The 71,257-nt window shown below is 44.3% G+C and overlaps 2 protein-coding genes and 1 pseudogene across 9 annotated transcripts in view; all 3 read left to right on the top strand.

Moving 5' to 3' along the window:
* ZNF852 (zinc finger protein 852) overlaps nt 1–5,418 on the top strand; it is a 10,902-nt gene extending 5,484 nt beyond the window's left edge. The window contains exons 2-4 of one of the 2 annotated variants that reach the window (XM_010374356.2): nt 1,129–1,220; nt 1,522–1,648; nt 3,525–5,418. In XM_010374356.2, the coding sequence (XP_010372658.1) occupies nt 1,206–1,220; nt 1,522–1,648; nt 3,525–4,975 (1,593 nt within the window). In that variant the 5' untranslated portion in view covers nt 1,129–1,205 and the 3' untranslated portion in view covers nt 4,976–5,418. Of the gene's footprint in view, nt 1–1,080; nt 1,221–1,521; nt 1,649–3,521 lie in introns of those variants that run through there. The other variant, XM_030935819.1, reaches the window with a different exon arrangement.
* The window catches only part of LOC104670971, a 24,441-nt pseudogene extending 5,503 nt beyond the window's left edge, over nt 1–18,938 (top strand). The window contains exon 2 of one of the 2 annotated variants that reach the window (XR_004058763.1): nt 18,506–18,938. The product of XR_004058763.1 is annotated as a UDP-N-acetylglucosamine transferase subunit ALG13 homolog pseudogene, transcript variant X2 (transcript). Of the gene's footprint in view, nt 1–18,295 lie in introns of those variants that run through there. The other variant, XR_749220.2, reaches the window with a different exon arrangement.
* Nucleotides 18,939–36,363: 17,425 nt separating this feature from the next.
* Nucleotides 36,364–70,933, top strand: ZNF445 (zinc finger protein 445). 5 transcript variants are annotated; one of them, XM_030935758.1, is made up of 8 exons: nt 36,367–36,450; nt 42,765–42,852; nt 58,798–59,375; nt 63,222–63,390; nt 63,743–63,837; nt 64,126–64,252; nt 65,074–65,184; nt 65,923–70,933. In XM_030935758.1, exons 3-8 carry the CDS (start codon nt 58,947–58,949, stop codon nt 68,085–68,087), a joined length of 3,096 nt encoding a protein of 1,031 aa, XP_030791618.1. In that variant the 5' UTR covers nt 36,367–36,450; nt 42,765–42,852; nt 58,798–58,946; the 3' UTR covers nt 68,088–70,933. The 5 variants fall into 5 exon arrangements, with proteins under 5 accessions (XP_030791623.1, XP_030791613.1, XP_030791618.1 ...); XM_030935763.1 differs by lacking the exon at nt 42,765–42,852 and having other exon boundaries at nt 36,364–36,450; nt 63,743–63,801; XM_030935753.1 differs by lacking the exon at nt 42,765–42,852 and having other exon boundaries at nt 36,364–36,450.
* The last annotated feature ends 324 nt before the right edge of the window (nt 70,934–71,257 follow it).

Below are 71,257 nucleotides of genomic sequence, written 5' to 3'. Positions count from 1 at the left end.
GTTTAGTTCTTATATGTAGGTCTTTGATCTTTTAGAAGTTATTTTTATAGATGGAGTGAGGTAGAGCACCATCTTCATTATTTTGCAGGTGCATATCCACTTGTCTCAGCACCATTTGTTGAAAAGATCATTCTTTTCCACTTTGAATGATCTTGGCACCATTGTTGTAAAATAATGACTAGAGATGTATGAGTTTATTTCTGGACTCTTAATTCTAATCCATTGAACTATATGTCTATTCTTATGCCAGGAAGCAATACAGTGAAGACTGTTGTTCTGTAGGAAGTTTTGAAATTGAGAAGTTTGAGTCCTTCAACTTATTCCTCTTTTTCAAGAAGAATTGTGATTGTATGGGTCTCTTGAGTTTCCACATAATTTTAGAATCGGCTTTTGACTTCTAAAAAGATGCCCCCTGGGAATCTGATAGGGATTGTGTACAACCTGTAGATGAGTTTTGGGAATATCAATGGGACTTGTGTTTGAAGAAAAGAGAGGAATTAAAATGTTTTGGCCAGTGTGTGAATTCATTGACATAACTTGGGAAATCCAGAGAGGAAGGCAATAAGAACATGCATGTTAGACACTGAACTTAAGGTGTTGCAGGACACCCAAGTGAAATGTCCCATAGGCAACAGGAGGCATGTGGTAGGGGTCTAGGAGAGAAGTAAGAACTGTGAGAGCAGTATTAAAGCAATGAGAGTTGGTCAGATTGCTGATGGAAAGAACAAGGAAGCACTGGGCCCTGAGTTTTAAGGGGTCTATAATGAGAGGGCAGAAGCAGGAAGAGGAACCAGGGCATGAGGAACCACAACTATGAGGGGAAAATCAGGGCTGGCTGGTGCTAGGGAAGCCATGGGAGAGAGAGTGTGGACAGAATAGCTTCCTTGAAAAAGGTTGATGAGAGTGAGAGCTTGGAGGAACACCCAGTTCTTAGCTTGATACGCGACCTTGTACTGTGCCCTCCAGGGAAAATTCACAGCACTCTTGGGATAATGCCTTATGGAAGAGGTTAAGAGTCAGTGTGTGTGGAGGTGCCTGGGTTCTCTTGAATCCACTTATTGGGAATATAGATCTTATGGGAGCCGGAAGCAGGGCTTGTCCCACTCATAGCTTTCTTTCCTCCCTCAGCTCAATGTGCTTCTCCAGTTCCTACCCTTACTCAGGTGGTGAATTCAGGAGACCAGGCAGGGGCAACTGTACTTCGGATGGTCAGGCCCCAGGTGAGCTTGGTTCTTTGTGTTTTTACCACATCCCCATTAGTCTGGTCCAGGAATGGCTAGAGGTCTCACCCCCAGGACTCTGCCCCATCTAAGACTGTTCCTATGGCTCTCCTGCCTCATTGCTTCCCCTGGAGGTAATGGACTGTATCTTGCCCTGGACTTGTCATTTTTGAGGTGTCATCTCAGCTCCTCTCTCCCACAGTTTTGCCCATGAAGAGCCCATACCCTGTGCCCTCTGCACCCGATGACTCTACCTTTCAGGCTGTGAATGTTACTGAGCGATCGGAGCTTGTCATTCCAGGATACTGTAGCGTATGAGGACCTGTGTGTGGACTATACTCAGAAGAAATGGAAAGGTCCCGCACTCAGTCAGAGAGCCCTGCAGTGGAACATGATGCCGGGAAATGACCATAGCATGGCCTCCTTGGGTAATAGATTCTGTTTCCTAGTCACTTAAGAGTCTGCATGCTGCACATTCTCTTTTCTATATTCCTTGTCTCTTTAAGCTTTTTACTATGAAAATTTCCAAACATAGATAAACTAGAGTGAATAATATAGGGACCCTGTCTGCATTCATCACTGAGATTCAACAATGATCAGCATTCTCTTCACCTCATTATGAATTGATACAGTGTGGTTTAGGTAGGGCTTCTTAGTTGTAAGGAATAGAGAGCCATTCAAGTTATTGTTAAATAAGGAGCTGTGAGTCATTGGCTTAAAGGAATGAGAACCCGGAAGAAACTGATCAGCCAGACCAGACTGTGGGAAGCAGGACCTTGACTCAGGGCAGCCTGGGAGCCTGAGCAGCAAAAGCAAATGCATGTTGATGCCTGTGTTCCAGTGTGAATGTAATACAGCTGCTCTCGGTGTATCTGTTTTCTCTCTGCTTGTCCTCCTCCTGCTGCCCATTTTCTTCACTGTGAATCTTTTGTCCTTTTCATAGCTCTTTCCTAATTGTACTTCCTGTTCCCTTATATTTGTTGCTTGCTCTGTCTCCTAATGGCTTGACTTCTCTCCATGTGTCACTTCAGATTCCACTGCCACTCATAATTTTGCCCTACTTTCAGTTCCAAACTTCCTTAGAAACAGATTCCTTTTGCTATAGCCATTACCCATCATCTCAGTTGGGCAGAGCTTTGGCCCAGGCCATGGCAGAGGCTGAAGACCAACCTACAGATAAGCTGCCCTTGGATCTAGTACCTGGTTCTGGTCCATTCACTTGCGGTCCATCATGGGATGTTCAGGGTCACTTGCCACAAAGCATGGTTGCCTAAGTGTTCCTCTCTGCAAAGACTGGGGCAGTGCAGTTTCCTGGGAGGGCTTCTTGGCAGGGCAGGTGCTGTGATTGATTCGTATAGGGCAGTAGCCAACTCTGGAAAGGGTGGGCTTAGGAATCACTCACCCAGATATCTTAAACTTTTCATAGGCTAACTGGCATGATGGCTGTGGCCCCAATTCAGATGTGATTGAAAGGAACCCACATATTGGTGTTTTTCCTTGGCCATGATTGCTCTGCCTTCTCCCAGATTTTGTATTCAGAATTCCAAAAGGCAAATATTTACCTGTTCAGTTCCTTTATATTCTAGAGAATCAAAGAAATTTAATTTATATTTTAAATGATTGATGTCCCTCTTATCTTTTCTGGGAGTACACAACTGGTAGGAACCAGGCCAATGCTCTGAGGGCCAGTGGCATCCCCACTTTTAGAAATCTGCTGTCTCCATCAATACTGCCGTCCAGCTTTTCTTAACCGATAGCTTCTCCGAATCTCATTACTGTCCTGTCATACAACATCTCTCCTTTTGTATGCTTTCCTAATCATACCCTCATAGTAGAAATTTCTCAACTCATTCCCATCTTTTCCTTGTCTCTTTCTTATATTTGACTTGAGGTATTTGCCATCCTTCCCTCTCCCAACGTCTTTTCTGAGAACCATGGAACCATATAATGTCATGGTTGGAAGGGAACTCAAAGTTTACCATTTTGCTAAAGAGACATGATGTGAGAGTGACTTATATAAGATCACAGCATGCTTTGCAATCCAGTCCCTTGCTTTCCAATGGCCTTTCTGACTTGGCTGTGCTGGCTCGATATCTTTTTTCCACCCTCCTCCACTGACTATCTTCTTCCTTGTTTTTCTATCCCTAAGATACAATTGAGCATTTTGCTCTTGTTTTTAATGTGTCATCTCATTTCTTAACCATAATGTGACTTTTTTTCAGGTACATTAGCTCTTTATGATTCTGTTTCTTCAACAGGAAAAGAAATGAGTAAAAGTTGTCGTCTCTTTTCTTTTGGCAGCAGGTAGGAACATGATGGAGAGTTCGGAGTTGATTCCGAAGCAGGAAATTTTTAAAGGATCAGAGTCATCTAATAGCACATCAGGGGGACTCTTTGGGGTGGTTCCTGGGGGAGCAGAGATTGGAGATGTTTGTGAAGATACCTTCAAAGACTTAGAAGGACATACCACAAATGAAGAAGGGAGCAGACTAGAAAGTGATTTCTTGGAAATAACAGATGAAGATAAGAAAAAATGCACAAAAGACAGATATGAGGAATATAAGGAAGTTGGGGAACATCCACATCTGTCTTCCAGTCCTGCTGAACATGAAGGAGTTTTAAAGGGACAGAAATCCTATCGATGTGATGAATGTGGCAAAGCTTTTTATTGGAGTTCTCACCTTATTGGCCATCAGAGAATCCACACTGGAGAGAAACCCTATGAGTGTAATGAGTGTGGGAAGACCTTCAGGCAAACCTCCCAGCTCATTGTTCATCTCAGAACCCACACAGGGGAAAAACCCTATGAATGCAGTGAGTGTGGAAAGGCGTACAGGCACAGCTCCCATCTCATTCAACATCAGAGACTCCATAATGGGGAGAAACCCTATAAATGTAATGAATGTACAAAAGCTTTTAATCAGAGCTGCAAACTCTTCGACCACCAGAGAACCCATACTGGGGAGAAACCTTATGAATGTAAGGAGTGTGGGGCAGCCTTTAGTCGCAGTAAAAATCTTGTTCGACATCAGGTTCTGCACACTGGTAAGAAACCTTATAAGTGTGATGAATGTGGGAGAGCTTTCTGTTCCAATAGAAATCTCATTGACCATCAGAGAACCCACACTGGAGAGAAGCCTTATGAGTGTAGTGAATGTGGTAAAGCCTTTAGTCGGAGTAAATGTCTTATTCGACATCAGAGCCTCCACACTGGGGAAAAGCCATACAAATGTAGTGAATGTGGGAAAGCCTTCAATCAGATCTCTCAACTTGTTGAGCATGAGCGAATTCATACTGGAGAAAAACCATTTAAATGTAGCGAGTGTGGTAAGGCATTCAGTCTGAGTAAATGTCTTATTCGGCACCAGAGACTTCACACAGGTGAGAAGCCCTATAAATGCAATGAGTGTGGAAAATCCTTCAGTCAAAACTCATACCTCATTATACACCAGAGAGTTCACACTGGTGAGAAACCCTATGAATGTCATGAGTGTGGGAAGGCCTTCAGTTATAATTCTAGTCTTATGGTACATCAGAGAACCCATACTGGGGAAAAACCCTATAAATGCAATGATTGTGGGAAAGCTTTTAGTGACAGCTCACAGCTTATTGTGCACCAGAGAGTCCACACTGGAGAGAAACCTTATGAATGTAGTCAATGTGGGAAAGCCTTTAGTCAGCGTTCCACTTTTAATCACCACCAGCGAACTCACACTGGAGAGAAGCCCTCAGGTCTGTCTTGGTCATCATCTTAAGGCATGGTTCTCTGAGACAGAGAGCAAAGACCTTTGAGTTAAGCTTTCTTTATAAGAAGGATGTTGATCATGGTCTCCTTGGAGACCACTAATCACAGTGGTGACCATACCCTACTTGCTTTTGCTTCGGTCACTAAGGTGGGAGAGTAGGTGCAAGTTAGTCTGATCCTTACTTAGGAAATTAGGGATTACATCTGTCATTAACTTGTAGGTTTCCTTCTTTCTCTTAAAAAACTATTTTAAAAAATCTGTCTTATTAGTATACATTCCATAATCAGATTCTGCATTTGAAGAACAGCAGTTGTATTATCTTTATTCTATTGCAGTTCCTCCACTGGACCATTTACGTAAAGTCACTTTTAAAGTCATTCTACAACATTGTTCTTCCCTGCTCCTTGGCTATCTCCTTCCACAGCTATTTTTAAAATTTGTACTGTAAGCTACATCCTCTCACCATTTTTGTGTTTTCTAGCTAGAAAACTTTTTCTTCCTGTTTACTAATCACTTCCATCACAATGTTCAAGATTTATGCCATCTCTGAAAGACGTTCTTCTTCAAATAGTTGTTTGTTTAGTTTATACTTCTATTGATTTGGCCTTAATGCTTTAAATTAGCTGGTGCTATGATGTATAACTGTTAAATGTTTTTGTAAATTGTTCTCAACTTACAATGTGATATGTGTATCATATATATACAGAGTATACACATATATAGTTGTGTATGTGTATACTTTCTTTTTTTGTTTTTTGTTTTTTTTTTGAGACAGAGTCTCAGTCTTGCTCTTGTTGCCCAGGCTGGAGTGCAGTGGTGCAATCTTGGCTCACCAAAACCTCTGCTTCTCGGGTTCAAGTGGTTCTTCTGCCTCAGCCTCCCGAGTAGCTGGGATTACAGGCATGCACCACCATGCATGGCTAATTTTTTTATTTTTTTTTATTTTTAGTAGAGATGGGGCTTCTCTATGTTGGTCAGGCTGGTCTGAAACTCCCAACCTCGGGTGGTCTGCCCGCCTCGACCTCCCAGTGTGCTGGGATTATAGCTGTGAGCCACTGCATCCAGCTGCATATGTGTATACTTTCATACCAGCTTGTAAGCTTCTGAGATCAGGTATGGTATCTATTTATTTTAGTATATACATAATAGTTTGAGTATGCTAGTTCTTAAATAAGTTTTAAAATTCAAATTGAGCCATCATTAACATGGGCACAGGCTCCCCTCTCCCCATCACATCCACTGCACTAGAAGCTTCTAAAGAAGGAAGTAGGCTGGGTGCAGTGGCTCGTGCCTGTAATCCCAGCACTTTGGGAGGCCGAGGTGGGCAGATCATGAGGTCAGGAGATTGAGACCATCCTGGCTAACATGGTGAAACCCCATCTCTACTAAAAATACAAAAAAAAAAAAAAAAAAAAAAACACCGGGTGCAGTGGCGGGTGCCTGTAGTCCCAACTACTTGGGAGGCTGAGGCAGGAGAATGGCATGAACCCAGGAGGCAGAGCTTGCAGTGAGCCAAGATCTCTCCACTGCACTTCAGCCTGGGTGACAGAGTAAGACTCCATCTCAGAAAAAAAAAAAAGAAATGAAGTGGCATCATAGTATATCACATATAAAGGCTCATGTAGCCCTGGAAGTCTTAAAGAGCTAATGGATTTGTGTGTGAATGAGTATCTGTTTATCTAGGTATTGGGTTGGGCAGATATCCTACTGATAACATACTTTGACCTGCACACTTATTCCATTTCTGAACTATTTGACTGCATCCTGCTTCCTAAATAAAAGTTACAGTTGGCCGGACACAGTGGCTCACGCCTGTAATCCCAGCACTTTGGGAAGCCGAGGTGGGCAGATCACTTGATGTCAGGAGTTCGAGACCAGCCTGGCCAACACGGTGAAACCCTGTCTGTACTAAAAATACAAAAATTAACAAAGTGTGGTGGCGGGCACCTGTAATCCCAGTTACTTGGTAGGCTGAGGCAGGAGAATCGCTTGCATCTGGGAGGCAGAGGTTGTAATGAGCTGAGATCGTGCCACTGCACTCTAGCCTGGGTGACAGAGTGAGACTACATCTCAAAAACAAAAAAACAAAAAACACCTTACAGTCAAAATTTACTGCAAGAAGACTTGACTTTCATGGCTGTAATATAGATGATTGAAAATTTCAACTAGTAGCATTCCTGGATGATTAGAATTCAGAGTGATGAGGTTTTTGGTAAAATAGTAGTATCAAACTAATCAGTTTTCCATATCAGCTAGTCCTTTCTCACTACAACTGCTGTCTTAATTTCAAGATGAGAACCGTGCCTTAATTATCTTCCAGACCATCTTTCCTTCTGCAAAGACATAAGAAACAAGAAATATTCTCAGAGTATTTTCTTTCCTTCTGCAGTCCTATGTCAGTCCATGAGCTTGAACCACCTTTCCTTCCACCCTTGCAATAATGGCCCAGTGCTGGTGGACCTTTGACTCTAATGTTCACCCTGTTCTCTTTGCATCCCCGAGACCTTTCTTTTTTTTTTTTTTGAGATGGAGTCTCACCCTGTTGCCCAGGCTGGAGTGCAGTGGCACGATCTCTGCTCACTGAAAGCTCTGCCTTCCAGGTTCACGCCATTCTTCTGCCTCAGCCTCCTGAGTAGCTGGGACTACAGGCGCCCACCACCACGCCCGGCTAATTTTTTTGTATTTTTAGTGAAGACGGGGTTTCACCATGTTAGTCAGGATGATTTTGATCTCCTGACCTTGTGATCCACCTGCCTTGGCCTCCCAAAGTGCTGGGATTACAGGCGTGAACCACCACACCTGGCCTCCATCCCCCAGACTTCTTAACAGTCTGACAGGATCCGCAGTATGACAAAGGTGGAGGAGAAGGCTAGAGGGGCAATGTCAGTCATGTAACCTGGAGGGGTGATTTTGTGAGCTGTTGTGCATGTTTCAGACAATGCAGAAGAAAGGAAAGAGAGTTGAGGATCAAGAAAATCAAAATTAAATGTGACTGGGGAGATGTCTCAAAGTTAGAAAGGATTACTGGGGGCCTAAAGTTTTTCAGGGCCTTTAGAAATTACTGAACTTGGCTGGGCACAGTGGCTCATGACTGTAATCCTAGCACTTTGGGAGGCTGAGGCAGTCAGATCACTTGAGTCCAGGAGTTTGAGACCAGCCTGGCCAACATGGTAAAACCCCGTTTCTCCTAAAAATACAAAAATTATCTGGGTGTGGTGGTGCACGCCTATAATCCCAGCTACTTGGGAGGCTGAGGCAAGAGAAGCACTTGAACCTGGGGGACAGAGATTGCAGTGAGCCAAGAGCACACCACTGTACTCCAGCCTGGGCAACAGAGCGACAACAACAACAAAAGCACAAAACTGAACTCATGACACAGCTGGAATTTTACCATTTGTGAATATGTATTTTAAATGTTTTCGGCTTTTTTTTTTTTTTGTATTTTTTTCCCATTTTCCTTTAAAAGATACGCAGATAGGACTTTTTCCTCTTTAAGTGTCTTATTTTGGGAGCCTCCAGATTTCAGGGACGAGCCCCACACCATATGAGTACACGAGTTGGACATTTCTGGTTCCCTGCCCTGAGATGGACATTGCCAGTCATGTCTGCAGAACTATCCTGCCTGTTGGAAGCTGCAGTTTTACTTTCTCGTTCTTGTCTGCTCATCCCCTACCATACTAAACCTCTAGAGTGCGGGAATGTGCACCATTCCTAACTATATTAACTCACTACCACCAGTCTGGTGTGGGTGCTCAGTACAAGTGAATCCTGAAAAATCCTCAGGCTCTTGAATGGAGGAAAATTGGCTGCATTTGAAAGCCATACTTCAATTTCTATTTGGTCATTGCTAGTATAAACTTTAATTATTGATTTAAACAAATTTTATCTGGATCCAATTATGTTGATAAATTATTTTTAGGTTTAATAGTTTGTTAGATTCATTTCCTAGCTTTTCTAGGTTTATAATAAATAATGTATTTGTCTTTTAATTTGATGTCACTTACGTTGTGTATTAGCAAGAACTTCGAAAAACATGGAACAGTAGATGTCTTTCTCTTAACTCTTGGGGGAATGTTTTTAGTCTTTTGCAGTTTCGTATGGTGTTCATTGTTGGATTCTGATGTTCTGTTGCATGTAGGAAGTTTCCTTCTAATCTTAATTTCTAGAAGAAGCAGTGTAGTTTAGTGGTTAAGAGCATAGATTTTGTTCCCAGTGCCCTAGGTTCAAATCCTGAGTCCACCACTTTGTTAGGTGTGTGACCCTGGGCAGACAAGGTCTTCCTCTGTTGCTCAGGCTGGAGTGTAGTGATGTGACCATAGGTCACCTCAGCCTTGAACTCCTGGGCTCAAGGGATGCTCCTGCCTCAACCTCCCCTGTAGTTAGGAATACAGGCATGTGCCACCACGTCCTACTAAGTTTTTATTTTTATTTTTTGTAGAGATAGGGTTTCGCTGTTTTGCTCAGGTTGTTCTTGTGGTCCTGGCCTCGAACGATCATCCTGCCTTGGCTTCCCTAAGTGCTGGGAATATAGGTGTGAGTCACTATGCCTGGACTAAAAGTTTTTATTAGGATTGGTTACTATATTATATCAAGTTTAAAAACTCCATTGTTGTAATTTTATGAGTTACTTTTTTTCTTTTTGTAATTCATTTTCTTGACAAGTTTGCAAATATTTGCAGTTTCCTTGTACTTTTCAAGTAAAATCTATTTGTTCATAGTGAGTTTTTATTAAGTACAGAAGTAGATTCAATTTGGTAATGCTTTGCTAGCTTTGCAAAAGAATTTGGAAAAAATTTTGTTTAACTTATTACCATGTAGAGTTTGTGTAACATGGGAATTGTTCCTTGAAGACTTGCTAAAAGTAACTGGGCCTGGTTCTTTGGGTGAGGGGATTGGGAGGGATATATCTTTAGCAACTCTTTTAGTCAGTTTGAGCTATTATAACAAAATACCTAGAGGGTGGCTTAAACAACAGACATTTATTCCTCACAGTTCTGTAGGCTTTAAAGTTCAACATCAAGATGCTAGAATGGTTGAGTGCTGGTGAGGGCTCTCTTCTGGTTTGCAGATGGCCCCCCTTTTCCTGTGTCCTCAAATTTCAGAGAGCAAGAGCACTGGTGCCTCTTCCAAGTCTTTTAAGGGCATTAGTGGGAATGAGGGTCCCATTCTCATGACCTACTCCAATCCTAGTTATTTTCCAAAGGCCCCCTACCCCCACATATAATATTTGGGATTAGGGCTTCAACATAAATATTCATTCCATAACATTCTACTCCTAGCCACTCACTCTATTCATATCCTTACATATAAAAATAAGTTTATTCCATCCTAACAGCCTCCAAAGTTTTAACTCATTCTAGTATCAACTAACATTTAAAGTCCAAAGTCTCATCTAAATATCTAAATCAGGGCCTGTTGCGGTGGCTGACGCCTGTAATCCAAGCACTTTAGGAGGCCAAGGTGGGTGGATCACGAGGTCAGGAGTTCGACACCAACCTGACCAACATGGTGAAACCCTATCTCTACTAAAAATACAAAAATTAGCCAGGCGTGATGGTGTGCACCTGTAATCCCAGCTACACGGGGAGACTGAGGCAGGAGAACCACTTGAATTCGAGAGACAGGGCTTGCAGTGAGCCAAGATCGCGCCATTGCACTCCAGCCTGGGTGACAGCGAGACTCTGTCTCAAAAATATCTAAATCAGATATGGGTAAGACCCAAGTTTTAGTTTATCCTGAGGCAAAATTCCCCTCCAGCTGTGAAACCAGACAAGTTATGTGCTTCCAAAATACAATGATGGGATAGGCATGGATTAGGTATTCCAATTCCGAAAGTGAGAAATTGGAAGGAAGAAAGGGATGATGAGGCTGGGTGTGATGGCTCATGCCTTTAATCCCAGCACTTTGGGAGGCTGAGGTGGGAGGATTGCTTGAGTTCAGGAGTTTGAGACCAGCCTGGGCAACGTAGGGAAACCTCATTTCTACAAAAATAATAAAAATAGTTGGGCATGGTGGCTTGAGCATGGTAGTTCGAGGCTACAGTGAGTTGTGATCGTACAGCACTCCAGCCTGAAACCCTGTCTCAATAAAAAATAAAAAAGGATGGGGGAGCCGGGGTATGATGGTCCCATGCGAGTCTAAAACTTAGCAAGGCAAATTTCATGAGATCTTAGGCTCATGAATAATCCTCTTTGGTCCTATACTGTCCTCTCCAGGACCCCCTGGGTGGTGGTCCTGACCCTACAGATCTGCCAGGCAGGGGTGACTCCCCCATGGCTTTTGTTGGAGACCATCTGGCCTGTGGAAACTGGGGCAGTATCCCTCATGATCTCTGAATAGCCAAGAGAAGAGTCATTCTTGTATGGAACAGTGGACATTCACAGCCTTCCTCATTCCTGGCTTCAGGACTTCAGATACAATCATATCAGAGCTAAGCGCTTCAACATATGAATTTTGGGGTCACAGTTCAGTCACTAGCAATACTTCCATTCCGCTGACCTGCAACATGTCCAGTTACTTCTAAAAGTACTTGTCATCCACTATATTAATAATGTGCTCATTGCCAGCCTGTGAAACAAGTTGACTACTCCATACATAAGGTCATAGTTAATATGACACATGCAGGCTGAGTTGTCAGTCCTGATAAGATCCAGGGACTTGCCCAACAAGTGCAGTCCCTGGAGCTACCTGGTCCAGTAATTAGAGGAGTATTCCTGATAAAGTCAAAAATTGTCCTTGGCAGCCTCCACCTAAAATAAAGAAGCTCAATAACTGGTATGCCTGTTTGTCTATTGGAGATAACATGTATCACATCTCAGTATTATTTTGCCTCCTTTAGTTAAAATTACCCACAACACAGCCATCTCTGAATGGGGCCCTCAACAACAGCAGACTCTAGAGGCCTATCATGCATTAACATGGGCCTGCCATTAATGTAGGCCTATGGAACTACAGGTCTCATTGACTCCTACCCATATGGATTGGATACTGTGGCAACAAGAGACTGCTATCAGGGTGCACCAGGCCCTTGGCTTTTGGACATATAAATTATCCAAGATGGTTGCCATGTTGGCATTCCCTTTGAATGGCAGCTACTAACCCGCTATTGGGCTATAATGGAAACAGAACACTTGACTACTGAAGCACTGTATGTGACCTTAAGACCTGAGCTGCCCATCTCATGCAGGTATTGTTAACGAAAAATAAAAATGGAAGCCCCAGTTTAGAAACACCCTAAGGCTGACCACCTGCAACTGTGTAACCAAGACAAATCATTCTGATTTCCCTGAAATGCTGTCTCTGATCATAAATGAAATGCAAAATGTAAGCTTTACATCCTTGCCAGCATGATTCACTGAAGTTAAACCAATCAGCTATAGACCAACAAGCTTAAACAGCTCAACTTTCCCTAAAAAGAATGTATAACAGCCAATTATAAAAAAGGTCAAAATATCCCCCCTCCCCCCCGCTTTATGCATTATAAACTGTGTTGTAACTGCTGTAAGATTAATTTCTTACCACCTGATTTGAGTCTTCTAGATTGTGGTCTGTACTTCTTGTTTGAACAATAAACTTCTAAATTTTTCTTAACTTTATCTGATTTTATTTTTTTCACAGTGCTCACTAATCCTAATAAAACACGACAGGTTCAGCCACGTACCATCATTAAATGGAAATGTTACATATAAGATGGAGCCTGATTGGGATCCCAGGGGATCTGCCAACTCCATGAAGTAACTGTCTTGCCAGAGGACACTGAACAGCCCATATGGGATGTTCCCTTAGCTAGGTGCAGCCTAGGTTCGAAGATGTTCCAGCTGATGGTATGAGTTGGCTCACTGAGGGATCTGTGAAACTCAAAACTGATAAACTCTGTCCGCTGTAGCCATCCATCTTGCTATGGATTGAATGGTTTTGTCACCTCCAAAATGTTAAAACTTAATCCCCAGCAGTGCTGCATGCTTATAGTCCCAGCCACTCAGGAGGCTGAGGTGGGAGAATTGCTTGAGCTCAGGAGTTCAAGACCAGCTTGGGAAACATAACAAGACCTTGTGTCTAAAAAACAAAATATCCCCAATACAATAGTGTTGGGAGATGGGGCCTATGGGAGGTGTTTAGGTCATGAAGGCTTACCCTCAGGAGTGGATTAACGCCCTTATAAAAAGGCCTTGTGAGAGTGGGTTTGCTTTCCTCCGCTGTTGCGCCATGTGAGGAACAGTGCTGTTTCCCTCTGGAGAGTGCAATGTTCAAGGCACCATTGTGGAAATGGAGACTTTGATTTTGGACTTCCCACCTCTAGAATTGTGAGAAATTAAATTTCTATTTATAAAATTACCCAGTCTCAGGCATTCTGCTATGGCAGCACAAGTAGACTAAGACACACACTAAGGATAGTCATCTTTTGACTGAGACCAGACAAGGATACTCTGCCCAATACTCTGGGTGAACTCTGTGCTGTGGTGATGACTGTGCAGGAAAATATAACAGCAATTCTCTGCCACACATTTACAGACTTACGGGCCATTACAAATGGACTAACCATATGTCCAGTGACTGGCAGATTAATGATTGGACCATTAAGGGCTCCCCTATGTAGAGACAAGGACTATAACAGTAGTTTGTGAACTAGGAAAGAGACCTACTTGTCACTTATGGCACAGGACCATTCAAAAGAGAACGTGAACTCAGAAGCTGATCTAGTATTGCTCAGAAAATGGCCAGAATCATCCCTTGGATCTACCACAGAATGGGACATGGAAGTCCACCTCAGATGCAAGAATGGCCACATCACGAGAACTTGCCCTAAAAGAGATGGAAGCCAAAGATCCAGTGTAGTCATGTGAGGCCTGCCTTTAGCCCAGGCCATACAATGTGGTGAACTAGGACATATCATCTCGGACAGACGGCCCATGTCAGTGTGATATTGATCACATTGGACAGCTAGCTCCCAGACACGGATTCTGGTGAAGCCTCACTGCCATGGGTACACGTTCTGGAGATGGGACCACCATTCCAGTATGCCATGTAGATATGGAAATCACTATTATGGCTTTAGAGAAACACCTCTCTTGTATTCTGATATCCAGCAGGATTCCAAGCCAATCGAGGCCACCACATTTCCTGCTACACAAGCTACACAGTAATGGGCATTTTCCCATGACATATGATGGGACATTTTATACTCCCTAACATTACCTGGTGAATGAGTTGATAGAATGATGGAATGGTAGAACTTGAAAAAAAAAATTAGGAAGAAAAAAAAAATGATGGAATGGGTGGCTCAAGCAACAACTATGCAAAGGCCATTAGGGAGAACAACTTAATGGGTGGTACCCCCACCTCACAAAAGCCATCCAAACACTAGAACACCACAGTGGAAGAGAAACACATCACTGCAATGCATGTTGGGAAATACTGAACTTGGGGCAGGCAATGGACCAGGCAATTCCTGGATTAGGCTGAGCCTATGAAATCCCAATCTGAGTATACGCATCCATTCTTTTTTTTTTTTTTTTTTTTTTTTTTGAGACGGAGTCTCACTCTGTCACCCAGGCTGGAGTGCAGTAGCATGATCTCGGCTCACTGCAAACCCCACCTCCTGGGTTCAAGCGATTCTCCTGCCTCAGCCTCCGGAGTAGCTGGGATTACAGGCGCATCCCACCACGTCTGACTAATTTTTGTATTTTTAGTAGAGACAGGGTTTCGCCATGTTGGCCAAGCTGGTCTTGAACTCCTGACCTCAGGTGATTTGCCCACCTCGGCCTCCCAAAGTGGTGAGATTACACGTGTGAGCCACCATGTCCAGCTCCCAGCCATTCTTCTTTCTTCCTGCTGGAAATCATTACCCAGGGGTGGTTTTGGCCTGGGCCACAGTAGTGCCACCAGTGAGCCTCCTGACTTAAATCTGGAGGCATTGGGACCTTTGCGCATTTCTCTCATGTGGGACCCCATGGGGACAGGGAAAGGGTTGATAAAATATTGAGGAACTAATGTTCCTCCAGTTGTAACCAGGACTTCTGATCCCAAGGTGGGCAATATTATATGTCAAATTTCTTCAGAATGTGACCTCTCTCTCCAGGTTGGATGACCAAGGCTGAAAGGTTTAGGTCAAGTAACAGGGGTGGTGGATCCCTGCAGAAGTTATAGCCTCAGGAATCAGAATACTCACCCCATGTCATTGGACAAGAGCATCTCTAGAGGGCTGGGGAGTTTCATGGGGTGGGGCATGTGGGATCATAAGTCTTTACCTTGTTCAGTCTCACAGAAGACTCTGCCATGCCTGGCATGACTAACACCTAGATAAGAATCAGTACAGCTGTGGTGAGAAGGAGGCAAGCAAACAATGCTGGAGTTGTTACTGAAGTCTCTCCTATCCTATAATTCCATTGTAATGGCCTGGCTGTTACCCAGTGTCTTGGACTTTCCTCAAACTATCACGCCTGGCCCAGTTCACATTCTAAGCTATCAGTGGCTCAAACTGCTGAGTGACTCCCTTGTAACAAGTCCGCAGGCAGGCATACTCTAGAGTATCCTGCTTTAATATTATGACAAAAGGACTCCCATGTTGGCGTGAGCATTACTGACTTATATTAGCACTTCAGACGGATGTACCACTTGTAGTTTTTCTCACCCTGCAACTGTGGGGCAAAAACAGGCTGAGACTGTATATAAATGGACTGACCAGGACTATAACAACAAATGCCTGACAGGTGTCACTTGTGCCCTTCTAGGTTATGTATTCCTCTGTGGGCTTCAGTGTCTATCTCCAGAAGGATCTTGTTGCCTTGGAGTCCTAGGGCCCACTGTCCATGTCAACAACTGTACAGAGAGGTAGAAGGGACCTGCTCTGCCGACCTGCCACAGGATGACTTGTAGCACTCTCCCAGGAGAACAAACCAACAGCTGGTTTCATTCTGCAGTTCACATCCTTTTTTTTTTTTGAGACGGAGTTTTGCTCTTGTTGCCCAGGCTGGAGTGCAATGGCGCGATCTTGGCTCACCGCAACCTCTGCCTCCCAGGTTCAAACGATTCTCCTGCCTCAGCCTCCCTAGTAGCTGGGATTACAGGCATGTGCCACCACACCTGGCTAGTTTTGTATTTTTAGTGGAGATGGGGTTTCTCCATGTTGATCAGGCTGGTCTTGAACTCCTGACCTCAGGTGATCTGCCCACCTCAGCCTCCCAAAGTCTTGGGATTACAGGCATGAGCCACTGCGCCCAGCCATTCTTTTTTTTTTTTTTTTTTTTTTTTTCTTTTTTTTTTTGAGACAGAGTTTTGCTCTTGTTGCCCAGGCTGGAGTGCAATGGGGCGATCTTGGCTCACTGCAACCTCCACCTCCCAGGTTCAAGTGATTCTCCTGTCTCAGACTCCCAAGTAGCTGGGATCACAGGTGCATGGCACCACACCCAGCTAATTTTTTGTATTTTTAGTAGAGACGGGGTTTCGCAATGTTGGGCAGGCTGGTCTCGAACTCCTGACCTCAGGTGATCCACCTACCTCGGCCTCCCAAAGTGCTGGGATTACAGGCGTGAGCCACCATGCCTGACCCAGTTCACATTCTAATACCAGGCATCAGCATATAGACTCTTGAAAAAATAGTGTCCAACCTGTCCTTAACCATGGTGGAAATAACTAATGCTGCTGCCCAAGCTATCCAAGACCAATGAGGCTCACTAAACTCGCTGGCAAGGTGGTAATGGACAATTGAACAGCTTTTGATTATCTGCTAGTGGAATTATGCTATTGCTAAAACCTGTTGTTCTATGTATATTAATTCAGAGAAAGTAGAAACTGAGCTACAGAAGATCTATGCTCAGGCAGGATAGTTATCTGCTTTATACCTGCAGTCACCCTTAGACTCATTTGTTGAATTCTTCAATTTCAATTGCCTTATTCCGGGCACTTGGGTTACTGGCTGAGCACCATCCTGTAGGGAAGCCTGATCATCCCCCTGGTTCTGGTTCTCCCAGTGATCCTGTGAAGTGCTGTATCAAAGTGACAGGGATTTCCAGCAAACTAGGAATAGAGAGTAACTTTCTCAACTTGATAGAGAACGTCTACAAAAAACCTACAGCTAACATTACACTCGATGAGAACCTAGAAGCCTTTCTGCTAAGAACAGGAACAAGACAGGGATGTCCCCTCTCACCAGTGCTTTTCAGCATAGTATTGGAAATCCTAGCTAGTGCAGTAAGACAAGAGAGGGTAATAAAAGGTATACAGATTAGGAAGAAAGAAATAAAACTGTCTTTTTTCACAGATAACATGATTGTCTATGTAGAAAATGCAAAAAAAAAAAAAATCCTGAAACTTAAGTGATTATAGCAAGGTTGCAGAATACAAGGTTAATGTACAAAAGTCAGTCAATTCCTTATATATCAGCAATGAACAAGTAGAGTTTGAAAGTTAAAACACAAAACTCCATCTCAAAAAAGAAAATTATACAAAATTAGCCAGGCATGGTGGTGCATGCCTGCAATCCCAGCTACTCTGGGGGCTGAGGCAGGAGAATTGCTTGAACCCAGGAGGCAGAGGTTGTGGTGAGCCGAGATCGCACCATTGCACTCCAGCCTGGGCAACAAGAGTGAAACTGTCTTAAAGACAACAACAAAACATTAACATTAGCACCCCCCAAAATGAAACACATAGGTACAAATCTAATAAAATATGTACAAGATTTATATGAGGAAAACTACAAAACTCTGATGAAAGAAATCAAATAACTAAATAAATGGAGAGATTTATATTTAGATATTCATAAATAGGAAGCCTAAATATTATCAAGATGTCACTTCTTCACAACTTGATCTATAGATTCAATGCAATCCTGATCAAAATCTAAGCAAGTTATTTTATGGATATCAATAAACTGATTCCAAAGTTTACATGGAGAGTAGACCCAGAGTAATCAACTTAGTATTGATGTAGAACAAAGTTAGAGGACTGACCCTCCTTGACATTGAGACTTACTATAAAGCTATAGTAATCAAGGTCACATGGTATTGGTGAAAGAATAAACAACTGGACTAATGGCATAGAATACAGGGTGCAGAAATAGGTGCACATAAATATAGCTGACTTATCTATGGCAAAGTTAGAGTAAAGGCAATATAATGGAATAAAGTTGTCTTTTCACAGATGATGCTAGAATAAATGGACATCCACATGCCAAAAAAAATTTGAATCTAAGGCCAGGTGCGGTGGCTCACGCCTGTAATCCCAGCACTTTGGGAGGCCGAGGCCGGCAGATCACGAGGTCAAGAGATCAAGACCATCCCGGCCAACATGGTGAAACCCCGTCTCTACTAAAAATACAAAAATTAGCCTTGCAATCAGGGCTTGAGGAACCCACGCCATGAAGTGCGTGTTTGTTACCGTAGGGACCACCAGCTTTGACGACCTCATTGCGTGTGTGTTGGCACCCGACAGTCTGCAAAAAACCGAGAGCCTTGGTTACAACCGACTTATCCTGCAAATTGGTAGAGGAACGGTGGTACCTGAACCCTTCAGTACTGAGTCGTTTACTCTGGATGTTTACAGGTACAAGGATTCCTTGAAAGAAGACATCCGGAAAGCAGATCTTGTTATTAGTCACGCAGGTGCAGGAAGCTGTTTGGAGGCTCTGGAAAAAGGAAAGCCACTTGTAGTGGTCATAAATGGAAAGTTGATGAACAATCATCAGCTGGAACTGGCAAAGCAGCTACACAAAGAGGGTCATCTCTTTTATTGTACCTGCAGCACGCTTCCTGGGCTGTTACAGTCAATGGACTTATCAACACCGAAATGTTATCCTCCTGGCCAGCCAGAAAAATTTTCTGCATTTTTGGATAAAGTTGTTGGATTACAAAAATAAACACTAAACTCTCAACACTTTAAAAGCAACCCCCAAATTCAACCTATGGAATGTGATCAAATTAAATACATAATATATATTTACAAAATAATATAATTAATAAACTTCCTACATCTATAGAATATATAGGAAATTTTATGGTGTGCACATTTGCATTGGGTCCAAATCCTAATTGCAGTTTAGTAAACTTTCTAGATTTTGTCTAATCTTCAGTATGTAGTGAGCATTCACAGATTTTCTCCTAGAATCTCAAGTGGAATTGGAATCATGAAAATGAATGAGATTTGAAAACTTTCACAAAGATTATAAATGTAGCTTGATGTTCCTTAGAATAAAAAATGAAACAGTAACAACTTTTAAAAAATTTTACATAAGAGTCAGCATCTTTAGCTTTATAATCTAAGGAACCAATTTTTAAAAATGATGGATTATGCTCTGTGAAATGAAAAGTTCAATCATTGCCTAAAAAAGACTATCAAGTTAGTTGATCTCTTGTACTTGGAAAAGCTACTTTTTTCCTAAAGAACGCAGTGGAGGCCGGGCGCGGTGGCTCAAGCCTGTAATCCCAGCACTTTGGGAGGCCAAGACGGGCGGATCACGAGGTCAGGAGATCGAGACCATCCTGGCTAACATGGCGAAACCCTGTCTCTACTAAAAAATACAAAAAACTAGCCAGGCGAGGTGGCGGGCGCCTGTATTCCCAGCTACCTGGAAGGCTGAGGCAGGAGAATGGCGTAAATGCGGGAGGTGGAGCTTGCAGTGAGCTGAGATCTGGCCACTGCACTCGAGCCTGGGTGACAGAGCCAGACTCCGTCTCAAAAAAAAAAAAAAAAAAAAAAAACGCAGTGGAGTGGATATATTCACTTTTTTTTTTCTAAAACATATATACAAAGTGTTAAAAGAATCGTGCCTAATGTCAAAACTTTACTGGTTTGAGAAGAACATTCAAAAAGGATTTATACCAATAGGACTTACTATTGTTTTTTAAGGATCCTCTCTCACAGTGGTAATGAAACATTAACTGTAACAAATTTATAATTTATGTGCTTATGAAATTAGTTTTATGAATGAACAATAAACTGATGCATATAATGGCTTAAAAAAATACAAAAATTAGCTGGGCATAGTGGTGCACACCTGTAATCCCAGCTACTGAGGCAGGAGAATCACTTGAATCCGGGAGGTGGAGGTTGCAGTGAGCCGAGATTGCGCCACTGCACTCCAACCTGGTGACAGAGTGAGACTTCATCTCAAAAAATTAAAAAAAAAAAAAAAAAAAATTGAATCTAGACACAGACCTTACACTCTTCACAAAAACCAAGATGAACTATATACCTAAATGTAAAACACAAAACTAGAACACTTTTAGAACATAGGAAAATATCTAGATGACCTTGGATAGGTCTAATGACTTTTCAGATACAACACCAAAGGCACAATAGTGGAAGAAATAATTGATGAGCTAGATTTTGTTAAAATTATAAACTTCTGCTCTGCAAAAGATACTGTCAAGAGAACGAGAAGACAAGTCCCAGACTGGGAGAAGATGTTTGCAAAAGACATATAAAAAACTGTGATCCAAAAAATATGGAGAACTCTTAAAACTCAACAATAAGAAAATGAACAACTCAATTTAAAAGATCAACAAGGCCAGGCATGGTGGCTCACGCCTGCAGTCCCAGTACTTTGGGAGGCTGAGGCAGAAGGATCACTTGAGCCCAGGAGTTCAAGACCAGCCTGGGCAACATAGTGAGATCCCCCATCTCTAAAATAAATAAAGAAATAATTTGAAAAATCACCAAAACCTGAACACACACCTTGCCAAGAAGGTATGAAGATGGCAAGTATGCATGTGAAAAGATCTGCAGCATCATATGTTGTTAGGGAATAGCAAATTAAAATCACAGTGAGAGGAGACACTGACACACCTATTCTGAATCTAAACACTGACAATACCAAATGCTAGTGAGGATACTAGCAAACAGAAGCTCTCACTCATTGCTAGTGGGAATGTAAAATGGTACAGTAACTTTGGAAAACAGTTTGGCCGCTTTCTTATAAAACCAAAAATACTTCACCATCTGATCCAGCAATTGTACTCCTTGGTATTTGCCCAAATGAATTGAACATTTATGTCCACACAAAAACCTGCACACAGATGTTTATAAGCAGCTTTATTCATAACTGACAAAAGTTAGAAGTAACCCAAGTGTCTTTCAGAGGCTACGTGGTTAAATAAACTGTGGTATATCAAACAATGGAATATTATTCACTGCTAAAAAGAAATGAGTTATCAAGTCATGAAAAGACATAGAGCCCAGCCTGGGCAACATAGTGAGATCTTGTCTCTACTAAAAATAAAAAAATAACATTAGCTGGGTGTAGTGGCATACACCTGTAGTCCCAGCTACTCAGGAGGCCAAGACAGGAGGATCGCTTGAGTCCAGGAGATTGAGGTGGCAGTGAGCTATGATTGTGCCACGGCACTCCGGTGTGGGCAACAGAGCAAGATTCTGTCTCTCAAAAAAAAAAAAAAAAAAAAAAAAGGAAAAAGAAAAAAAGAAAAGACACAGGAAATGTCAATCTGAAAAGTCTGCATACTGTATGATTTCAACTGTATGACCTTCTGGAAAAGGCAAAACTATGGTAAAAAGATCAGTGGTTGCCACAGGGAGGAGGGAGGGATGAATAAGGAGAGCGCAGAGGATTTTTAGGGCAGTGAAACTATTTGGTATAATACTATTTTATGGCTATCAGTAAATTGATTCCAAAGTTTACATGGAGAGGCAAAAGACCCAGAGTAGTCAACTCAGTATTAAAGAACAAAGTCAGAGGACTGACTTTACTGGACTTTAAGCCTTCCTATAAAGCTATAATGATCAAGACCATCCTCCTGCCTTAGCCTCCCAAGTAGCTGAGACTACAGGTGTACACCACCACACTATTCTGGAAATTATTCCATATGATGCAGAATACATGTATGTGGATACATGTATTTATACATTTGTCAAAAAACCATAGAATGTATAACACCAAAAGCGAACCTTAATATAAAATCTTGGCCTGGTGTGGTGGCTCACGCCAGTAATCCCAGCACTTTGGGAGGCTGAGGCAGGTGGATTACTTGAGTCCAGGAGTTTGAGACCAGCTAGGGCAACAGAGCAAAACCCTGTGTCTACAAAAATACAAAAAAATTAGCCAGGTGTGGTGGCTTGCACCTGTAGTCCTGGCTACTCAGGTGCTGAGGTGGGAGGATCGCTTGAACCTGGGAGGTCAAGGCTGCAATGAGCTGTGATTGTACCACTGCACTGCAGCCTGGGCAACAGAATGAGACCCTGAAAACAAAACAAAAACATATATATATACACACACACACACATATTTGATTGTAACTTATGTACCACTGTGGTTTGGGATGTCTATAGGGGGAGGTTATGTGTATATGGAAACAGAGTGAATTGGGAACTCTCTGTTCTTTCTGTTCAATTTTGCTGTGAACCTAAAACTGCTCTAAAAAATAAGGGTTGTCCAGGTGCGGTGGCTCATGCCTGTAATCCCAGTACTTCAGGAGGCTGAGGAGAGTGGATTGCTTGAGCCCAGGAGTTTGAGACCAGCCTTGGCAACATGGTGAAACCCCATCTCTACCAAAAATACAAAAATTAGCCAATCTCATAATCTGGTCTCAAAATAAATAAATAAATAGATTTAAAAAATAAGGGTTATTAATTTTAAAAAGTGACAGGAAGATTATGTGAGCAAACCTAATCCATAGGGGTTGTTCAGGCCCCATCAGACCCAGCTTTGCCCCAAATTCAGGGCGGATGGTGGTCTGCTCGATTCAGTATCCTTTCATCTGCTTTTTCAGCAGCCAAGCAAGGGTCAGTGGGTAGACTGCTGGGAAAGACAGTCCTGCACAGCCTGTCAGCCCTTGCAGTTTCAAAGCATGTGCCTTGGGCTTGGAACTTTTACTTACATGGTGATAAAGAGCCTCCACACCCTGTCCTGGGCTCACTGCCTTGTTTGGGAAGACGTTTTCCTGTACCAGGTTTGACATATACTTCTTTGTTTTGCTTAAACATGTGCATCATATGGCATCAGCCCAACCCCACTGCTATATCTGTTCTCAGTGGGAAGGGAATGGGGTCCTTCCCAGGCGACACGCAAAGAGTGTATGCAGACCATCTGTCTGCCTTCGTTGCAGGGCAAGTCCCACTGGCCATGGGGAACCAATGCTCTCTATTGAAGCTGATCTTACTCTGTCTCTTCTCTGCATGAGTAAAATGTTGTTCCATCCAGTGCTTGTGTAAGTCTTGTCTTTCTTGACACCCCCAAACCTGCAAACCCTGCAGTGGCTTAACATCGCAGGACTGCTGCTTTTGGTGGTACTCATTGTTAAGCTCTGCTGTCCTCTACCGAGCGGGACTCCTCTGTTGGAGGTGGAAACAGGTGTCAGTTGCTTGACACCTGGTGACTGATATACCCCAGGTCTGGAACAGTACCTAGCACATAGTGCACACTCAGTAAATTCTTTGTGAATGAAAGAATGAATGAGTATAGATAGATGTGGCTTCCAATACCCATACGGATACTTCCTACTTCTTTGTTCAGACAGAGAATAAGGAAAGCAGGAGGAGCAGGTTTGCTTGGGGCACAGGTGGTGAGTGAGTTGTTAGTGCCAGTGGAATGATAACACATCATGAACTAATTCTATTAGTTGTCTCAAGTCTTGGAACTTCCACCTCCAGACTTTGTTTCTTTTTTTTTTTTTTTTGATACGGAGTCTCACTCTGTTGCCCAGGCTGGAGTGCAGTGGCACGATCTCGGCTCACTGAAAGCTCTGCCTCCCGGGTTCACGCCATTCTTCTGCCTCAGTCTCCCAAGTAGCTGGGACTACAGGCACCCGCCACCATGCCCAGCTAATTTTTTGTATTTTTAGTAGAGATGGGGTTTCACCATGTTAGCCAGGATGGTCTCGATCTCCTGACCTCGTGATCCGCCTGCCTCGGCCTCCCAAAGTGCTGGGATTACAGGTGTGAGCCACCGCGCCCAGCCTCAGACTTTCTGTAAGAGAGCTTTGCTCCCTTATGGGCTCTTGTAATGCCAAAGCTTTGCTTTCTAAGCCTGTCTCTGATACAGACTTATTACAGAACTCAAACACTAATATGATTGTTTCCTTTCCCCTTACATTCTCGCTCTAATAAGGCCAGCACCCTCTCCTCTCTTCCTGCTTCTCTGTCTCTCTTTCTCTCAGCAATGGAAGTCAGTGAACAGGAGGAGGATCACTTCAGGGCCCTGAGGAAAAAGAAAATTTTGAAGATTATTTAGTGATGTGATAAAAAACACTTGACATTAGAATGGCCAGTGAAAAAAAGGCAGGACAGAAGCAGTTGCCAAAAGATGAAATTGCAACAAATTTAGTTTAAAGACCAAATTAGGCCAGGCATGGTGGCGCATGCCTATAATCCCAGCACTTTGGGAAGCTGAGGCGGGTGGATCACCTGAGGTCAGGAGTACAAGATCAGCCTGGTCAACATTGTGAAACCCCGTCTCTACTAAAAATACAAAAATTAGCTGGGCGTGGTGGTGGGCGCCTATAATCCCAGTTACTCAGGAGGCTGAGGCAGGAGATTCACTTGCACCTGGGAGGCGGAGGTTGCAGTGAGCCGAGATCGCACCACTGCACTCCAGCCTGGCTTCAGAGCGAGACTCCGTCTCAAAAATAAACAAATAATAGTAATAAAGACCAAATTAGGTTTTGTTAGTGATTCTAGATTCAGGCAACATCTCATTCTATAAAATAGAATGGGTATTCTGATAAGCTGAACAGAGTAGATTGGCTTTATAAGCAGAAAAAGGCCAAATAAAGCAAAAATAGGGAACCAAAAGCAGACTGGTTGGCATTAGTTATTTCAGATTACTTTCCTTGTAAGGGTTAAAGCAGAGGGAACTTCGTTATCATACCAGCTAAATCTGGCCTATTTGAGGATTTGGCTATTATCACAATAGAAACCTCCTAAGGGCCTGTGTTAGATATAGAGAAGATTGATTAGTCAACAGATGTTTATTGAGTACATACTATGTAGTGAGTGTTGTTCTAAGTACTTGAGGTATAGCAATGCATGTAAACAAAGATTCCATAGTTTTTCTTCCTCATGGCTATGGCCTGACTCAAAGATTCTTTCGCCCCCTCCATTACCAATAAAGTTTAAACTCCTCATGTATATTCCCTCCTGGCTTCCTGATCCTCTCTCTTCCTCTACTTTTATATTCAGATGCAAGGAATATCCTCTGCAGAAAAAGATGGAAGGTGGAGGAGGGAGTTGAGTTCAATTTTTCATTTTAAGTCCTTCATTAGTACTACTTAATGCATCAGTATTTTTTTGATATAAATGATAATTTTAAAATTCATTTAAAATTGGATATAATATGTAATATATTTCAAATGGCCACAATTACACATAATTTCACTGTTAAAACATTTGTTCTGTGTTTTTCTTTTTTTCTTTTTTTTTGAGACGGAGTCTCGCTCTGTCGCCCGGGGCTGGAGTGCAGTGGCTTGATCTCAGCTCACTGCAAGCTCCGCCTCCTGGGTTTACGCCATTGTCCTGCCTCAGCCTCCCGAGTAGCTGGGACTACAGGCGCCCGCCACCTCGCCCGGCTAGTTTTTGTTTTTGTATTTTTTAGTGGAGAGGGGGTTTCACCATGTTAGCCAGGATGGTCTCGATCTCCTGACGTCGTGATCCGCCCATCTCGGCCTCCCAAAGTGCTGGGATTACAGGCTTGAGCCACCACGCCCAGGCTGTTCTGTGTTTTTCTTTTAGGAGAGTACACTATTCCAATGGATCACAGTAATCACCATCCTCAGATACATTGCCCTATTTTATTTTCATCCTAATATTTCAACCCCCCTCCCTCAAACTACAGAGAAGGGGCTGAGTTTGAGGCCAGAAAAGGAGTGAAAATCCTACCAGGCCAATTTGTTTGCCCACAGCTGATTCTCATTGTTAACATCTTGTCTCTTTTCTCAAGTCACATTCCAGATCCCCATCTCAACACCCCAATTTTTTCTTCCCCATTTCAAAATAAGAAGAAAAAAATTAAGGAGGAAATTTCCCCCTTCTATTTGAAAGGCAGAATCCTGATGCACTTTAAATTCCAAAACAAAGAAGCAAATGAACATACAGTCCTTTAGCATGTGGTTTTTACATGTAGCAAGGAATCAGGGTAAAAGGATAATCTAATCCTAGGTTCTCAAATGTTGGAATTATCTGGAGATTTTAAAATCTAGGCTTGTCACTGTCTCACCCACAAAGATTTGGGTTGAATTGATATGAGGTATGGACTTTTTAAAAGCTCTAAGGAGGATTCTAATCTGCAGCAAAGTTAAGAACCACTGATTTACATGCACAGTTCTTTGCTGCTCCAAGTGTGGTCCAGGAACTGCAACATGGGTACACCTGGAAGTTTGTTAAAAGTATTCGTTTGTCCCTCCCCAGACCTCCTGAATTTGAATCTACGGTTTAACCGGATCCCAAGTGATTTGTATTCATATGCACATGAGAATTTGAGAATCTTACCTAGGGCTTTTACTAAGCAAACTGCCCCAATCTGAAAGAGAGTATAGTGCTCAGGAAGTACAGCTAGCAAGAATATGCCTCCTACCAGAAAAGTGAAGAAACCTCATGGTTATAGGCTCGAGTGGTGTGACACTCGGAGAAATCAGGTATCAGCAGAACTCTGAGATTCAAGAAGCTGTATAGGTCTTAAAATCAGAGCTGCAGTCCCAGTGGCTGCTCCCCAAACTTTGCAAGTGCTAGTGAAGCCAATCTGGTTGATCTGTTTGATCACACTAAATGTGGGTGCTATCCATGCTAACCACCTATCATGTTGAAAAACATCCAGTAAGTACATCCCAAACACACAGAACCTGCTCAAACTCTTCTATGATGGGAAAATTTTGTTCTGAAACAAAACTTGAAATCTCTTCTCACCACTATGGGTGGTTCTTGAGGAGTGGAAAAATACTGAATATCAGAGGTCAGAAAAGTCAGGAAACTCCCCTTAATGCTAAAACAACAAGGTTATCTGGAAAGTCCCTAGCAGGGCAAGCGGCCGTTTGTGGTTTGGTCAAAGGGCGGGAACCAATGAACAACTGACTAATGTTTAACTTTAAATGTCAGCCAATTGTAAACCTACAACTGTAAAAATCCCCAGTGACTCTGTAACTTGCTGTAACCTGTTTGTGTCTGACTATAAAAGACGGCTGAGCACCGAGCTCGGGGTCTCTCCCTAGGATCTGATACCTAGCTGGAGGGAACCGAGTTCGAACTCGAAATAAAGTGATCCCTGCCGCTTGGCTTTGTCTCTGGACTCTGGTGGTTGCTTTTGGGTCATCGCAGGTCTGGGCATTACATCTTGGGGGCTCGTCCGGGATTGCCCCTAAGCCCACCAGACCCCAGGCCAACGGGTCATCGCAAAAGTGAGTAAGCCGGCTCTGTTTATATGTTGTCTGTCTGCCTCTGAATAATCCCGCGGGGTCTGTATATGAGACTGATCTAGTCCTGGCGGACATGCTATAGGACAGTCAGTGGAGGCCGGTGGGAGACGTCCTTCGGTACTCATCTGGGGCTCTGTATTCTGTGGCCCATCTGCTTCTGGTCGGGTCCTAAGCCCGAGATGCGTTAGTGATCAATATATCTTGGTTGTTGGAAGTTATTTGTTGCTACTAATTTACCTTGATTTACAGGAGCTTCGGAGCCAGTCCTGTACCAGGCACTAATATCCCTTACCACCCATCTTCTATCAACAGGACTTCCTCGGAATGGGCAACTCCCAGACCACACCACTTTCTCTCCTTGTCAATAATTTTAAAGATGTGAGAGCAAGGGGACATGATCTCAGTATAGAACTTAAAAAGGGAAAAATAATAACCCTCTGCCACTCTGAGTGGCCCACCTTCGGCGTAGGCTGGCCAGCTGAGGGAACTCTTTGCCTCCCCATTATCCTCCAGGTAAAATCAAGGGTTTTCCTGCCAGGTCGTTCGGGACACCCAGATCAGATCCCCTACATTTTAGTCTGGCAAGATCTGGTGGAAAATCCGCCCCCATGGCTAGCTCCCTTTCTGCTGACCTCTGAACCCTGTAAAACTCTAGTCGCGCAACCAACTGGGACCACCAAAAGACCAAAAACTCCAACTGCCCCCTTGCCCCCTGTGTTGCCTAACAGCCAGGACCTCGCATCCTTGGAACCCCCGCCTTATCCTCCCCCTCCCGGACCCCATGCCCAAGCCCAACCGGCCGCACTCCCAGGAAGCCATGAGGGCCGAGAAGCGGCCGCGGCGCCAGGAGAAACTGAAAGTGAACATGGCTCGGGAGGGCCGGCAGGGCAAACACGCGGGAGTGTCTAGCGTAAGACAACTCCGCGAGTTCCCGATTCCACTGTAGTGCTCCCCTTAAGGGAAATAGGACCCCCCGATGACACAGGTAACCCTAGACTCCAGTATTGGCCATTCTCTACCAGTGACCTGTACAACTGGAAGACTCAGAATGCCCGGTTCTCTGATAACCCCAAGGACCTAACAGCCCTTCTAGATAATGTCATGTTCACTCATCAGCCCACCTGGGATGACTGCCAACAGCTCCTCCGCATTCTGTTCACAACGGAGGAACAGGAGAGAATCCAGGTAGAGGCTAGAAAGTTGGTTCCTGGAGATGACGGTCAACCGACTGCAAACCCCGACCTCATTAATGCAGCATTTCCCTTGACCAGGCCAATGTGGGACTACAATACAGCAGAAGGTAGGGGAAAGCTACTCGTTTATCACCAGACTCTAATGGTGGGTCTCTGGGCTGCAGCTCGCAAGCCCACTAATTTGGCTAAGGTATATTCTGTTTTACAGGGAAAGACAGAAAGCCCCGCTGTTTATCTAGAAAGACTAATGGAAGCCTTTAGACAGTATACACCTATAGATCCAGAGGCACCTGAAAATCAGGCAGCAGTCGTTATGTCCTTTGTCAACCAGGCGGCCCCAGATATTAAGAAAAAGCTACAAAAATTAGAAGATTTGGAGGGAAAACAGGTCCAGGACCTCCTTCGCATAGCACAGAGAGTTTATAACAACAGAGATGCTCCAGAGGAAAGACAAATTAGGGCCACTGAGAAAATGACCAAAGTCCTGGCGGCGGTTGTCCAAAAAGAACAACCACCGCCAGGAAGCACCCAATCCACGCGTGCCCCTAGGCGCAATCTGAGTAAAGACCAATGTGCATACTGTAAAGAAATTGGTCACTGGATAAAAGACTGCCCCAAAAAGAAACAACGCCAGCCAGGCCAAGGGCAATGGCAGCCCAAATCTATGCCGATACTAGTTACTCAAGATACAGACTAGGGGAGATGGGGTTCGGATCCCTTCCCCGAACCTAGGGTAACTTTACAAGTGGAGGGGTCCCCGGTCCAGTTCCTGGTCGATACCGGGGCACAACATTCGGTCTTAGTCAAGCCCTATGGAAAGTTATCTTCCAACTCCTCCTGGGTTCAAGGGGCCACAGGAAACAAGAAATATCCATGGACTACCCGGAGAGCAGTAAACTTGGGAACCGGGAAAGTGTCTCATAGCTTCCTAGTCATCCCTGACAGCCCTTGTCCCTTGTTGGGGAGAGATCTGTTGACAAAAATGGGGGCCCAAATCCATTTTCAACCAGAAGGGCCCAAAGTGACTGACTCTCACAACAGGCCACTATCTGTTCTTACCGTAACTCTAGAGGATGAGTACCGGCTTCACCAGGAGTTAACGCCTCCTAACCAAAATATAGACTCCTGGCTCCAGAGCTTCCCGGAGGCCTGGGCAGAAACAGGAGGGCTAGGGCTAGCAAAGCACCGTCCCGCCATTTTTGTTGAGCTTAAGCCCGGGATGGACCCTGTTCGCGTGCGCCAATACCCAACGGCCCTGGAAGCCACACATCTGCCGACTCCTAGATCATGGAGTCCTACACCCCTGCCACTCACCATGGAACACTCCGCTGTTACCAATACAAAAACCCAACAGTAAAGAATATAGGCCGGTACAAGACTTAAGAGAAGTCAATAAAAGGGTAATGGACATACACCCGACGGTGCCAAATCCATACACCCTCCTGAGTACCTTGAGTCCTGAAAATCAATGGTATACTGTTCTAGACCTAAAAGATGCTTTTTTTAGCCTGCCTTTAGCCCCTAAAAGCCAGGAAATTTTTGCCTTTGAGTGGACAGACTCTGAGAGAGGCATAAGTGGCCAACTGACGTGGACCAGACTGCCACAAGGATTCAAAAACTCCCCAACTCTGTTCGATGAAGCCCTCCACGAAGACTTGGGTGAGTACCGACGCCAACACCCCAGTATAACTCTCTTGTAGTATGTTGATGATCTCTTAATAGCGGCGAAGTCCCCAGAGGCCTACATCCAAGGAACCAAAGACCTCCTGAAAACCTTGAGAAACCTAGGTTATCGAGCCTCAGCTAAAAAGGCCCAGATCTGCAGGCCAGAGGTAACCTACTTGGGGTATCTACTTAGAGGGGGACAGCGTTGGCTAACAAATGCTTGAAAAGAAACTGTCCTACAGATCCCCAGACCGCAGTCAACATGACAGGTAAGAGAGTTCCTGGGATCTGCAGGATTCTGCAGACTCTGGATACCTGGCTTCGCTGAACTGGCAAAACCCCTCTATCAGGCTACCAAAGAGCAGCAGCCCTTCACTTGGACCGAAGAGGCTGAGCAGGCTTTCCAGCAAATCAAAACTGCTCTGCTCTCGGCCCCCACGCTGGGTCTTCCGGATGTCTCTAAGCTTTTCCACTTGTACGTGGACGAGAGCCGGGGCATAGCGAAAGCAGTATTAACTCAAAATTTAGGTCCCTGGCGCAGACCGGTTGCATACCTCTCAAAGAGACTGGACCCGGTAGCTGTAGGATGGTCTCCTTGCCTCCGGATGATTGCTGCAAAGGCCCTGATGGTCAAAGACCCTAACAAACTGGCTATGGGCCAAGAATTACAAGTCACCACCCCCCATGCCATCGAAGGCATCCTCTGACAACCCCCTGACTGATGGCTCAGCAATGCTCGGCTTACCCATTACCAGGGGCTGTTGCTAAACCCCCTCAGAATAACATTTAAGCCCCCGACAACCCTAAACCCAGCATCGTTGCTGCCAGACCCAGACTTAAGTAAGCCGCTCCACAACTGTGCTGAAATACTACCCCAGGTGCATGGAGTCAGAAAAGACCTCCAGGACCGACAGCTACCAGATGCAGATCTCACCTGGTTCACTGATGGAAGGACAGAGGTATGCGGGGGCGGCAGTAACCTCAGAGACTGAGATATGGGCTGAGCCTTTACCTCCAGGAACATCGGCTCAAAACGCTGAGTTAATAGCCTTGGCACAAGCCCTAAAACTAGGCAAAGACCGTAAACTGACAGTATATACTGACAGCCGGTATGCATTTGCCACCGCCCACATACATGGGGCTATATACAGAGAGAGGGGGCTTCTCACAGCTGAAGGAAAAGACATTAAAAATAAAGAAGAAATCTTAAATCTTCTGGCTGCCCTTTGGGAACCCAAAAAGCTGGCTATCGTCCACTGTCCAGGACATCAAAAGGCCACTAACCCAGTCACTCGAGGTAACAACCTGGCTGACCAGACTGCAAAAGACGTGGCTAAAACCACTCCTCAGCTGCTGACCCTCCAGCTGCCTGATCCCGGGCCCAGAGAATTGCCCTTTCACCCAGAATACTCAGAAGAAGACCTCCAGTGGATAAGTAAACTCCCCGGAACACAGGTCAGTAATCAGTGGTGGAAAGATTCTAACAACAATACCATTCTCCCAGACAGGTTGGGGCAGCGAATAATAGCACAAATCCACCGAAGCACTCATCTGGGCCCGTGGCGGATGTTAGATTTGATTCAACACACTGGACTAAAAATTAAAAACGCCCCTGAAAAAGTAGACGCCACGGTTAAAACCTGTGTAGTATGTCAACTCAATAACGCCAGTCACGGGACCCAGACCTCGGGAAAAAGACAAAGGGGAGATAGACCTGGTACATATTGGGAAATTGACTTCACTGAGATAAAGCCAGGAAAATATGGATACAAATATTCACTAGTTTTTATAGATACATTTTCAGGATGGGCAGAAGCTTTCCCAACAAAGAAAGAAACTGCACAGATTGTAGCCAAAAAGATCCTAGAAGAGATCCTGCCCAGGTACTGCTTTCCAGTCATGATAGGGTCGGATAATGGGCCGGCCTTCACTGCAAAGGTAAGTCAGGAACTGGCTTCCATCCTTGGGGCTAATTGGAAACTGCATTGTGCTTATCGACCCCAAAGCTCAGGTCAGGTAGAAAGAATGGATAGAACATTAAAAGAGACCCTAACTAAATTGACCATGGAGACTGGCACTAACTGGGTAGTCCTCCTCCCCTACGCTCTGTTCCGGGCACGTAACTCTCCTTATAAACTAGGACTTACCCCTTATGAAATAATGTATGGCAAACCACCCCCTATCATCCCTAACCTTAAAGACAATCTCCTCAAAGCTGACACAGATAATGGTCTTGAACTTTTGTTTTCCTTACAAGCCCTACAGAGAGTTCATGAGGAAGTCTGGCCCAAGCTAAAAGAACTATATGAAGCTGGGCCTCCACCCATTCCACATCAGTACAAACCAGGAGACTGGGTCCTCGTCAAACGCCACCGACAAGAAACCCTAGAACCCCGGTGGAAAGGACCATTCCAGGTGATCCTGACTACGCCTACGGCCCTCAAAGTGGAAGGCATCGCCGCCTGGATTCATCACACCCACGCCAAGCCTGTAGACCCGCTCTCGGACCTTGTTACATCCTCGACGGGAGAGGCAACAACCTGGACAGTTGACCGGACCAAAGAAAACCCTCTAAAACTTGTTCTACGCCGTCAGCAACCTAAACTGTAACTATGACACCTACCCCCTTTATAACTCTTCTACTCTTATGGATCCCCTGTGGGGAGACCCAGGCAAACCCGGCAACATTCCCTTTCGCTTGGCGTTTCTTCCCGACTGAGAACTGGACCAATTATGCTCAGACAGAACAAAAGGGCTATGTATTAGGCACTGCTGATTGTCCCCCTGGGGGTTGTAGCACTCCCATCTATCTAAATTTCACTGATTTTAAACACCAGCCAGGAAAAGCAGCACCCGCAATTTGTTTTCTCTTTGACCAAACACTCTCTTATTGTAATAACTCATGGACAGAACAAAGTGTCGGCTGTCCATATAGGTCCTGCAAAATCCACACTGATAAAATCCTAAAAACTTCTGAGTCCCTATCCAGTCAAACGTGGCAGTCACACAATTTCTTTAAAACTACATCAGGCTACACCTGGGTTATCTGGGACCCCTGGGACCCCCGCTGGACTTCCCAGCAAAAAGGGGCTATGTACTTGACTTCAGGAACTACCTGGCCTAGTAGCCGTCTCTTTCTCTGGCGTTCCCTTGTTCAGATCCAGACCACCCTACACGCAGCTATACAGAACCAGGAAAGGGAATTAAATGTCCAGCTTTCAACTTTAACTCCTACCCTCCCCTTTTCCTGGTTATCCCTATTAAGAGAAGGGTTAGAAATCGCAAACGCCACTGGCCTAGGCAATCTCTCTGCATGCTTCGTCTGCGCGGCTCTAGGGCGACCGCCGTTAACCGCAGTTCCACTTCCGGCCCGTCTAACACTTCTCTCAGCCTAAACCTTAACAATAGCCACATACCACCCCCGATCCCTGACGTCCCCTTGTTCCTAAACCCTGGACAGACACAAGTTTCCTTTTGTTATTCAAATGCCGGCACTACCCTCTGTAATACAACTTCCACTCCCAACTCTACCCTCTTTGCCCCTCCCAGTTCTTTCTTCTGGTGCAATGGGACCCTATATAAGAACCTTTCCACTCAGGCCACTATAACCCTACTGTGTCTCCCTGTCACGCTAGTCCCCCAACTAACCTTGCGCACCCCCGCAGAATTTTCCAGGTGGGACTCCGCCCCTTTCCCTAGACCAAAAAGAGCCATATTCCTCCCCCTAGTAGCCGGAGTCTCACTCACCACGTCCTTAGTTGCTGCAGGACTAGCCGGGGGAGCTTTAGGTCACTCCCTTATCAGCACTGCAAAACTCTCTCATCAATTCTCCATAGCTATGGAAGCTTCTGCCGAATCCCTTGCCTCATTACAGAGACAATTGACTTCCCTTGCCCAAGTTACTTTACAAAACCGCCGTGCACTAGACCTGTTAACGGCCAAAAAGGAGGGACCTGTCTTTTCCTCAGAGAAGATTGTTGTTTCTACATAAATGAATCTGGACTCGTAGAAACGCGAGTTCAACAACTACATAAACTCAGCCTAGAGTTGCAGAAACAATAATTCACCTCTGCTGCCAACAGCTGGTGGAATTCCTCCATGTACTCCCTTCTAGTGCCCCTCATAGGACCATTCATAAGTATACTTCTCTTACTCACTATAGGACCATGTGTAATAAACAGATTAACAAACTTTGTAAAAGAAAGACTCAACACTGTCCAGCTTATGGTCCTGAGAGCCCACTACCAACCTGTACTCACCGAGACTTCCGAGTCAGACATATAAGACCCAAGATTGGCTCTCAAGATACTAGAGAGAGGGGGGAATGAGGAGTGGAAAAATACTGAATATCAGAGGTCAGAAAAGTCAGGAAACTCCCCTTAATGCTAAAACAACAAGGTTATCTGGAAAGTCCCTAGCAGGGCAAGCGGCCGTTTGTGGTTTGGTCAAAGGGCGGGAACCAATGAACAACTGACTAATGTTTAACTTTAAATGTCAGCCAATTGTAAACCTACAACTGTAAAAATCCCCAGTGACTCTGTAACTTGCTGTAACCTGTTTGTGTCTGACTATAAAAGATGGCTGAGCACCGAGCTTGGGGTCTCTCCCTAGGATCTGATACCTAGCTGGAGGGAACCGAGTTCAAACTCGAAATAAAGTGATCCCTGCCGCTTGGCTTTGTCTCTGGACTCTGGTGGTTGCTTTTGGGTCATCGCGGGTCTGGGCATTACATTCTGAATCACTCAAGAACATCATATTGAGTGGAAATTAATGGACAAATTAGGCATTGACAAGCAGTTTCTATTTTACTTTTTGCATGTGTTGGATATTTTCCAATCGCCCCTCCATATTCAGTCTCAGTCCTCAACCCTGCTGTGACACTTGGGAGACTGAGTTTCCTGGATTGCCCTCTGGCTTCCAGTTGGGTTGGGCCAATGGGAAGCCCTGGCAGGAGATCAGAAGAGAGCTGGGTTCAGGTTATTTATTATCCCAGCTTCCTTTGTGCTGGACTATGGCTTGGATGTAGCCCTCGACTGAAAGCCACAGTTTCTCTCAAGTAGCCTGACCCTAGGGGCGAGAATAGCTTCTAAATGTTGCTAGCCATGGGATTCTGCACCACCCCGTGATGCATTTCCTTAACCCTGTCCACTTTGTGTACATCGCCCCTTGTGAACTCTCCCCACTTACCTTGTTTGAATGTGTCATCTGTTTCTCTATCACCTCACCACCATCTCCCTGGTGTTCAGGATCTATTCTCTGTTTCCATCTTTGGTGACTGGGGTATTAAAAAGGGGTGGATCAGATGAGTAAAGCAAAGCCTCAGGGCACAGATGGGCATCACCAATGCCCATCTGAAAGATCAATTAGCAACATGTTGCAGCCTACCACTAGGAAGCACAGACCAGAGGACTACCAGGACAGCAGCTTGCAGCACGCCCTCCAATGGCAGCATATGGCCTTATGGCTTTGGCTCTGCACCCTCAAGGTTCTCTGGCAATAGATGACATTTGCTCCTACAGGGGGTGGGCAACCTCTCCATGTTGCTTCACCTCCTCTTCAAGCAGCCCCTCCACCCTCCCAACTTACTCCTCCCAGATTCCACATATTATTGGGCAATGGCATCATTGTTCACTCACCAGGCGAGCATAGTTAGAATTCACCCACAGGAGAAAACAAGTGAAGGCCGTGGGAAGCTAAAGTATGGTGTATATCTGGGCTGGTTATGAACAAGTATTCCTGGGTATGGTGATGATGGGGATGAGCTCATCTTGGAAAGGCAGGAGTTCTGGCACCTAGCTTCCCGTAGGATCTGGTTCCCCTCTTTGAAGGGTACCCAGGCGAAGAATGAGTGGCGGCTCCCTTAACCCTTTCTCCTGGCCAGAACCAGTCTGCTAGATATTGCTGGCCCTATTTTCACTCCTAGCTTTGGATCCCTTTCTTCCCTGGAGGGAAAGACGCCTTCAGGGCAGTCCCGCAGACACGACAGGAGAGATGTAAGAAAACAGGCGCAGCTGGGCATCCAAGCGTGCAAGGGAAGTCCACCGAGCGTGGAAGGGAAGTCCAGCCGAGGGAGGTGGGGGACGTTGGACAAGCCCCGCCGCCCGCTGCACTGGAGCCGGAGAGAAGCAGAGACGTTGGGCCTCCCAGTTTCCTAGAGAGGCCGCGGAGGGCCTGGGGCGGTGACGCGCGTGCGCGACTCAAGCTGCCGGGAGGTAGGCGCGGGACCGGTGGCTGCGGTGGCGGCGGGTGGACCGATTGTCGCTGGCGGCGGGAGTCGGTGAGAGGCCTGGCGGGGGGCGGGGGTGGGGGTGGCGGCATTGCGGGCGCAGGGCTCCCCGAAGGCCGCGGCATCCTCGGGCCTGCCCGGGCGGCAGACGGGGCCCAGCCTGGAGGCTGCGCCTGTGGCTGGGGTCTGGCGGTGGATCCCGCCCCCGCCACGCTGAGGGCTATAGAGAACCTCTTTGCCTCCCAGGCGTCCAGGGTAGAGAATCTGGATTCTCCGGGCTTTCTCATTTCATCCAATTATGCAAATAAAGCGTATTTATCAGAGACAATTAGATAACACGGGAAAGTAGAAGAAAAGTAAAAGTAGCCGCAATCCTGAAATCTGTCTCCAGGCCTCCTGACATTTAAAATATCTGTGCATAATTCTGCACACTGACATCCATAAATATATATTATGAAATGAGAGCGTGCTATTGCTTTTTAAAAAACTTGTTAGTATTATTGTGAGGAAACAGTATTATGCCAAAATACACATAACATTTGCCATACAATACATAAACGTTTACCATTTAACCATTTGGAAGTGTGTAATTCGGTGACATTAAGTACATCCATACTACTGCTTTTTAAAAATTATAATCTACTGAATTTGTAGAATGCATTTGTTCTTATTTTGGCTAAAATTAGTCCTGGCATTATGACACCACTAAAACATTTTTTTTTTTTTTTGCGAGAATAATTAAGAAATCGTGTTAGCAGTTTATTTTCTGTAGGACACATTTACATGAAGCTCTAAATAGTGAAGTGCCATTTGTGCAGAAAAATAGCAAAATCTTGTTTGTTAGGGTGATTATCTTTCACAATGAAATAACTAGTATATAAAATGCAGTTTTTAAACAAAGGCAGAGCTCTAACCTACAGCGATTGTAGCACACTCAGACTTGCACAGGCCTGAGAGATCAGAGAATTGTCTCCTTCCGAATTTATAAGTGGTGGCCAGGAAAGAATGTTATTCTGTTTCAAACTGCTTGCAGTGCAAAACTAAAAACTCAGTATTAGGTTGGTTGTTTTGCGAGGAAGTGCCAGGGAGTGGTTTGAGCAGTAATTTGATTAAGCAGTTTCAGAGAGCCTCCATGTGTTGTGTGTGTGTGTGTGTGTGTGTGTGTGTGTGTGCATGCATGTGTGTGCATATTCAGGGACCAAAGAATTAGGCTGCTCTTTTATGTTATCTTAATGAAAGACAGACACATTTTGGTTAGGGAAAAAAAAAAAAAAGGTCTCAGTGTAAGCCGAAAAGATGAGAATGTTTTGAAGATAAACCTCAGTATGCACTTAAAAAGGAAACTGACAAAAAGCATGAAAAATGGCAAGTATTCTACCAGTAGGTTTTCTATGACTTCTGGCATCCAGGAAGAATTAGTGCATATGCAGTCTACGATGTCAGAGAGTAAACTATAATAAAACATAACACTATATTTTGCAATTTTCAATATTTTGTATTAGAAACAATGTGAAAGAGTACATTTCTGTGATTCTCAGGCAAATCCTTAGGTGTTCTGTAAGACTGAATTTATGAATTTATTTTTTCCCTTCCTAATCTTAAATTTTTTTCCTTGTTTATTTTATTTTATTTTATTTTATTTATTTTTGAGATGGAGTTTCACTTTTGTTGCCCAGGCTGGAGTGCAGTGGCGCAATCTTGGCTCACTGCAACCTCCGCCTCCCGGGTTCAAATGATTCTCCTGCCTTAGCCTCCCCAGTAGCTGGAATTACAGGCGTGTGCCACCACACCCGGCTAATTTTTGTATTTTTAATAAAGACGGGGTTTCACCATATTGGTCAGGCTGGTCTCAAACTCCCGACCTCAGGAGATCTGCCTGAGCCTCCCAGAGTGCTGGGATTACGGGTGTGAACCACCGTGTCCGGCTCTTGTTTTATTTTACCGTGTAGCACCTGTCACTGTTTAGCATACCACATATCTGTCTCCTCATAGGCGCCTCAAGGCAGTACTGGAACATATAGTAGGTTCTCAATAAATATATGCCAAATTAATGAAAGAAGGAATCTAAATTGGTATATAAAAATCGACAGTATTAAATGTCCTCGATTTTTAGGAGCCACATGCCAAGCTAATATTTAATATTTGGCCGTGCGTGGTGGCTCATGCCTGTAATCCCAGCACTTTCGGAGGCCGAGGCGGGTGGATCACCTGAGGTCAGGAGTTCAAGACCAGCCTGGCCAACATGGTGAACCCCCCCCCCCCCCATCTCTACTAAAAATACAAAAAATTAGCTGGGCATGGTTGCGGGCACCTGTAATCTCAGCTACTCGGGAGGCTGAGGCAGGAGAATTGCTTGAATCCAGTAGGCGGAGGTTGCAGTGAGCGGAGGTCGCGCCATCCTACCCTAGCCTGGGCAACAAGAGTGAAACCCCATCTCAAAAAAACCAAAACAAAACCTGTAATTCCTAAAATGGAAATAAATCATAAAAATGATGACTGAATGACTGGAACTTTGCAACGTAAGATAAGACAAACTTTTTTGAGACAGAGCGCTCTTTCGCCCAGGCTAGAGTGAAGTGGCGCGATCTCAGCTCACTGCAACCTCGGCCGCCCGGCTCCCCGCGCCCCCCCGCCAGGTTCTAACAATTATCCGGCCTCAGCCTCCGAGTAGCTGGGATTACAGGCATGCGACACCACGCCCAGCTAATTTTCATAGTTTTACTCTTGAACTCCTGACCTCAGGTGATCCACCTGCCTCGGCCTCCCAAAGTGCTAGAATTACAGGGGTAAGCCACCGTGCTTGGCTGACAAACTTTTTATTTGGAATAATTGTAGACTTACAAAGGGTTGCAAACATTTTAGAGTTCTCTTACACGTTTTACCTAGTTTGTCTAAAATTGCCATCTTGGGTTACCATAGCATGTTCATCAAAATTAAAAAATTTACGTTGGTACAGTACTATTAAACTGCAGACTTTTAAAAGTTTATTATTATTTTTTTTTAACATTCTTTTTCCATTGTAGGATCCAAACTAGAATTCCTCATTACATTTAGTTGTCATGTTTACTTGGTCTGCTTCAATCTGTGACAGTTACTTAGTCTTTCAAAACACTTTTGAAGAAGTGTTTTATATTTGGTTTTTTTGAAACGGAGTTTCGGTCTTGTTGCCAGGTGGGAGTGCAGTGGCGCCATCTCGGCTCACCGCAGTCTCCGCCTCCCAGGTTCAAGTGATTCTCCTGTCTCAGCCTCTGGAGTAGCTACGCCAGCTAATTTTGTATTTTTAGTGGAGGCAGGGTTTCACCCTGTTGGTCAGGCTAGTCTCAAACTCCCGACCTCAGGTGATCCGTCCACCTCGATCTCCCAAGGTGCTGGGATTACAGGCCTTAGCCACCGCGCCCGGCCTTATATTTGTATTTTTATCAAGTCCCTCAATTTGGTTGCATCTCAAGTTTTCTGTCAAGTTTTACCACTCGAACCTTACTGTCTTTCTCCTAGTCATCAGTAATTATTTGGGGGAAGATAGTTTACTGCTTTGCAAATGAGATAGTTTCTCTTTGAACTTTGGTCTAAGTAGCTTTGATTGATTGAGCTTGCCTACAGCAATGACTACTGTGGTGTTGGGATTTGACTTACTCTTTCCTTCATTCCTTCTAGGCATTCATTGGATACTTACATATGATTCTCATTCATTCAAAGTATTCATTGGAATACTTTGTGAGGAAGAGTTATCCCTTCTCCCCTGTTATTTATTTATTCAATCAGTTATATTATTTTGTGCTTTGGATACTCATTTTATTCTTTGCCCTAGAATGCAGTACTATTGTTATTTTATTGCTGAACTTATTGTAGCTCTTTGACTATTGGGAGCTGTGTCCCTTTGCCCGATTTTTTTTTTTTTCAGTCCTTCCCTAGTTTTTGTTTTCTGGCACCCAAAACCCTTGTATTTTGCTCTCTGGCCTGGCATCAGTCACTTCTCCAAGGATCCCTGTTTGTTGTTGTTGTTGTTGTTGTTGTTTGTTTTAATTGGAGAATAGTATAGTATTTAGAAATCAAATTTTGGGCACTCCCATTATGAGTTTATTTCTTAATTGGTAAATGAATACAAATATTATTTTAAGGCTTTAAATATATACTGAAAGCATTTTTTTTTTAATTTTTAATTTTTTATTTTTGAGATGGAGTTTCGCGCTCGTTGCCCAGGCTGGAGTGCAATGGCATAATCTTGGCTGACTGTAACCTCCACTTCCTGGGTTCAAGCGATTCTCCTGCCTCAGCCTCCCAAGTAGCTGGGATTACAGGCATGCAGCACCACGCCCGCTAATTTTTGTATTTTTAGTAGAGATGGGGGTGTCTCCATGTTAGTCAGGCTGGTCTTGAACTCCTGACCTCAGGTGATCTTGCCTCAGCCTCCCAAAGTGCTGGGATTACAGGCATGAGCCACTGTGCCCGGCCTGCATTTTTTCTTAAGTTGTGATTATCTTAGAAACTTGTTTGCTTAGTATCAATTTATATACCTTCTATACACTTACACTGGTAGGAAAACACAAAAATAAGAGACTAGCTCATGGGGACATTAAAAGGAAAACAAAGAAATTGCATTGGCCATGAGGTGAAGAAACAATGTAACAGAAGAAAATCTCCTTGAAAAGTATCAAGATCTTGATTTGAAGTTTCCCTGTTCTTTTCAAAGCCATTTTCTTTGTGGGAATGAAACTGGGTTAAGGTATAAAGCTCTTGGGGGAGAGTCCTGAGAATAAGATCCAGCTCAGATTCCTTCCCAGTCCTCAGTGTAATTGTGATATAATCTCAGCAAGAAGATAAATGAAGCTTTTCTTCTCTCCTCAAAAGCTAGTTGGGACTTGGGAGAAGCCTGTGGCATTAAGATACCTGAATTTCATTGGCAGGCTCAGCTATCTGCTGGGGTAGCTATGTTCACTATGCTCTGGGTCTTTCCTTCAGAGTTTGAGAGGCCCATGAGGTCTTAGCTTTATTCATGTTCATGATTGCAGAGGCTGGGCTAAACTTTCTTTGACTCAAGAACTGGAATCCTCACTGTATTCACAGGCATTCGCCCTGACTTTTCTGTTAGTCTTCTCATCACCTCTTTACAAATACATTACTGCCAGGCAAGGTGGCATGCGCCTATAATCCCAGCTACTCAGGAGGCTGAGGTGGAAGAATCGTGTGAGCCCAGGCGTTCAAGACCACCCTGGGCAATATAGTGAAACTTTTGTTCCCCCGCCCCCCTCCAAAAATCTGGAAGTTAGCTGGTGGTGGGGGGGAAAAGTCACTGACCCTTTTGGACATTTGTGCAGCAGCTGCTTCAGAACAGTCCTGCTTGGAGACCTATTTTTGGAGCTAATTTGACTGTGGGTGTCAATTTCCTGAGTTTGGTCAGTGCCATTGATATTTTTCTTAAAAGTGTTTCTCTCTGACCTCAGTTTCTTTCTCTTTAACTTAATTGCCAGATTTGTCTTCATCTTTAGCAGCATTTTGGTTCTTTTCATACTTTGGTTTTCTTTCTCTTCTGTCTGTTCTGCAAGTTTGGCCATGAAAGTCTCTCTCCTTTTTCTGTTTTTCAGCTTTCTCCTGATCAGGTGTTTCTCCTTCCCTTTTGTGCTGCTGGAACGCACCGAGGCTGGAGCCTGCTCCTCTTAGTCCTGAAGCTCCCACTGCTTTTCAGTCTTTGAGTCTCCTTTTATAGGCCTTCATTTATTTACTTTATCTCTTCTTTCATTTTCCCTTTTTTTTCCCCTTTGAATACTTATTCTTACTCTACTCCCTTTTTTCACAGCAAGGCCTCAGTTCTCTGCCAGAACTGTAGCAGCTTCCTCAGCATGTGTGATCCCTAATGTAGCTCTTTTCTTGCCTCTTCTTGGCCCTTAGAGTAGGACTGTAGTTTCTTTATTTTTGTAGGATGATTGCATGCCTTCTAGCGTGAGTCTTCACATCTTAGTTTACTGTCATTTCTTTTGACAGTATTAGCAGCACTTGCTGAGCACAGAGGACATTGGATAGGTATTAGTTTAGAGCAAATGTAGAAGGTGGTGGCTCTGTTTTAATATCATAAGTGTCACTGCTTTTACATTTGCCTCACAGTGGTGGGAGATGGAAGGGGTCAACATTTTCAGGGGATATGACCTTCATCTGTGACTTTGTGCACAGGGTAGTGGGGCCACTTTGCAACAAGTTCTGAGACCTGTTGTCCATCTCACACTTTTTGTAGACTCTCCAATTCTTGTCTCATGAGTCTTCAGTTTGTCAATTCAGTGGCTATTTATGGGCATTTTTGGAGCCTGGAGTAGATTGATGGCTGTTACTGATGAATCTTTTCCACCAATAATGTCTGGGTACTTTTCTCCTAGATAAAGAAGCTTTTAGGGACAAGAAGATACTGATGGGAATGCTCTCGAGACTGAATCAAGAGTCATATTGGAGAAATTCTGGATGCAGGTGATTCGTACAGAGTCAGCTGATCCTGTGTCTGTGGAACATTAATGGCAGCACTGCCTGTATTTCTCTTTTTCTTCAACTTTTTTTTCTTCCATTGTTGCTGGCTACTACTTTTCTTTCTGTTTTCTTTCTGGATAGGTTTTTTTGTTGTTTTGCCTTTTTGTTTTGCATGTTTTGTTTTGGTAGCATTTTGCTCTTCCTGTTCTCCACCTCACTTGCCTGTTTTTTTTTTCCCTTACATCTGTTCACCTGGAGAACTTCCTTTTGTAGTTGCTTGAGCTGAAGCCATTGTTTGTGCTCAAGTTCCCCCTCAAGAATGTGCTGTCCCTTCCACTGTGCTTTTGCCATCTTCAGTCCTATGAGTTGCTACTCAATTGCTTTGCTTCTTAAGCAGAATTATTGATCACTTTGCCGTTTATAAATGTAATAGGTAACAATTTAGGCAATATAGGCAAATAAGGAAGGAGAGCCCTGTCATCCCACCTCCCAGAGGAAATCATGGCTAAAAACACTTTGGTAGTGAGGCTTAGGAGCTTTTATGTGCATACATAAACTGTGCTTTACTTTTCATTTGCTTTAAATTGTAAATGACAGTATAACTATGCTTTCTAGTACTTGCTTTTCAATTTACTTTTCTTTTAGGAAATAGAAGACAAAAAAATACAAAGTTGCTTTTAAATGCAATTCTCTACCTTCCTATCCCCACAACCAGTAAGAGTTTTTGTAAATTCTTCCAGGCTTTTAGAATTTGTTTGAGTAGTTATAGGTACATTTCACATACATGTGTATACACACACAATTGTACATTTTCTTTTTCACAATTCGTATTTAGGATGTGCTTTTAAACTTAGCACATATTTTTGTTGTTGTTGGGAAAAGCAGTCATGCACAGTTTCTCTCTCCTTACTTGGCTGTGTAGGAGAGTCCTTGGATGCCAGGCATTGTGGCTTATGCCTGTAATCTCAGTGCTTTGGGAGGCCAAGTTAGGAGGATCTCTTGAAGCCAGGAGTTTGAGACTGGCCTGGGCAACATAGTGAGACCCTATCTGTTAAAAAAAGGCAGGGTGAGGGTGGCACATGTCTGTAGTCTCAGCTATTCAGGAGGTTGAGGTGGGAGGATCACTTGAGCCTGGGAGTTTGAGGCTGCAGTGAACTATGGTCGTGTTACTGCACTCCAACCTGGATGACAGAGTGAGAAAAAAGAGTGGCCTTGGGCCCAAAACATTTCCTTACGAAAGAGTGAAAGAGTCCTCACAACCTTTGCTGGGTTTAACATCTTGTGAGGGATTATCTTGTCTTTCTGCACTTGATGTACTCCTCTATTCTGTTTTTTTGTTTTTGTTTTTGTTATTATTATTTTTTTGAGATGGAGTTTTGCTCTGTCACCCAGGCTGGTGTGCAGTGGCACGATCTTGGCTCACTGCAACCTCTACCTCCTGGGTTCAAGTGGTTCTCCTGCCTCAGCCTCCTGAGTAGCTGGGATTACAGCCATACATCTCCACACCTGGCTAATTTTTGATTTTTAGTAGAGATAGGGTTTCGCCATGTTTGCCAGGCTGGTCTTAAACTCCTGACCTCAGGTAATGTGCCCACCTTGGCCTCCCAAAGTGCTGGGATTACAGGCATGAGCCATCATGCCGGGCCTCCTTTGTTCTGTTTCTAAGTGCATGAATCAGTAGCCCTCATTCATGTTCCTAGCTTTCTGCATTTCAGACTCCACAGAGGAGGGATTAAGGTCCTTCTACTGCAATATGAAGCGTGTATACACACACCACCTGTGTAGGCTGTTGAGTGGTTCTGCTGGCCATGGAGGATCAACACATTGCAAGTGGCTGGATCTTGTGCACTCTCTGTCTCCATAAGTAAACGTTGTATCTCTTGAGCTAGGTGGGAGTGGTGTCTTTTCTGAGTGACCTCAAGTCATACACTGTCTCTTCCTTGGGTGACACCTAGTTGCCTTGTAACCTTGGCTACAGAGCCTTATCACCTGGCGTATGGTGAAGCAGTTATGTTGATGTATAACAATTCTAGTACATTCCTTTTAGGTGTGTGAGTATTTCATCCTATAAAATACCTTTTTTTTTTTTTTTTTAAGAGACAGACTCACTATCCTCCCAAAATATTGGAATTACAGGCATGAGTCACTGCACCTGGCCAAATGCTTCACTTTTATAACCTCCCAAGAGGTTCACCTTGCCTGCTGCCTTAACAGAGCTGATTCATCAAGACAAGGGAATTGCAATAGAGAAAGAGTAATTCATGCAATAGAGAAAAAGTAATTCAGCCGGCTGTGTGGGAGACTGGAGTTTTATTATTACTCAAAGCAGTCTCCCCCAGCATTTGCAGAGCAAAGTTTTTAAGGATAACTGGTGGGTTGGGGGAAGCCAGTGAGCCAGGAGTGCTGATTGGTCAGAGATTAAATCAGAGAGAGTCACAACTGTCTTTCTTGTGCTGAGTCAGTTTCTGGGTGGGGGCCACAAGATCAGATGAGCCAGTTTATTGATCTGGGTTGTGCCAGCTAATCCATCAAGTGCAGGATCTGCAAAATATCTCAAGCACTGATCTTAGGAGCAGTTTAGGGAGGGTCAGAATCTTGTAACCTCCAGCTGCATGACTCCTAAACCGTAATTTCTCATCTTGTGGCTGTTAGTTCTATAAAGGCAATCTAGTTCTCAGGCGAGAATGAGGTCTGCTTTGGGAAAGATCTGTTACTGTCTTTATTTAAACTATAAACTATAAGTTTCTCCCAAAGTTAGTTCAGCCTGTGCCCAGGAATGAACAAAGACAGCTTGGAGGTTAGAAGCAAGATAGAGTTGGCTAAGTTAGATCTCTTTCACTGTCTCAGTCATGATTTTGCAATGACAGTTTCAGTGCCTCCCTTTGGGTTTTATGACACCTTAATAAGGTATAGGTTATGAAGGTAGGAAAAGATCGTTGATTGCTCTGGCTTCTTCCTGCTGACAGGGGACATAGTGGGAATGGGAGTGAACCCCAACATGAGAAGAGTAGAACTGCTTTGCAACTGTCTGAGTATACTGCAGGCCTGGCCGGGCGTTCATGGCTTGCATGACAAGAACATTAGTATTTTCATTTGTAATTTTACTACAGTGTTTACGTGAAACAGCCTACTGTAAGGTAAAGAATGACTCCTAGGATGAGGAGTACAATTCCCAATTTTAAAAGCAAAGATTTGAAAGTATTAGTTTGGGAACTTCTAACCCACAAAGAATTTAGAATTTAGTTTAAACTGCAGAGAAAAAACTTCAAGAACAGCTAACAACACTGTACTATAGTTTTTCTTTTGAAGCATAATTTTCTCTCTCCAGTCCCCATTTTTATTAAAAACAAATCTTGATAGAACTGATTTATTTACAAAATAAACGTTAGTCTTACTGTGCTTGGCCTGATTGTTTGCATAAAGTGCCCCAAGAATAATTATTTTTCACTTAGGCTTTTTAAGTTGGCTTTGATAGAACTCTGTTCCATGCAGAATCTCAGTTAAGACTTTTTAAAAGCCGAGCCCAGCCATGGGTTTGTGCTCTCAAATACATGTGAGTTGGGCAAATTCCTCTTCTCTTGAGGTCCCAAGGTAACTTGGGGTTCCTGGGCTTGTTAGAAACTGACATTCTTTTGTTACCACAGGTCGTCAGGAACCTTGTACAGAGACTGTGTGGATAAGGTATGAGGCCAGATTCCCCAACAGACTTTAATTGGCTCTCTAAGTCAACTTTGATTCTTTAAAGGAAGCATGATTTCTCCAGCTGTGTCCTGTTACAAAAGGAAACAGATTCTTCTTGCACTTACTCAATGAACTGTACTGCCATAAATTGAGAATATTCACAAATAGTTTCCAAATTCTGGATAAATCATGTAGAAAGGAACAAATATGCTCCAAATTTTGTTCACAGGAGAATATTTTACTTGTTAAAAGTTGCAAATAGGCCGGGCGCGGTGGCTCAAGCCTGTAATCCCAGCACTTTGGGAGGCCGAGACGGGCGGATCACGAGGTCAGGAGATCGAGACCATCCTGGCTAACACGGTGAAACCCCGTCTCTACTAAAAATACAAAAAAACTAGCCGGGCGAGGTGGCGGGCACCTGTAGTCCCAGCTACTCGGGAGGCTGAGGCAGGAGAATGGTGTAAACCCGGGAGGCGGAGCTTGCAGTGAGCTGAGATCTGGCCACTGCACTCCAGACCGGGCGACAGAGCGAGACTCCGCCTCAAAAAAAAAAAAAAAAAAAAAAAAAAAAAAGTTGCAAATAGCTCTAAAGAAATAAGTTATCTTAACTCTGAAAACAAAAGGTTTAGCAGTGTTTAACATATTAGCTTTCCATGAGAGTCCTAGGAGCTTGTTTTATTCTCTATTCCAATAGCACAATTTTTAAAGTTATCTGAGACTGGCACTTAGAGTCCTACATCTGATTATAAACTGCCTTTTGAAAAGGACCAAACAAGACAAAATATCTGTGGATGACAAAAATCTATAGCCACTATGAAAGCTACAATTGACTAGGAATTTTGGTTACTTCTGTGGCGTACAACAATTTTACATAACAATTATAATAATGTACACTAAATTATGTCAGCATTATAGAAGTTTCCCATAATTTTGGAACACATACTGATAACATATTTAAACAAATACAGTCCAAAGTAAACCAAACACCATTCATTCTTCTATTTGAAAGTGTTTATTCTAGTATTACAATCTCCAGAGTTAATTAATTAGAATCCTGCATTTAAGAGCACCTGTTAAATTTTATACCAGATTATAAAACCATCTTTTAAAGAGGACCAAAATGAGACAATTGTCTACGGATGACAAAAACATTTTAGGGCAGCCACAGTTAAAGACACGATTGACAAGGAAATTTGCCACCTCCATGGCATACAGTGTGTTAACATAATTATAATTATTACTGATAACATATACTAAGTCATATTAGAATTATAGGGGTTTTACATAATTTCAGAACATATACTAATAACACACTTGCACAAATCTAGACCAAAGAAAGCCAAACACCATTTTATATTTGACAATGCTTCCTGTATGATTTTTGTACCAAAGAAGCCAAATGCCATTTTTGGACTTTAGAGGATCTAATATCTAAAATTCTAGGTTGGAAAGAGACATAATTTATCATTTGATTTTGGAAAGTTTGTCAAGTAGCAAAGGTTTAAAACACTGGATATCACAAAATAGAATCCCAGGTCACCATAAATCATTCATTTGGCCAAAATTACAAAAAAAAATTTAAAAAGAAAAACCTTTTCTCTGATAGAGGAGACTTAGCTTTCTGAAGAAGACCCAACGAAGATAGCATGAGGCCAACAGAATCTCTCTTCTCTCCTTTTTTCCCCTGCCATTTACCCAAAGGAGAAAACAAAACCCTTTTATTATCTTTTAACATTACTTAAAAATCATCTTCAAAAGAGAAAACCAAATTTCATGTTTGCGTTAATGCATCTTTAATGTTAAAGCTAGTTTGTTTGTTTGTTTGTTTGTTTTTGAAACAAAGTCTTGCTCTGTAGCCCAGGCTGGAGTGTCGTCGTGTGATCTCGACTCACTGCAACCTCCGCCTCCCAGGTTCAAGCGATTTGCCTTCCTCAGCCTCCAGAGTAGCTGGGATTACAGGGCCACGCCACTGCACCCAGCTAATTTCTTGTATTTTTAGTAGAGAGGGGGTTTCACCATGTTGGCCAGGCTGGCCTTGAACTACCAACCTCAGGTAATCCTCCCTCCTTGGCCTCCCAAAGTGCTGGGATTACAGGCGTGAGCCACGGTGTGCAGCCTAAAGCTAGTTTTTTAAATAAAAGTTTGTATCTCTATCCAGTTTTAATTCGTTTGACTGTAAGGTAAGATTTTCATAAACTTTTTAGACCCCTTTACAATTTTCCATCAAAGAGCAGATCAATTTTCTAAGAAAACCCTGTTATTCAGACACATGGGCCCGGATTTTGGCCCCACATCAGTATGATTTTAATTTTTTAACCTACGGAAAAAAGCTAAATAATTTCTTTTAAATCTTAGCCAACTTGTTTACACCCACAGAATTTTTACAAGATCAACCCTTCACAAACCCTTTTCACTTCGCTTAAACCTTCAGTTTTGTTCCATTCCTCTTTTAGGTGAAGATAATCCTTAAAACCCTCTGAAATAGACAAAATTACATTCCCTTTAACAAAAGCCATATTCCCCTGGCTTCTTATAATCTTTTACGAAAAACACATTTCCTACACACCTTGTATGTAGAACTATTTCTCCAGTGGTCTCAATTAAATGTTACAATGTTAACTCTTAGCAAATTTTATTTTTAGTGGAAAACCTGATAAGCGATTTTTTTTTTTTTTTTTGAGACGGAGTCTCGTTCTGTTGCCCAGGCTAGAATGCAGTGGTGCAATCTTGGGTCACTGCAACCTCCACTTGCCAGGTTCAAGCAATTCTGCTGTCTCAGCTGCCCGAGTAGCTAGGACTATAAGCGCATGCCACCATGCCCAGCTCATTTTTTGTTTTTTTTTAGTAGAGACGGAGTTTTACCATGCTGGCCAGGCCGGTCTTGAACTCCTGACCTCGTGATCTGCCCACCTCGGCCTCCCGAAGTACTGGGATTACAGGCATGAGCCACTGTGCCCAGCCAAGCAAGTGATTTTAATTATGTATTTGGGGTGAAGCCTAGGATATCAGACAGAAATGACGATAAGATCTGACTCTTTTTAGCATAGCTAGTGGGCATGGCTCTCCATATGTCCCAAGGCCTTGTCTATAATCTAATGCTCCAAAATAGGTAAATTGAACAATTCTCAGAAGTCAAAGAAACAATTTGACCTTAAAGCATTTGGCAAATCTGATATCTTAATTTAGACCGAATGTCTCCATTTTCAAGACATTTTATTTTATCAATCTTTAAAACTGTCTTTATTTCCAAAAGAATACTAAAGTCACGTGAACAAAAAGGCATTAAAAGTTTCTATTTTTCTGACAAAATATTTGATTTAGGCGCTTACTTTCCTAAGCCAATCAGAGCTCTTTTGTATATAAACATACAACATATAGAAATAGACAGAAGATTCAGCCCTTGTAAGATTTTTCATTTGTCAGTTTCTTGGTTGGATTACTGGCTTCAGAGTTGAGCCCTTGGAGGAACAGGGCCAGGAAAGCATGTGTTTCTAGGGCCACATAAGCAGCAAGTAAGCAGCTGAAGGCAAAGACAGATCCCCAAAATTAAGAGTGCCTTTTTATACTAGATCCTGGATCCCCAAAAGGAGGGAAATGCTAGAGAAGACAGTGCAATGCTGCTGCCTTTTTTTTTTTTTTTTTTTTTTGAGATGGAGTCTCACTGCAACGTCCAAGCTGCAGTGCAATGGTATGATGTCAGCTCACTGCAACCTCCGCTTCCCAGGTTCAAGCGATTCTCCTGCCTAAGCCTCCCGAGTAGCTGGGACTACAGGCACGCACCACCGTGCCTGGCTAATTTCTGCATTTTAGTAGAGACAAGGTTTCACCATATTGGCCAGACTGGTCTTGAACTCCTGACCTCAAGTGATCCGCCCACCTCAGCCTCCCAAAATGCTAGGATTATAGGCATGAGCTACCGTAACCAGTCGACAGTGCAGTGCTTCTACCCTGTATTTCATTGCAAGGCAACCCAAACCGAATTATCCCGTTTCGTAATCAGCCCATCTCTCATGGGAGTCTCATCTCCCAGTGAGGGGTGGGCATGTTTCCTTATCTTCCAGGTGGCCAAGAGCATGCTTCTCTGATCCAAGTGTGCAGAATCAAGTATCCCTCCGTAGTTACTCTTAGCCATCCCTTAAAGTATACGTAGTTATTACTCACCAAAGCTCTCTCATAATGGGAAGTAATTTCTGATACCCCAATACTCAAAAACGTCAGATAACACAATGCAAAACAGAACAGAGCCTTTGATTTTGAACGGAATCTATCAGCTTTTAATTCCTGTGGTTTCATGAGGAAAACAGAGGTGGCTTGTTTGTTTCCCCCAAAACAGGGTTTGTGGTGCCTCGTCTCTTTTTCCCAGTGAGTCCCAGGCTACCAGAAGTTATCTTAGGACCTGTCATCTGTGCATTAAGAGTGGCAAGACAGGCTGGGCTCAGTGGCTCACACCTGTAATCCCAGCACATTGAGAGGCTGAGTCAGGCAGATCACCTGAGGTCAGGAGTTCAAGACCAGCCTAGCCAACATGGTGAAACCCCCATCTGTACTAAAAATACAAAAATTAGCTGGGTGTGGTGGCAGGCGCCTGTAATTCCAGCTACTTGGGAGACTGAGGCAGAAGAATTGCTTGAACCTGGGAGGCAAAGGTTGCGGTGAGCTGAGACCGTGCCATTGTACCCCAGCCTGGGCGACAGAGTGGGACTCCGTCTCTCTCACACACACACACACACACACACACACGGAAGAAAGATAATTCAGTCGACTGAGAAGAAAAAACCTTTTTCCAGAAAAACAAGTTCCAAGAAGAAAAAGAAAAGACCTTTTAAATATACCTATAGCTTGTTTATCCACTTTTAATTAAGCTTTTAACCATAGCACTCTTAAAAAAAATGCTTGAAATATTTTTATTACCCAACTTTAGCCATACCAAGCGGCCAGTATTTTTGGCTTTTGAATCTTACTGCAGGTAACTTCCCACATGAAATTAATCAGATTTCACTAAGGTTATAACTTAGCCATGGACACACGGGTGTCTCAAAGAGTTAGTAAGCAGTTTCTTTTCTTTCTTTCTTTCCTTTTTTTTCTTCAAGATTTAGAATCTCCCCCAGGGTAGTTTAGAGAAAGGAAAATTCAAGATAGGAAATCAGAAACTATTCATGGGCGGGCGGGGAACCTCAATGAATGGAAAAGTTACATAAATAAAAAACCAGAAAGGAATCATTCCAGAAGCCAAGAATAGAACCCAGGCTGCCATTGTCATAAAAGCAAAGCCTTACCTACTGAGTTAGAGCAATGAGCAGTTTCTATGGTTCTTCCCAGAAGGAGCCTAGAGAAGCCAATTTCAAGCTTGCAAAGTTTTTTAACTACTCAAGATAATTTTTAGGGCTATGACATGAACCTCAAAATTCCTGTCCTCTGGATGGCGGAAACCAAGTACGTGGTCACAAGGTTAAGCTCTTAAGGACAGAAAACAAGACAAATTTCATACAATATTGGTTTCAGAGACCTATAGTAAAAAGTAACTGTCCAACCTGCTAGGCTGGCTTGAACAGCAGGCATACAGGGGTCCTAAACCCACATTCTATCCTGTGATACTCTTTTCTCCATTACAGAACACAGAAAGACAAATTCTTAGCACAAAGTACACCAGATTTGCTGCCGCCTAAGACTAGTTTCTATTAAACCCTTGCAGAGAAACCAATAGTGACGTTTACCTAGACAAGAAAGAGAGAGACCAAAAACTTGCCTGGTAAGCCTTTCTTACCCTTTTTTGCTAGCATACCAGGTTTCTGGGCTCCTTTTCTCTGCAGCTTCCAGAAGAATAGAGCAGCTTCTGATGACCCTCCTCACTGTGCCATAGCTGTGGGGTTCAAGCCACTTTACAAAAGAAAATCACTCTTTCCTGTTTTATGGAACCATAGGCAAGATTCTTAATTTGCCCAACAGGCTGCATGGGGAACCGAATTAACATTTTCTGTCCTAGCAAAACACACATAACAAAACAAACAGTCACCTTGTTCAGCACCCAAAGTCAACCTGACAGAGCTCAAACTTCTTCCCGTTGGTCCCTGTTGTCTTTGATCCATTCCAGGTGGGAAGGGACATCCTGTGAATGGTAATTCACAATGGGGTCTCTGGGCAAGGGGAAGAGCAGATAGTCATCCCAAGAGACAGACCTATTGAGCGTTGAGCCTTCTTTAGAGCTCATCGAATGTGACCAGACAAATAAGGAGGGTTCTTTGAATTAGGCCTGCTGGACTTCTATCAAGAACGCCTCTGAGATCCCTTCCACATAAACAAACACATGCAAAGGTGAGACAGACAGAAGGCCTTCCAAATCAGATCCCTAACTAAACTATCCTCCTATTCTCGGTCTGAGAAACCTCTAAATCTTCCTCATTGAGTTAGAAGTCTTCCAAACCAGGACTCTTCCTACTAGTTAGAAAGAGTCCCTCAGGAGCCGAACAGACATCCCACAATGGTGCTACAGACACAGACACCCCATGGTGGAGCTACAAACAGACACCCCATAATGGGGCTACAGACACCACACCATAGGGCTACAGAAGCTGCTGGGAGAAGGAAGAAGGCATTGGCAGCGCCTAGGATATTCACCAATGCAGACACCCTGCAATGGGGCTACAGACAGACACCCTGTGATAGGGCTGCAGTTAAGGGATGTCCCCCCAGGACTGTTTCTCCATTGCTATTAAATCTGTGCACATTGGGTCAGCAGTGCCCCGCCAGTAGAGAGAGTACCAGAATCAGCCCCCGGTTCCAAAAGAACTAGGTGGCTGCTTGGGCTGCCTTCTGGATCCATCGCTGGAGGGGGGCCACTGAACCAGGGACAGGTAGCCACAAGGGCAGTCCTGGACAAGCCCCCAAATTTGTAACTGCCCAAGGAGTAAACTTTGCCTGCTGCCTAGACAGAGCTGATTCATCAAGACAGGGGAATTGCAATAGAGAAAGTAATTCACACAGAGCTGGCTATGCGGGAGACCAGAGTTTTATTATTACTCAAATCAGTCTCCCCAAACATTCAGGGAGCAGAGTTTTTAAGGATAGCTTGGTAGATGGGGGGAAGCCAGTGAGCCAGGAGTGCTGATTGGTCAGAGACGAAATCACAGGGAGTTGTAGCTATCTTCTTGTGCTGAGTCAGTTCCTGGGTGGGGGCCACAAGATCAGATGAGCCAGTTTATTGATCTGGATTGTGCCAGCTAATCCATCAAGTGCAGGGTCTGCACAGTATCTCAGGCACTGATCTTAGGAGCAGTTAGGGAGGGTCAGAATCTTGTAGCTTCCAGCTGCATGACTCCTAAACCATCATTTCTAATCTTGTGGCTAATGTTAGTTCTATAAAGGCAATCTAGTCCCCAGGCAAGAAGGAGGTCTGCTTTGGGAAAGGGCTGTTACTGTCTTTGTTTAAACTATAAGTTTCTCCCAAAGTTAGTTCAGCCTGTGCCCAGGAATGAACAAAGACAGCTTGGAAGTTAGAAGCAAGATGGAATCAGTTAAGTTAGATCTCTTTCACTGTGTCAGTCACAATTCTGCAAAGGCAGTTTCACTTTTATTTTTTCTTTTTTTAATTTTTATTTATTTATTTATTTATTTATTTGAGACGGAGTCTTGCTCTGTTGACCAGGCTGGAATGCAGTGGCACAATCTTGGCTGACTGCAAGCTCCGCCTCCCAGGTTCACGCTATTCTCCTGCCTCAGCCTCCCAAGTAGCTGGGACTACAGGCGCCCGCCACTACACACGGCTAATTTTTTGTATTTTTAGTAGAGACGGGGTTTCACCACGTTAGCCAGGATGGTCTTGATCTTCTGACCTTGTGATCCTCCCGCCTTGGCCTCCCAAAATGCTGGGATTACAGGCGTGAGCCACCACGCCTGGCTCACTTTTCTTTAGGCCTATTGGGCAAATAGGTTGTTTTCAATATTATGTTATAGAGTGCTGTAGTGTACACTTATGTAAATGTCTGTATACTGTGCATCTATTTTTCCAGGGTAGATTCTTGTTTTATTTCGTTTTTTAATAGAAACGGAGTCTTGCTGTGTTGCCCAAGCTGGTCTTGAATTCCTGGGCTCAAGTGATCCTCCCATATTGGCCTCCTAAAGTGCTAGGATTACAGGTGTGAGCCACCATGCCTGGCTCTCAGGGGAGATTCTTAGAAGGAAAATTCCTGGGGCATGAAGAATGTGCCTTTTGAGTATAAAACTTTAACTAGAATTCATTTTTTTGGTGTGTAATGCTGCCTCTATCATAGACCAAATGTATATGTATGCTTAAGCCCATGTCAGGATTCTGTATATACTGTTTCTTTTATCTACTATTTGCATATTCCTTCAGTAATAGTGTTTTCATTAATGTAGATTTGTAGTAAGCTTTAATGTGAGATAGAACAAATATTTTCACCTCTACAAAGTTATTGTGGCTATTCTTGCCCTTTTACTCATCTGCTTGAATTTTAGAATATGCTTATCAAGCCCTAAGAAGAGATAGTGGAATTTGGTTGAGATTTTATTAACCACACATTACCTTAGGAAGAATTGGCATTGTGAAAAGAGTTGTCTTTCCATACTTAAGATGTATTCAGGTCTATTATGTCTTTTGTTTCTCTTTTAAGATCCTGTACATGTGTTATTAGCTTTATTTCTGGGTGTTTTATTTTGTTGTTGTTGTGTTGATTAGTTTTCTGATTGTGTTGCTCAATTTATTTGACAGAGCAGCTCACAAAACTCAGGGAAACACATTTATCAATTTATTATAAAGGATATTTTAAAGGATACAATAAACAACTAGATGAAGAGATACATAGGGGGAGGTCTGGCAGTATTCTGGGTGCAGGAGCTTTTGTTGCTGTGGAGTTGGGTTATGCCACTATCCTGGCACATGGATGAGTTCTTGTTCGCCTTCCTGCAAGCCTCTACAAGTGCAGTTGTCCATAGCTCTCTGTACCCCATCCTCTTGGACCTTTTATGGAAACTTCATTGGATAAGCATGATTGAAGCATGGACAACCATGTAAAACATGACTGGACAAAAAGAGTTGGATCTCATATTAATAGACTAAGTGGGAACACTCAGGCTGTTAGTTCAAATTCTTCTTGGCCTCTCTATGCAGCATTTTGACTTACTGAGTATGAGGCAGGACTCCCGAAATGGATGTCTTATGACCTACAATCAGATATGATAGGTCAGAGAATTTACGGCCAGCAGAAAGACGAAAAAGGGGGAAGATGACTGTGTATTTTTAGTTTCTGTGGCCCGCCTTGGGGAGAAAAAGGAGCAGGTGAAAGGAGGGCAAGAGAAGGTCAGAGAGAGATGTTCTATTTTTTGAGCCCTACTTCTGAGGCCTAAAACGCACCAATATTATAACAAAAGGCTGTCTTACCTTTATCATTCTGAAGTTCCAAAGCTGCTTCAGGAACCAAGGACAAAGGCCAAATAATTCAACAAAAGATATGCTTATTGTTTTAATCATTTAGGAAATAAGGGCTATGGGAGTTAGGAGCCATGAACCATGGATAAAAACCAATGTGTATATGTATCATAATATCACAGGTATCAAGCCTAAGAACTATTTGCCTCATCCTAGATCCTAAAGATTTTCTCCTGGGTTCTTTTTTTTGAGATGGAGTCTCGCTCTTTTGCCAGGCTGGAGTGCAATGGCATGATCTTGGCTCACTACAACCTCTGCCTCCTGGATTCAAGTGATTCTTTTGCCTCAGCCTCCTGAGTAGCAGGGACTACAGGCACGTGCCACCATGCCCAGCTAATTTTTGTATTTTTAGTGGAGATGGGGTTTCATCATGTTGGCCAGGATGGTCTTGATCTCTTGACCTCGTGATCCGTCTGCCTTGGCCTCCCAAAATGGTGGGATTACAGGCATGAGCCACTGCGCCTAGCCTCCTTGGTTGTTTTCTAAAAGTTGTGTAGTTTTATGGCTTAACTTGAAATCTGATCCTTTTTTTTTTTTTAGAAGTCTCACTCTGTCGCCCAGGCTGGAGTGCAGTGGTACGATCTTGGCTCACTGCAACCTCCAACACCCAGGTTCAAGCGATTCTCCTGCCTCAGCCTCCTGAGTACCTGGAATTACAGGTGCATGCCATCACGCCCAGCTAATTTTTTTTGTATTTTTTGTATTTTTAGTAGAGACGGCGTTTCACCATGTTGGTCAGGCTGGTCCCAAACTTCTGACTTCGTGATCCACCCGCCTAGGCCTCCCAAGGTGCTAGGATTACAGGTGTAAGCCACCACACCTGGCCAAGTCTGATCCATTTGAATTCAAGTGTACAAGAGGCAAGGTTTTGGTCAGTTTTCCTTATTTTGCTTGTGGATGTCCAATTGCTCCAGCATTTGGTGAGAAGACTACGCTTTCTCTTTTGAACTGCTTTTACATCTTTATCAAAAATTGATTGAAGGTCAAGCTTAGTGGCTCATGCCTGTAATCCCAGCTACTTAGGAGGCTGATGTGGGAGGATCGATCACTTGAGGCCAGGAGTTTGAGGTAACATAGGCCCCATCTCTAAAAATAATTTTTAAATTAGCTGTGGTGTCACATGCCTGTAGTCTCAGCTACTATGGAGGCTGAAGCAAGAGGATTGCTTGAGCCCAGGAGTTTGAGGCTGCAGTGAGCCATGCTCACACCACTGCACTCCAGCCTGGGCAGCAGAAAGAGACCCTGTCTTTAAAAAAAAGGAAAAAAAAGAATCAGTTTTGTGTATCGCAGGTGTGGACTCCTCTACATAGTGATGTGATTCGTAGTACAAGCTCCTTCCCCAGGTATGAAGAAACAAACATTCCTTCAGAGCCCAAAATATACTCCAGATAGTCTCTTTTTTGAGATGGAGTCTCGCTCTGTTGCCCAGGCTGGAGTGCAGAGTGGAGTGCCACGATCTTGGCTCACTGCAAACCTCTGCCTCCCAGGCTCAAGCAATTCTCGTGCCTCAGCCTCCCAAATGGCTGGGATTACAGGCACATGCCACCATGGCCAGCTAATTTTTTGTATTTTTTGTAGACCTGGAGTTTCGCCATGTTGGCCAGGCTGGTCTCAAATTCCTGACCTCAAGCAGTCCACCCATTTCGGCCTCACAAAGTGCTACCTCCTGAAAGTGGCTTGAACCCTTGGACACCACATTTTATGATGAATTATAAAAATAAATACAAGAGTTGAATGGGAAGCTGGATTAGTAGTTTTCAAATTATAATTTGTAACTCATTGTTGGGTCGTAAAATCAACTAGGGGAATCTCAGGATTTTTTTTGTTGGTTTTTGAATTGCTCATTTGAGATATTTTAAAATATAATAGCAAAATCACACTTGATATTTAAAAAATCAGTTGGGCATTCTTTTGTGGTTCTGTTTCTGGTTTTTCTATTTTATTCCATTGACCTAAGTGTCTCTTCCTCCACCAATACTACATAGAATTGATTAATGTAGCTCTAAGTCTTGAAATCAGGTAGACTGTTTTCAGACTGATCCCTCCCAATTTATTCTTCTTTGTCATAATTGTTTTTTGGTTTTGTTTGTTTTCTTGCTTGTTTTGAGACAGACTCTTGCTCCGTTGCCCAGGCTGGAGTGCAGTGGCACGATCTTGGCTCACTGCAACCTCTGCCTCCCAGGTTCAAGTGATTCTTCTGCCTCAGCCTCCCTAGTAGCTGGGATTCCAGGCATGCACCACTATGCCTGGCTAATTTTTTGTATGTTTAGTAGAGATGGGGTTTTGCCATGTTGCCCAGGCTGGTCTCGAACTCCTGAGCTCAGGCTGTCCGCTCACCTCTGCCTCCCAAAGTGCTAGCATTATAGGTGTTAGCCACCACACCTGACCTATCGTAATTTTAGCTATTCTAATTCCATTGCCTTTCCACATAAGTTTGTCTATATCTACAAAAAATCTTGTTGAGATTTTGGTAGGAATTGCATTAGATCTATAGATCAATTTGGAGAGAATTTACATCTTTACTGTGTCACATCTTCCTGTACATGCATATGGTATGTCTGTTGATTTGTTTAGATCTTCTCTGACTTTTTTCATCATCTGTTTGTGTTTTTTACAAAGTTTTAATGTGTAAGTTCAGCATATGTTTTACTGTGGGATATTTTCTTAGCTTACTCCAGTGGGGAACAACCTAGCTCTGGTCTACTTGATACTGGCATATGTATCTGTGGAAACACTCTTCTTATACATACAAAGATGATCCCAACCAGCAGAATCCAACTGCACCATGTATAATGGACTTTATTCTCTCATCTCCTCGTGTACAGAAATGCTGGTTGTTTCAGTCACTTGCCGATGATTTCTGATGTCCCAGCAAATGGCATTGTTGACTGCAGTGCTGAGAAGATACTTCTGAGGACCCACGTCTAAGGTGGACTTAGCTCGCGCTCTTCTGGTTAGTCCCTGAACAGGAGTGATGCCTCCAGGCAGGTGGCATGCTGTCTATCCAGCCCAGGCCCAGTCTTCGAGGGAGCGAGGGCGGCTTCAGACAATAAAGAAGGAAGAAGAGGATGAAAGCTATACTCCAGTGCAGGCTGCCAGGCCACAGACGCTCAACCGCCCTGGCCAGGAGCTGTTCCGCCAGCTCTTCAGACAGCTTCGCTACCATGAGTCTTCGGGGCCCCTAGAAACTCTGAGCCGGCTCCGGGAACTCTGTCGCTGGTGGCTGAGGCCTGATGTTCTCTCCAAGGCACAGATCCTAGAGCTGCTGGTGCTGGAACAGTTCCTGAGCATCCTGCCTGGGGAGCTCCGGGTTTGGGTGCAGCTCCATAATCCTGAGAGTGGCGAGGAGGCCGTGGCCTTGCTAGAGGAGCTGCAGAGGGACCTTGATGGGACATCATGGAGGGTGAGTGTGAGCAAGTATGTGGTGCCCAGGGAACTCTTCCTGCTGGTGAGCCAGCTTGTCTGGGGATGGGTGTGGCCCTCTGAACTGTCAGTATAGAGGAGTGCGGGGAAGCCTTCCCTTCTTCCCATGGTACCTGAACAGCTGAGAACAGGACCCTGAGCTATGGACCCTTTAGCAGGTATCCTTTCCTACCTTCCCAGAGGAGTATCAGCTCTAGATAGGGTCATCAAGTCTCCATAAATAATACTAACTTCTGAACGCAGCGCCTTAGACCGCTCGGCCGTCTCTACTAAAAATACAAAAAACTAGCCAGGCGAGGTGGCGGCGCCTGTAGTCCCAGCTACTCGGGAGGCTGAGGCAGGAGAATGGCGTGAACCCAGGAGGCGGAACTTGCAGTGAGCTGAGATCTGGCCACTGCACTCCAGCCTGGGTGACAGAGCGAGACTCCGTCTCAAAAAAAAAAAAAAAAAAATACTAACTTCTGGGTGCAGTGGCTGACACATGTCATACCAGCACTTTAGGAGGCTGAGGTGGGAGAATTCCTTGAGGCCAGGAGTTCAAGCCAGCCTAGACAACATAGGGAGACCGCCCCCCCACACGCTGTCTCTATACATAATTTAAAAATTAGGCCAGGCATGGTGGCTCACACCTGTAATCTAAGCACTTTAGAGTCCAAGGTAGGCAGATTGCTTGAGTGCAGGAATTCGTGACCAGCCTGGGCAACATGGCAAAACCCTGTTTCTACAAAAATTAGCTGAAATGGTGGCATGTGACTATAGTCCCAGCTACTTGGGGGACTGAGGTAGGAGGATCATTTGAACCCAGATAGGTCAAGGCTGCAGTGAGTCGTCATTGCACCACTGTACCCCAGCCTGGATGACACAGCAAGACCCTGTCTCAAAAAAAAAAAAGCCCAGTAACTAGTCTTTGGACACAGTGGCTTACAGTATACAAAGTCCATCTCCACATATTATCTAATTTGACTTGAGACTAACTGTAGCCCTGTAAAGTGGCGGGTGTTGGAACAGCACTTAGGGTTAGGGCTCTTGGCTTCTCAGTGGGAAGAGTACATGTTAAAACTCAGAAGAGCGCTCTGCAGGCACCATGTAGCTTCCTTCTCAGTAAGCCTTTTTTTTTTTTTTTTTTTGTGAGGTGTACCACACCATGCCCAGCTAATTTTGTTTGTATTTTTAGTAGAGATGGGGTTTTACCTTTGGCCAGGCTGGCCTTGAACTCCTGACCTCTGGTGATCCATCCGCCTTGGCCTCACAAAATGCTGGGATTATAGGCATAAACCACTGTGCCCAGCCCTTCTCAGTAAGCTTTGGAGGATCTTTTCTAAGTGTGTAAGATGGGAGGCAGGGAAGATGGACGTGAGTGCTGAGGGGCAGTGCTGGGCTGAGAAACAAGAAGACCTTGATTTTAGACTTCATTCCACAACCTCAACATCTGTGGCCACATAGTTGTACCTTTCAGAGCCTCTCTTCGTCAAGAAGAAAATGCAGAAATGGTCTAATCATGAGAATTTGTTCAGTAAGTATTCAAGTGCTTATCATATACCTGGCCCTGGCAGAGTTGGGAGTCCTAGGCCTGGCAGTTGAGTGGCAGCCGATCAGTTCAAGTGCTTTCTTCCTGTCCTTCTGCTGCACACAGGGGAGCTGATGCTTCCTGTATTGTTTCAGTTTTTGAAAAAGCATTTATCAGTTTTTTAAGGCTTCTTTAAAATTTTATTTATATAAAAATACAGGCCAGGTGCAGTGACTAATGCCTGTAGTGCTAGCACTTTGGGAGGCCAAGGCAGGCGGATCACTTGAGGTCGGGAGTTCGAGACCAGCCTGGCCAACATGGTGAAACTCCATTTCTACTAAAAGTGCAGAAATTAGCCAGGTGTGGTGGTATGCACCTATAATCCCAGTTACTCAGGAGGCTGAGGCAGGAGAATTGCTTGAACCTGGAAGGTGGAGGCTGCAGTGAGCTGAGATTGCACCAGTGCAGTCTAGGCTGGGCAACAGAAAGACACTCCGTCTCAAAAAAAAAATATATATATATATATACACACACACACACACACACACACACACACACACACAGACACATTCATACGTATACATATATATATGATTCTGCACACATAATTCATTTATAAATGAAAGTTGTGGCTGGGCATGATGGCTCACGCCTGTAATCCCAGCACTTTGGGAGGCTGAGGTGGGTAGATCACGAGGTCAAGAGATCAAGACCATCCTGACCAACATGGTGAAAACCCATCTCTACTAAAAATAACAAAAATTAGCTGGGCGTAGTGGTGTGCGCCTGTAGTCCCAGCTACTTGGGAGGCTGAGGCAGGAGAGTTGCTTGAACCTGGGAGGCGGAGGTTGCAGTGAGCCGAGATCATGCCACTGCACTCCAGCCTGATGAAAGACTACATCTGAAAAAAAAAGAAAAAAAGATTTCTGAAACAAATTTGACGTACTTGTCCCTGAAACTTTATTATAAAAATTAAATCAAGTAAGACATCAGGACATTGGATCTACCAGCAGTAAATGGTAATAAACACAGGGTAAAACTGTTAGAAAATATTTTTGCACCACATGGGGTACTATTTTAAAAAATTTAAAAGAGCATTTGTTATTTTTACCAAAACAATGAAATGTTCAAAAGGACCTGATTAATAATTTATAAAAGGAAATAAGGTACACAGTAGTTACAAAATCGTGGCTTGGTTATATTCAGCTCATTTACAGCTAGATGTAATTTTAAAAACCCATGAAAACATTGCCACATGAGCAGAAAGCTGGTTGAAAGGTACTTAGAAGACAGTGGGGGCTGGGAGAAAGCCTCCCAAATTTGCAAAATGAAGAGAAATGCTTTAAGATACATGTAAAGTCACAGAATCGTTCTGTGGTTCAGCAAAATTATCACAGTGTGAAAAACCAGGGCCCGAGAAAGTTTGTCCTTCAACTCGTTTTGCTGTGCTTCCATATATTTTTTAATTCTCCCTTTATTAGAAGAATAAAAAATGGGAGATAAATTATTGTGATCAATTCATCATCTTTAGTGTGTATCTCTGTATCAGATGATTAATGGCCTCAGGCTAAGGTTTGTCCATATCGTTATAGAGAGTGTCTCAGTCACAGGACCAGAAAATCTCAAATTGTAGTTTCCTGTACTCACCTTTATATGAGGGACAGCCTTGCCTCAGAGACCAGAGTTATTTGAAGTCTCAGGGCAAACGCTTCCTCTTTGTTGGTCTCTACTTAGATGGACACTGCCATTTTTTACACTGGAGACTTTTTCTTCTGTGGTTCCATGGCTGACTCTCATGATTAGCATTGCCTCTTTATTATTCAAAGCAAGTTTACAGCTTGGGAGGTAGCCTGCTTCTTTGAGTTCACTTTGTACATCAGTGCCTAGAGGAGCACTTGACAGGAGATATTACTTGACTATATCTTCACTGTGAACCATTGTGAGTTTAATTCTGAAGAACTAGTTCCTTCTCTCTCATTTCCAAGTTATAGGCCTGGGGTGGGAGCTGAGGGATAATGGGAAGGTGGCACTGTGTCATATGAGGCCCAACAAGAGTGCTGTACTGACTTAACATGTGCTTCCTTGTGTTGAGCTGGCGTCTCTCTCTACTTGGACTCTCCCAGGGCCCTCATTAAAGCCCAAGGAGGCTGAGGTGTTTGGAGGTACCTCCCTGGGTGTTCTTCTTGCCTGGAAGTAATAAAGGACCTGGCTTACCTATCCCTTGGCCTTTGTCCTTTAGAGATTGGTCATGTGGTCTCTTCTCTGAGTTTGCTTTCTGATTCCCAGAAAGATCCTCTCACAACATTTTCTTCTTGCCAGGACCCGGGCCCTGCCCAGAGCCCAGATGTGCATTGGATGGGTACAGGAGCCCTGCGATCTGCACAGATATGGTCCCTTGCTTCACCTCTCAGGAGCAGCTCTGCTCTGGGGGACCACCTGGAGCCTCCCTATGAAATAGAAGCACGTGACTTCCTGGCTGGGCAATCCGGTACTTGCTGCCTGGCCTTAAGACCCCAGCCTTATGCCACACCTTCTTGCATTTCCTGTAGTGTTGTCTTTTCACATCTGTCCTCTCATGGGAAACTCTTTCTGTCCTGGCCCTTAGCTCTCTGTCCTCTCCATCCATTCTATAACCCATATGTGGCTTGCTCCTCTCCCATTACACCCCCTGTCCCACTACCCCTTTCCTGGCCCCAGTAGACTGAGGACATGTGAGATAGGTATTTAACAGCATTCTGTACCTGCTCATGGGTCCAGGAGTCCTCTACTGGGGGGAAGAGTGGGCTTCTCAGTGGGCTGTCCAGAGCTGAGTCACTCTCTCATGGCTTTTTCTCCTTCAGATACTCCTGCTGCCCAGATGCCTGCCCTTTTCCAGAGAGAGGGGTGCCCAGGAGACCAGGTAATACCACCCAAGTCCCTGACAGCCCAGCTTCAGGTGAGCCACAGGACATTTGGTCCTTCATGATGTCCCCACGTCACTGCCTAATGGGTTAGTGCAGCTCCCCCATCCTGGGTTTCTCTGTCTAGTAACCTCACATCCAAAGACCCGTGTTCCAGAGACCAGATTATCCCCCTCAAGCCCAGAGGTCTTCTGCTGGGTGATGGTCTTCCCTTTCACCTTTGCCAGGTCCATCCTGCATTCACAAAGAGCCAGTTGATTCCCCTTCTCTCCCCTTCAAAGCTGGGAGCTGTGGACCAGCTCTAGGGCACAGTGTTTTTTCAGGAGACTATGACTTTCAAGGATGTGGAGGTGACCTTCTCCCAGGACGAGTGGGGGTGGCTGGACTCTGCTCAGAGAAACCTGTACAGGGATGTGATGCTGGAGAATTATAGGAACATGGCTTTCCTGGGTAAGTAATCGATATCCTCATGCTTCTATCTATCTTTATTTCTGCCTTCTTGGGTTGTTTTGTGCTGCTGCATAGAAAGGGACCTGACCTAGTTTTAGATCCTGGCTCTGTAACTGCTAACCAGATCACTTAATCTAGCACCTTGGTAGCCTCTTTTGAAAAATGGGGAGAATAATGCCTGCCATTCTGGATTATTGTAAAGATTAAGGGTGGCTGGGTGTGGTAGCTCACACCTGTAATCCCAGCACTTTGGGAGGCCCAGGTGGGAAGATTGCTTGAGCTCAGGAGTTTGAGACCAGTCTGGGCAACATAGTGAAACTCCGTCTCTACAAAAAATACAAAAATACAAGCATGTGGTACGTACGCCTGTAATGCCAGCTACTTGGGAAGCCGAGGCTGGAGAATTGCTTGAGCGCAGAAGGACGAGGCTGCAGTGAGCCAAGATCGTGCCACTGCACTCCAGCCCGGGTAACAGAGTAAGACCCTGTTTCAAAACAAATAAAAACAACGGATTAAAGGTAATATGTTTTAAGTTCCTAGTCCATTTAGACATTCAAAAAATGTTGGCTGATGTAACCAATTAAGTAGACATGTGAGTCTCACCTCTGGAAAATTCTAGTAATCCTTTTGGGGGCAACTTCTGTCAGTCTCTCTTATCTCTGCCCAGGGCTCTTTGAAATGACTGGGCCTCCTTCGCTTCTGCTGCTGCCTACCTTCCTGGCCTTTCCCACCTTCCCACCAGGACTTCAGGCCCAGAGGTCCTGAAGAGTAGTTCTGTGTCATCCATCTCTCTTCTCATCCCATTCCTTTCTCTTCTGCAGTGGGACCATTCACCAAACCTGCTCTGATCTCCTGGTTGGAAGCCAGGGAGCCATGGGGCCTGAACTTGCAGGCAGCTCAGCCTAAGGGGAATGCAGGTGTTGCCCCTACAGGTGAGTTCCAGAGAACCTGCCAGGTCCTGCTCCTCCTGCTTTTACTTTTCTCTTTCTTAAGGTCAGTTATAGAAGGAAGATCTTTAACAGTGTTGGTAAGGGTGCTTGGGCCACTGGGTCTCTTTCATCCTGGCTGGCCTCTGAGAGGTCATTCACTTCCAGCCATGTCTATTCTCCTGTCCCCCTTCCCCAGCAGCCCTCTCAATAATAGTTCTTGCCTGCTGGAGGCCTTCACTGTTCCTGCCTTTCACTCACTAATGCTCCTCCTCACTCATGGCCTGCACTCTTGCTGAATCTCCTGTACTCACCCCTTTCTGCTCTTAGGTGTCCTCATCCCACTCCTGTTCTTTCTTTTCTTGGTCCTTATTTCTGTAATAGACTGATCTCCAGCTTTTTCAGCCAAGTGCTTCTTGGAGCCCCACCCCTTGGCTTTTGGGTACCTTTCTATAATGCCATGATTCTTCTCCCACTCTGGCTATTTAATACTTTCTTCTTAATCCTTTTTATTTCCCTGCTGGATGTGATGTCTACATATCTCTAGCTACCCTGCCCATCTTGCTTTTCTCCTCCCTTCCCTGTAATCTGGGATAATCTTTCATGTTTTGCCTTATGCCTTTTATAAAGGTATTGGCAGTCAGGCAAAAGCCTCACCACCCAGACATTTTATTGCCCTTTGGTGCTTTCTGCAGTTCCAAGTATGGGAAAAGAGTACATTCTCTTGTGTTTTATTTTTGTCAGGAGATGACCTCCAGATTGAAACAAACAAATTCATCTTAGATCAGGAACCTTTGGAAGAAGCAGAAACCTTAGCTGTGTCATCAGGATGTCCTGCGACAAGTGTTTCTGAGGGAATTGGGCTCAGAGAATCTTTTCAACAGAAGAGCAGGCAAAAGGATCAATGTGAAAACCCCATACAAGTAACAGTTAAAAAAGAAGAGACCAATTTCAGTCACAGGACAGGAAAAGACTCTGAAGTATCAGGAAGTAATAGTCTTGACTTAAAACATGTTACATATTTGAGAGTTTCTGGAAGAAAGGAATCCCTTAAACATGGCTGTGGCAAACACTTCAGAATGAGTTCACACCACTATGACTACAAGAAATATGGGAAGGGGCTCAGACACATGATTGGCGGCTTCAGCCTACATCAGAGAATTCATACTGGACTGAAAGGGAATAAAAAGGACGTATGTGGAAAAGACTTCAGCCTTAGCTCTCATCACCAGCACGGGCAGAGTCTTCACACGGTGGGAGTGTCATTTAAGTGCAGTGACTGTGGAAGGACTTTCAGTCATAGCTCCCATCTTGCATATCATCAGAGACTTCACACTCAAGAGAAAGCATTTAAATGTAGGGTGTGTGGGAAAGCCTTCCGGTGGAGTTCCAACTGCGCGCGGCATGAGAAAATTCACACTGGAGTGAAGCCCTATAAATGCGATTTATGTGAGAAAGCTTTCCGACGTCTGTCAGCCTACCGTCTGCACCGAGAAACCCATGCTAAGAAGAAATTTCTTGAATTGAATCAGTATAGGGCAGCTCTCACCTACGGTTCAGGGTTTGATCATCATTTGGGAGACCAAAGTGGGGAGAAACTCTTTGACTGCAGCCAGTGCAGGAAATCCTTCCACTGTAAGTCATATGTTCTTGAACATCAAAGGATTCACACCCAGGAGAAGCCCTATAAATGTACCAAATGCAGGAAAACTTTTAGGTGGAGATCAAACTTTACTCGTCATATGAGGTTGCATGAGGAGGAAAAATTCTACAAACAAGATGAATGTCATGAGGGCTTCAGGCAGTCTCCTGACTGCAGTCAGCCCCAGGGTGCCCCCGCTGTGGAGAAAACGTTTTTGTGTCAGCAGTGTGGGAAAACTTTTACTAGAAAGAAAACTCTCGTTGACCACCAGAGAATTCACACAGGTGAGAAACCATACCAGTGTAGCGATTGTGGGAAGGACTTTGCCTATAGGTCAGCCTTTATTGTTCATAAGAAGAAGCATGCCATGAAAAGAAAACCTGAGGGCGGGGCATCTTTTAGTCAGGACAGAGTGTTCCAGGTTCCTCAGAGCAGTCACTCCAGGGAGGAGCCCTACAAATGCAGCCAGTGTGGCAAGGCCTTCCGCAATCACTCCTTCCTCCTCATCCATCAGAGAGTTCACACTGGAGAGAAGCCGTATAAGTGTAGGGAGTGTGGGAAAGCCTTCAGATGGAGTTCTAATCTCTACCGACATCAGAGGATTCACTCTCTTCAAAAACAGTATGATTGCCGTGAAAGTGAAAAGACTCCAAATGTGGAGCCGAAAATCCTCACTGGTGAGAAACGTTTTTGGTGTCAAGAATGTGGGAAAACCTTTACACGTAAAAGAACCCTTTTAGATCATAAGGGAATACACAGTGGAGAGAAGCGCTATAAATGTAATCTGTGTGGGAAATCTTACGATAGAAACTATCGCCTTGTTAACCATCAGAGGATCCACTCTACAGAGAGACCTTTCAAATGTCAGTGGTGTGGGAAAGAGTTCATTGGGAGACATACCCTTTCCAGTCACCAGAGGAAACACACCAGAGCAGCACAGGCTGAACGTAGCCCACCTGCGCGGTCTTCCTCTCAGGACACAAAGTTGAGATTACAGAAGCTAAAACCAAGTGAGAAGATGTCCCTCGAAGATTGCAAAGAAGCTTGCAACCAGAGCTCCAGGCTCACTGGACTCCAGGACATAACCGTTGGGAAAAAGTGCCACAAATGCAGCATATGTGGGAAAACTTTCAACAAGAGTTCACAACTCATTAGCCACAAGAGATTTCATACTCGAGAGAGGCCGTTCAAATGCACCAAGTGTGGGAAGACCTTCAGGTGGTCTTCGAACCTGGCTCGGCATATGAAAAACCATATTAGAGATTAGCCTGGGACCTGACAGTGACAGTGGGGGTGGGTTCTCAGTCCCCTGTTGGAGAACCCTTAATCATAGGCAGTGTGGAGAAACCTTCACAAAGGGCCCAGCCCTTTCTATTTTGGAAGCTAGTGACAGAATCCCAAGGATGTAAAAGCTCGGGGAGTCCCCAGTCTGCCTGCTGGGATGTGACGCTGGGAAGCTCAGCAGCATGTTCTTTGGAGCCCTTCTGGAGACTTGGGCCTCTAGGAGTGGCCTTTGCACCATAGCCTGCAGCTTGCCCGGTCAGGTCTCCTTCCACAACTCTGAGGAGAGGGATGACTGCCCTTTACAGTTGGACAAAATATCTGTGGCATCATGAGCTGTGGCTGCTGGAAAGGGGCCAGTGGGATCCTAGATTTATCTTCAAGTTTGGCCTGTGGCCATGCCTATTCTGTTGACTTTAAAAGCAGCAGCATCAAGAATGCTTTGTCTTCCCAAATGCCCCCTGGGGAGTTCTGGCTGGGGCTTCAGTCTTCTTGGCTGGCTTTTGGATATCTGCTAGGGGGTTAGAGAGGTCTCAGCGGCAGGTGGAGGAGAGCAGGATGCTGGACTCAAGCGCTTGGCTTGTGGAGCTCTACTAGTACCCTGTTGCCATCCCCATCCCACAGGCCTACATAGGCGGCAGCATCCATCTGTTTAACAGAAATGTGCTGAGCACTCCCATACACCAGACACTGGTTTGTTTGCCAGAGACCTAGCAGGGACCAGAACAGATGAAAATCCTGCCATCTTGGATCTTTACAGATGACAAACAAATGGGATATGCAGTATTCTGGATGGTGATGTGTGTAGTGGACAAAGTGGATCAGAGAAGAGTGAGAGGGAGTGCTGGATTGGGAGATCAATTGTGATTTTAGATAGTCTGGTCAGGGAGGGCCTCAACTGAGAAAGTGAAATTTGAGCAAAGACCTGAAGGAGGCCAGGGAGGTAGCAGGTAACTCTCTAGGGAGAGTTGCAGGCAGAGGAGATTGGGTCTTGTCTGGTGTCCTCAGGATAGCAAGGAAGCCCCTGGGGTGGAGTGCAGGGAGCCAGCTGGAAGGGGAGGAGAGGGGCCAGGGAGGCCATAGGCCAGGCCATGTGAGCATCATGGGTCATTATGGGGGCTTGAGCTGCCTTGGAGGCAGGGAGCTTTTGGACAGTTTTGAGTTGAGGAGTGATGTGGTTTGAATCTGAATTATATTTTATAAGGGTTAACCACAGATGCCAGGACTCAGTAAAATGGAATGGGTGAAAGGCTTCTCATGTGGTTACCCTTGCTGCCAGTTCCCGTAGATCAGACTCCTCCCCACTCCGTTTATGAATTTTCTATAGGATCCTCGGCCTCAGCAGATGTAAATGCTTACCATTGTTGTATTCACGTCTCTAGCCCCTGCATACTGCAGGCCCCTTTCACCTTCACATACCTTTCTCACCTTCACATACCCCTCTCACCTTCACATACACCTCTCCATGTATGAGATCTGGTGCTAGCAATCAGATTCAACCCGAAGAAACAAGTGCATGTGCCTGCTGCTCTCAGGAGAAAAGGCGGCCTGTTCTGGAAGGAGCTCCTTCACTGGCCTACCCACTTGTGTTGAAGCAAAAAGCAAGAATCAATTACTTAAAGGCAAAGGAGTGCTATTGCTAAAGCCTGTGAGCAATCATTGCTTCTGATTATTGAAGAGGTCAGATTGTAAATGAAAGGATAAAATGTCTTAATAGTAGAGCAGTGTCCCCGACTGTAGGGGCCCATTCACGGAGCTGGTCATTTCTTGAAATGAGAAGAAACCAACCTGGAAGATGTCTTTTTCAGTACAGTATGGAATAATCTTATCTGCTGTGGATTGCCATGAGCAGGTGAAAATGAAGGCTCTGATATTGTGTGGTGGTGTCACAGGATGGTGGGGGCAGGACAGAAGTCTCCTGTTGGTGTTCTGATGCCTGTTCAGCTTTGTCCTCAGGAAGGTTTGGTTATCTTGGTTCCACCATCTCTTGCCTTCCTACGGCAGCAGCTGTTCATGGCAGTGAAGATGTCCCTTCACTGTCCCAAAAATGGCACTAGAAGTGGCTGGGCAGGGACCAGAGTCATAGGAAGGGTCTTGGAGTCATCAGATCTGGGTTCCAGGCATGGTGTGCCTTTTCTTGGCAGCAATGATCTTGAGCAAGTCAGTGAACCTCTGCATCGATTTCCTTATGTGTGAAGTTAGAGTGCTTTGCTGTGCTACCTGACTCCTGAGATTGGGGAAAGAGGGCTTGGTTTACCAAGGCTCTCCATCAGCTGGTTGACCTCTAGGACCAGGGCCTTCTCAGAGGTGCAGCTCCCTTGTCAGTTGGTGTTATAACCTTGGAAATGTCCCTTTCTGATCACATTTTTAGCACCCCTTCCCCCCCCCATCTCTGCTCCCTTTCCCGCAGGACATCTTGTAAAGTTCCCGCCCCAGTATGGGGATATTTTTACTTTTTTTTTTTTTTTTTTTTGAAACAGTGTCCAGGATGGAGTGCAGTGGCAGGATCACAGCTCACTGCAGCCTTGACCTCCCAGGCTCGGGTCCCACCTGAGCCTCCCCAGTAGCTGGGACTACAGGTGCGTGCCACCATGCCAGCTAATTTTTTGTATTTTTTTGTAGAGACAAAAGTTTTATTATTTTTTTTTTCCTCTGTTGCTCAGGCTGGTCTCAAACTCCTGGGCTCAAGCAATCCACCCACCTCTGCCTCCCAAAGTGCTGGGATTACAGGCATGAGCTACTGTGCCTGACCTGTCATTTTTATAGAATGAAATGTGCTTATTTTTAAACATTCTAATCAAGTTTTAAAATGTGCAAAGAATGAAGTGAAAAACAGATTTTTTTTTTTTTTTTTTTTTTTTTTTTTTTTTTTGAGACGGAATCTCGCTCTGTCGCCCAAGCTGGAGTGCAGTGGCGGGATCTTGGCTCACTGCAAGCTCCGCCTCCTGGGTTCACACCGTTCTCCTGCCTTAGCCTCCTCAGTAGCTGGGACTATAAGCGCCCGCCACCACACACGGCTAATTTTTTGTATTTTTAGTAGAGACGGGGTTTCACTGTGTTAGTCAGGATGATCTTGATCTCCAGGATGGTCTCAATCTCCTGACGTCATGATCCACCCGCCTCGGCCTCCCAAAATGCTGGGATTACAGGTGTGAG

This window comes from Rhinopithecus roxellana, chromosome 1 (assembly GCF_007565055.1).
Source record: "Rhinopithecus roxellana isolate Shanxi Qingling chromosome 1, ASM756505v1, whole genome shotgun sequence".
NCBI lineage: Eukaryota > Metazoa > Chordata > Mammalia > Primates > Cercopithecidae > Rhinopithecus > Rhinopithecus roxellana.
The sequence above is the reverse complement of the archived record's forward strand: the minus strand, read 5'-3'. Positions and strand labels throughout refer to the sequence as shown.

Bases quoted from the DNA above. Each gene is read 5' to 3' on its own strand.
- ZNF445 (XM_030935753.1), top strand. From the start codon at position 58,947: ATGCCTCCAGGCAGGTGGCATGCTGTCTATCCAGCCCAGGCCCAGTCT. The intron at 63,391-63,742 runs GTACTTGCTGCC...TTTCTCCTTCAG, and splicing joins CTTCCTGGCTGGGCAATCCG to ATACTCCTGCTGCCCAGATG. The intron at 63,838-64,125 runs GTGAGCCACAGG...GTGTTTTTTCAG, and splicing joins CCCTGACAGCCCAGCTTCAG to GAGACTATGACTTTCAAGGA.